Raw genomic sequence first — 72089 nt, forward strand, 5'->3', positions numbered from 1 at the left:
TGATTAACATTAGTGTTTACCAGCATGTTTCTAGTCTTATAAAAAATATAATTTTCAGAACAGTATCATTTAATTGTTGTTGAGAAGTACTTCTGCAGATTTAAAGAAATGCTGAAGTGTGGTAGCAAATGGTATCATACCATTTATATCCTGGCAGTGTGGAAAAATGTCAGTATTTTTCTGTAGAACTCTTGGTTTATCAAGAGTATATTAATTGCTCTTTTCAGAAAATGGGAACATTTGCATATCTATGGCAAGGTGTCAGTTTAAGACGTATCAAGGGAAGCTATGTGAGTCATACTATGTCAGAGTACAAAGCACAAAGTAAGTTTAAGTAAATGCTGCAACCTGACATTCTATGTCAGAAACAGATACATCATTACCAAGGTAATCCAATCTATGAGAACTTCATTATCTCAAATTTTCAATGCTGAAAAGCCATGTTAGCTATGGATTGCAAAGGTCTGTTCTAATTTGAAAGCCTCTGCTTCATGAGGGCAATATTGTAAGTGATTTACATGTCATGCCCAGGGTTACTCTTGTATGGATGGAGTAGAATTTTTTTTTTCAAATAAACTTGCTACAACAGGCTAGTAAGATAAAACATTGAGATATCATAAATTTTTCATACATGGAAAATTCTCAAGATCAACAATTCAACAGTGGGAAACAGGTTTTTTTTTCTTTTAAAGCTGAACAATTGTGCATAGTCAAATGTGCACAGTCTAACATTAATAAACCAAGAAAAGATTCACCCAGCCTTGTCTGGGGAATTTAACTTTGGCTGCTATTTTCAGTACCTACAACCTGTTTAAAGAGTCTCTAAGGAATCCAAAATTCATCATCCAAAATTTAAAATCTTAGTAACATACTGTCTTTCTCAGGCCCCTAATTCAGCCATCTAGGTAGATGTTTAAGCACTTCCTAATCTCTTGCAGTTGTTGTTTGTGGAGGAAGTCTTTCTAATAGCAAATTTACTAGGTTTTACTAAGGTGAAATACTGTAGGATATAGGAGCAATCTTATTCAAACATGGCATTTGTCATGATTCCAACAAAAATGCCTTTCTGTATGAATTTAAAGACCTTAATTTGAGACAGTCAGTGCTGCATACATTGCAAATTTAATATTTGCAGTTAATGTGTTCAGGTCAAAATTTATATAATTTAAAAAAACCTCAAAAACCTTTGCCTGGGGAAGATCATGGAGAAGCTCCTCCTAGAAGCTGTACTTAGGCACATGGAGGACAGGAAGGTGATTTGGGCACAGCTTCACCAAGGACAAGTCCTGCCTGACCAACCCAGTGACCTTCTGTGATGGAGTGACTGAGCCAGAGGACAAGGGAAGGGCTGCAGATGTCATTTATCTGGGCTTGTGTAAAGCCTTTGACATGGGACCCCACCACATCCTTCTCTCTAAACTGGAGAGAGACTGATTCAATCAGTGGGTTGTTAGGTAGATGGGGAATTGGCTGGATACATCAGGGGGATAACTGTTCATGGTTCAGAGTCCAAATGAATATTGGTGACAAGGAATCCATATTGGAACCAGTGTTACTTAACATCCTCACTAATACTAGAACACTTAATAATGTTGTTAGACATAGATGAAAGGATCAAGTGCACCCTCAGCGAACATGCAGATGACACCAAGCTTCAAACTCGAAAAGACCAGGCTTAGATTAGATATTAGAAAGAAATTTTTTTCCTGTGAGGACTGTGAGGCACGGGAACAGGTGGTTCAGAGAAGCTGTGGAAGCCCCATCTCTGGAAGTGTGCAAGGCCAGTTTGGATGGGGCTTTGAGCAACCTTTGCTTTGGACCATTTTTACAGTTCCATCTATTTCATAAACCCTGGGAAACCTTCACAAAGTCTCTTTTTGGAAATGAAATTTGAAGACAATTGTCCTCATAGTATAATCTTCACTTGAGAGAGATAACAGTCTTACTAAGTTTGATTGCTTGCATGTGTTTAAATTGGTTCAACAGATTATGTGGATTATATACTTTTGTTTGTAATTTTGCCTATTTTAGTATAAATTGCCAGAAATTTGGTTTTGTGAGAGTATTACTGTCTGTCTGAAGATCTATGTGAATCCAACAAAACAAATCAACCCAAAGGACAGTACACACACATAAGTACACATCTTAGAAAATTTTGACTTTATGAGCCAAAATGTTTAGAAATTGCAGCATGAACAAACCATTGAAAGTCAAACTGTGTAACAGCAGTGTCTCCCAAGTCTGTAGAACTTAGCATTATCCAGAGAAATTTAGCAAACAAGGCACTGCTCAGGAGGTCTGCAGTGTCTGGTTTAACAACACCAGATTTCCTGAGAAAAGGGAAAGCTCATAAAGGGCTAAAGCTGTCTGCTTTTTTGCTTTTTTTGCCTTATTTGTTTTGTTTTGTTTTTTGTGAGTTTTTTGTTTGTTTGTTTGCTTTTTTGTTTTTGAAATACCTAGAGGTGACAATTACAATTCTTGTTTGTTATTTAGGCTGTTGTCAGGTTCTCAGTCCCCTTATTATGACAACCAACGCACATGGCTCATATCCCAGGGCAGACTGCACTGTTGTATTCATATTCTTCTCTAACAGTTTAAAAATTAACTGACTCCTTTATCTGGGTACATTTTGTACACACTCCTATATCTTGTACAAACTGGTTGTCCTGTTGAGTGATGCTTACTCCCACTGACGTCTGCTGTGATAAGATGGAATGAGTCACACTAGGTGTTCGTAAAGGTTAACAAGTAATATATTCAGAGCTGTAGATAAATCACGATGCCCTTCTGTGTGGCAGACTCTACAGAGCAAATTGCTGAGAAATGCCTAAAAGTAGGTAAATAAATAGGTAGAATCAGTGGCTTCAAAATAAATTTAAAGGTGCACGTTCAGAAAGCTGAGCATTATCCCTGCACGAAATAGTGACACTGAATGACCTCAGAATATTATTTCATTGTTAAGAATCTGGATACACCATAGATAAAACCACTTTTTTAGCATCTTGTCACTGTTTGCTGCCAGTGTTAAATGTGGTTCACATCCTGATTTTGCAGCTTTTACACCTGTCTGATCTGCACCCTCCCTAGAGGATTTTCTAGCCAAGACAAATCAGCATAACAGTTCTGCTCTAGCTCCCTGCCCCTCTGCTGTGAGAGTCAAAGAGACAGTCAAAATACACTGGGGGCGTTTCTTGCTTTTTTCCCTTCCTCTCTTTCCTTCCATATTAAAGAAACCAAGGAAACCACTGATCACCTCACAAAGGATTTGGTAGCCCAGTACATGGTATCTGTCTTCTGCAACACCACTGCAGAAAGGTTTTAGCACAATTTGGAGACGTTTACTTAGGCCAAATTTCAGAAGGTACGGAAATATATTGGTGTTGCTGCAGTCACTACAGATGACTACACAGAATCAAAATAAAGATATTATCAAGCCAAATGCTAGGTCTTACTACTTTTTTATGTCAAAAAAATGTTTTCATCAGGTTTCTTCAAGTATGCTGCCAAAATTCCTTCCTAGAAAAAGTCATGTAGGTCTGCCACTAGAGTAAAAGTTGATTCATTCTGTCCTTGTGTTGTCTGTATTCATTAATGAAGTAGTAGCACTAGTTCTCCTCCATCCTTCCTTGACATGGGAGTAAAAGATATACAGTCAAGGCTCTGCATTTTCTATGCTGATGTAATGGCCCATAGAACATCATTGCAAACTACTAGGCATCTGTTCTGCAAAGCAAGTAAATTCTGATGGAGGAATTTTTTACTCCACACTCACATATGCTAATTCAAATACACCCAATATCTAGTGTCTTGTTATTTGCTGGGTCTGGATAAGTCCCTGTGCAGTCTGTGAAAGTATTATATCCTTCCATGGATGTACCCATCATTGAGACTCTAAAATTGTTTTTCAGAGACAACCATTTTCTCTACTGATTGGACAGGGAGTCTGTCTGTTTAGCTAAGGTGCTAGGAGCCAGGATGCCAAGACAGCAATCCATTCACTAGATATTGTAGCATTTGCTTCAGGTGAAAGTTCTACATTTCAAAATGCATATTGCTTATACTGAACATAAAAGCTTTTACCTATACAGTTATAATGTTTATTGCAATATTTTATTGTCTAGGATTCCATTCAACCACTAAGTCTCAGGGTTCAAACATAAAGCTATTTTAATCTAAAAATCTAAATATCTAAACAAACTGAAACATTGCTAAATATATGATTTTCAGAAAAATGAAAAAAAAAAAAGGAAATATGTGGAGAGTAAAAAATTTCAATGGTCTACTCCATCACAACCAGCTCATCAGCTTCTGTCCTGCTGCTGGTTTTGGTCATGGTTTTCTCTGTACTTGTATTTCAAGACTCAATTCTTGATAAAAATCAGTACCATTATTGTTAATACTATTGTTAATGGACACCACTGCTCCTCTCTCTGTTTTCTTTTTCTTCAGTCCCAAGGAGATGGAGCAACAGAATGCCTCACTGTTTTGCCTCTGAGGGACAGGTTCTAGGCAGACAAAAGCTAAATCAAATATAATTTTTAATTTGCAACAGCTTCCTGTAGTGAATAGTATCTATTAATGTACCTAGTTTCTATTAAAAATATTCAGGTTTTATATGAGCTTTTGGTGAGGTAATCTTTCCTTTTACATAAAGCTAACAAATAGATATTTTTAATTCATAATATTATGTATCCATAATAATAACACAAAAATAAAATAAAATCCTTCTAAACTTCACAGTCTTTCCTTTACCTGATGTAGCTTGTGGCAAGGAAATCATGTATGTCACACTAGTTTCTATGAAAATTCTTTTTTAAAAAATTGAATAACTTTAAAATATGGTCAGTAGGCTTTGGCCTTCCTTTTAGTAAGGCAGTGACCATACATCAATAACATTTAATTACTCCATTTTAAAACCTTTCTAAAAAGTATATTCTCTGCTTTGAGTAATGGTGTACAAAAGCAATCCACCTCAGCAGTTAAACATTTTAAGTGAAACAATCAATTTCAATGACAATCTGTTATTCATCCATAAAATGTATTAACTAATGAAAAATAGACATCTCTCCACAATATTATAGTCACACATTTCAGTGAGAGACTTAGAACAACTGGGACTTCACAACCTTTTGATACAATTAGATATGTGTATGGCCAAATCAGGAGTAAAGTGTTTGAATTCTATCAGGGTTGAGTGAAATAGGTACATAACTAGAAGCTATGAATAAAATGAAGGAAGACAAAGACTTAATCACTAGTCAATTCTTTTGTGGGCAGAGGGAAAAGAGTCTAGATATTTAACAGCTTTTATTTATCCATAGGCTAGAATTAAGAAATATACATTCTACAGAAACATTCTTTCAATAGATCAGGGAACTTATTTCTTCATATATTTGTGTCACAAAGCAGCTTTTATAAAACATGGCCCAGGATAATGGAAATGGAAAAGAAAAATATTCTGTGTAAAGGCAGATTCTGAGTCAATTTCCTGTTCCAGGAAACAATTTTACCATATTTGATTTAGAACTGGATAAACAAATTCCATCCTCATTGCACCAGGGAGTGCTATAGCATGGGCATTTTGAAAGTTACAAAATCACTGCTTTAGGAAGGTTCTGATAAAAATATCCAGATTTCATATCATTTTATGTAGTAAAAACTTTCAGCCCCATGGTGTTTTAAAACTACTATTTTAAGACACTTTATAGTTTTGCTTGTTATTCTGACAGACAAATCAAGTACTGAAAGAAAGAAATAGGATGAACCTCTATGAAATAGCATGTCAGCATATCTGTAAAAGCTTTTGTGCACCCAACAGCTTTGCTAGCAATGCACTGATGGGCCATTACTCATCATAGAAAAAAGCACCTGTGAAGCCTGCTTCTCCTCTAGGCAAGGGAGCAGCAGCCAAGCAGCAGGACGAGGCATGTGCTCCAGACTGGAAAATAATTTTTCCCAGGTTCAGGCAGTGTGCAACTCAGGGTGGGAGCCAAGACTGGGAAGTGACTAGGAAATCAACCACTTTGTAAAAGAACAAGATCGTGAACAAGATGTTTACTTAACTTCTTTTTATTAAAGAGCTCTTGGCCTGGTCATCTGCACTGAGGTGACTGAGGACATGAAGTATTGCTGCCATCACTGCTAATCACACAGGTCAACTCTGTGCCTCTGAGTGCTCACAGCTAATGTTGAGTCTGCTTGCTGGGTAGTGATGGCTTTGAGTATGCAATGATAATGGTGAAAAAAGAGAACAAAAGATTTGCACAAAATGTGTTGCTAATTAGTACCAGTCTAGAAAAGCTTTAACCATTTTACCATTTACCATTTTTAAAATTTTACCATTACAGGCATTATTTATAATGTTTTTTTATACATACCCATTACAGTGAAATCTGATTCTTCCTATTTTTCTCTATGTACACATACACATAATCATATACAAAAAATTGTTTCATCCCTACAAGTAAGACACATTGATTGGGAAATGCAGCTTTGTTCCATAGTAATGAAGGAAAGTTCCTATATGATAATAAGTATTTCTAAATGAGTCCCTTCTGAGAAGCCAGAAGCTTGTTAATATTTGAAGGGTACTGTGCACATGACCCATATCTGTCCATGAGGGAATAGAATCATTATTGACAGGCTCTAGGTACTGTAAACCTGAACATGTTCACTAATTTCAGAGTAGCCATGCCTGTTTATCATGGTTATAAATAGGACCTAATGATTATAGACCTATGCCTGGGCCAAGAATTTGGTAAGGAGCAAAGACATGCCTGTAACACAAATGGTTTAACAGAATTTAAAATACTTAACTTTTGCACAGAACTTTTAACGCATTTTGTCTGAAGTTTTATGATTATAATTTCTAACTGGCCAAACCCAAGCAATTTTTCCTGATTCTCCTTATACTATCCTGAAACAATTTATACTGAAGACCTTTAGATCTGGAACAGGTTTATTTTTGCAAGCAAAAAATTTAGCACAGTTACAAAATATGAAAATAATATATAACATATATAAATGCATTAAGATATTCCCTTATTAATTTTTTTCAACATATTTTTAAAATTAATTTAAATCTTCAACACTTCAATATTTTTCTAAAGTTAAACACTTCCAGCACTTGATAAAAAGTTATACTTTCTGCTTCTTTCATATCCAGAGAATCAATTATTCTATCATATAAAGATACTAAGTTATCTTGGTATTATCAATCTTTTAAAAGATGGTTTTGATTTTTCATTAATTTTTATTTCTAGAATTAATACTTGCTAATTTATTCCAAAGGTTTCTATACTCTTGAATTTAAAACATAGGTTACTCTTTTTCAGGCTTATGTTTTTATTTATACTAATAAAAGTAAATGTTTATTATTTTACAGGTATACTTATACTCCAAATTAGATAAATCAGTTACTTATCAAAATTTAAAAGTGTGCCAGCTTTTCATTATTCTGCAATGACAATCAATAAATGCCTTGATCAGAGCACAAGAAACACATGAGTTTTCTTTCCTCCTCTGATGTGGTAATTCCCATTTCTATTCTGACACTGCCATTAGCCATCCTATCTCTGCCCCTGGATACACTTTGGTCTTACTGAAAGTGATACAAAGTTTTAATAACTTTGATTATTCATAACTTGAATAATTTTAACCTCCTTCCAAAATTCTTTTGGTCTCAAGCTTGTGTCTTACCTTTTTAAATCCATGTCTTAAAGAACTTCAACTGTAAGCAAAGACCAACCACTTCTCTAAAGAGCAGCTCACCCCTGACAAGATAACCACTGATATGCCTCTTGGAGGAACCCACCTTTGTCTACAAATTATTGGGAAAACCTAATTGCTGCTTAATTTAACTGTTAGCCAACATAAATTTATCCATAAGGACTGACAGTTGAATAAATGAGTAAGAACATGGATAATAACTGTTTACTTATAAATTCCCAGCTCTTCTTATTATAGTTGTAGTAAGTATATAGTTGTAGCCCCAGGTATCATGGATTCCATCCAGTTACCACTGGATTCAGTGACAAATTTTTTAAATGAACTTCACTAGGTAGCAAACTGGGATGGAAGATTGGCATAAATTTCCCAGGGTTTCAAGTAGATTGCTACACATTCAAGGATCTAAATAACAGAAAAAATCCATTCAGAGTGGGATATAATTCATCCCTTGAAGTAACAATTCCCTGCTGAATTTCACATGGCTCTGCACAGGTACTTAGAAGATTGAATCATACATTTTGAACAAAGAATGTTAATTTCCCTTTTGTCATTAATATTTTATAGAATAGTTTAGTTGCTGACAGAAAAGGTGCTTGGTGAGTAGTATAGGAACAGTAAAATTATTTACAATTATTAGCTATATGAATTGCATTTCTAGCATTGCCATCACTAAAAGTTGGTAGAGAGTGTGTCACTAGGGAAATTTCACTTTACACAGAAAAATAGTGATCACAGTACACAATTATAGAAGTATTTGACTGAGGTTGAGATTGCTGATGCTATATTTTGATTTGGTATTTGAATCTGAATCAGAAGGGTTCAGACCTGAGGGAAAGAATCAATAGTATGGAAAATATTACAGCTTTCCTTCCAAAATTTTGACCCAACATTGCAGCAGGAAGCAAATAAGATATGTTGCTCTGGTCAGAGATTCTGACCAGATTAACTTTGTGATTCTGACAAAGATTAACTTTTTCAAAAAACAACCACCATGGTAGGCCAAAAATTTATTATTATCTCATCATTGTGATTTACTGGATAGATACTTAATGGGTTTATTTATGATTATTTGTAGACATTCCACTTGGAGCAGTATCAAGGAAAAACAGTGATCAGAATTAAAGGAGCTTACCACATCATCTTTTCAGCTGTTAAATTAACACTTGTATAAGCCTCAGTTTTCAGCACAAGTGTTTCAGTACAATTACAGTAGAGAGGTTGGGAACAAGATCAGTAGAAGATGACAAAAAACAGGCCAGCAGCACTAAACCAACCCATTGCTTTATTCCTTCTCATCTGCCCACCCTAAAGGGTGAAGTTCAAACAGATTTCCAGCTAGTGGAGAAAGAAGCTTCCCTTTAAGTGTTACATCTATCAGATCCATGTCATACAACTGTTAGAGGAACAATCAATTCATCCCACCACCCTTAAAGAAAGAGGAGAGACACTGGAATAAAGGAATGTAAAAAGAGCATTTTTTTCTACTGCTGTTATTTTTCAGTACTTTTACATTTATAGATAGACTCTGCCTCAACTAATGATCTTTGTTTTCTCCTTAATATTTTCAGCTCTTTTTTGAAAACTATGTTCATTGACAGATTTCCTCAAAGTTTTACACAAGATACTTATTGGAACATCTGGATCTAAGATAACTACTGTTTGAAAACAACAATTAAGAATATTAATAGGCAGTGGCAAAAGTATTAAATTACCTAGAGGTTAATGTGTACCTGCCACTTCATGCACCATAAATATTCTTCTGTCTATGCTTTAATTGAAAAATGTATGAGAATTTTGGCTATGAAAATTGAAAAGCACAGTTAGAAAAAAATTACAGTTGGATAAACATCTCAGTAGGAGCTCATCCTACAGATACTGCTAAAATGTGAACATGAGCCATCAAAATGTTTACTATACTAAATAGATATTAAAATCCATTTTATTTTATTCTTGGCACTGTTAGATAAGAGCCTCCCAAGAAGTATCTTTCTTGTGCTGATGTAAAACCATTCTGTAACAGTCATGACTATGCAAATTGTAAGTGTAATCAAACTAAATAAGGAACAACAATTAAAAAAAGAAAACATGAACAAAATCCCGTGAACTTGTAGGACTGTGTCATAAAACCACATGGTATATATGCAAGCAGTCACTGCAACAAACAGCCTATATCTAAGTCTACACACCTATAGTTTATCCAAAAGGCAGTACAAGTAATAATATTATTTAAAAATTCTTAAGTAAACAGATCACCTGAACAAAAAAACAAGGGGATAAAATCAGTTTTCTTTGGCTTCAGGGAAGTCAGATCTTCATCTAATAGCAAATAAATTAGATCTATTTTTATTAATAACAATTTACACACATTTCACACATACTGAAACAGACAGACTCATTGTTTTTCTTGACTTCACATGCCTAGTGACAGAAAAACTTAGAGGAAACAAAAGAAAAAATAATCCCATCATAGATTATGACTGTGTTAAATACTAGAAAGCATTCATAGTTTTTGGAAAAGTCTGTGCTAAATATTAGAGCATCTCTAGTCCCATGCAGTGTATTTCAGTTATTTATTTATTGCAGAAAATATTGGTCCTTGTATGATTTATTCAGATACCATGGAGATAAATAAATTCCAATTTCTATATAGAGTTCATAGTAGTTCTGCTAGAATGTTGCAACAGCAACATTGCAGACACCAGTCTTTAAGGGTAAACAAAAATAATTTATTTTTTATTATATATACGTGTGTGTGTATATATATAAGTATACTGTTTGGCATAATGTAAAGGCCACATGCACACAGACACACACACTCAACTACCTTGGCGTATTCTGCTAGCCAAAAAAATGGTTTTTGCAAGCAAATTCTGGTAAATCCGTGTTATGCCTCTAATTGAGGTAATCAAGGTACTCAACATCATGAAATTGTGCCTATTGCTTCCAGAAATGATCTTCTGATTTCATTTGCTTTTAGGAATAGTACTTATCTTTGACTTTAAATAGACTACAAGCTCTGTACTGTGCATATAAATGTTCAGTCTGTCTGTTTAATCATTCAGTTTCAGTATTTTGCATGATGCCATATGTTCCTCTGACTAAACAATCTGCAGTTTCTATTCTGCTGGCTTTTATTTTTGAGATCTCTGGGATTTAAAATTTCTCCATCAGAAGTGCTATTCCCTCCATACTCTGATTTGCCTCTTAGCTTTACAATCAACAATCCATTTTATATTCCCTAAAAGAGAACATGGATGGTGTCATTTCTTCACATGATGATGTTAATTACTGTCACCCCATCACACTCATTTTTTCATAACAGAAACTGCAGGGACGCATCAAATTAACTTTTCCTCCTCTGCATGCCTACTCCAAAGCCAAGAAGCTTTATTTCTAAATGACCTCATCTTTGTATAAATATATTTAGAGTAGTTCAAAGATAATGGTTGAAATTTAGAATGCCCTTCTTGTCCTCATAAAATTTACATCTATTTATCTTTTTCCTGAGTTTTATTTTTATCACAATTATATGATGTGTTGGGTTGACCCTGGGTGGATACCAGGTGTCCACTGAAGTGGGCTCCCCTCCTCAGCTGGGAGGGAGAGAGAATAGTACCAGAGAATGCTGGTGATTTGAGACAAGGACACTCACCAGCTATCATTATGGACAACACAGACTCAGCTTGGAGAAATTAGTTTAATTTATTGCTAATCCACTCAGAGTAGGGTGGTGAAAAATAAAAACTGAATCTTAAAAAAGCTTCCCCTACTCCCTGCTTCCCAAGCTCAACCTCACTCCTGAATCCTTCTCTGCCAGCAGCACAGGAATGGGGGTTCTGGTCCATTCATCACACACTATCTCTGCTGATCTTTCCTCTGCAAGGGGAAGACTCCTCAGACTCTTCCCCTGCCACAGGAGACAGTCCTGCATAAAATTCCCCAAGGTGAGTCCTTACACAAGCTACAGCTCTTCATTAGATCTCCAGCATGGATCCCTCCCATGGGCTGCATTCCCTTAGGAACAGAAGGCTCCAGCATGTGACCCTCACTGGGCCAAAACTTCTCACCAGCATGAGCTGCTCTCTCCACAGGACCACAGGTTCTGCCAGGAGCCTACTCCAGTTTGAGCTTTACCTGGGGTCAAAGTGTCCTTCAGGGATCCATGCTCAGGTGTGGAATCCTCCAGGGGCTGTAGAGAGATTGCTCCACCACAGCCCTCCATGGGCTGCAGGAGAACACCAGCCCCACCTTGTTCTATATCTGCAGAGGAATCTCTTCTCCTGCACCTGAAACACCTGCTGCTCTTCCTTCACTGACCTTGGGGTCTGCAGAGCTGTTTTCTCTTGTATTCTCACTTCTCTCTTTGCCTGCAGCTGTCCAGTTGGGTTTTTCTCCTCCTCCTTGACTATGTTATCTCAGAAGTGCTACCACTCCATCAGTCCATCACTGATGGACTTAATATTGGCCAGCAGTGGTCTGTCTTGAAGCCAGCTGACACTGGGTCTGTCACACACAGTGGAAGCTTCAAGCAGCTTCTTACAGCAGCCACACCTACAGCCCCCTCAGTACCTAAACCTTGCCATGTAAACCCAATGCATATGATCACTATAAGGAATTATAAAGTCACTCAACTGCAAACAGATTACAATCAAGCATTAATTGTCAGAAATACAGGTGCCATCACTTTAAAAATAATAGAAAACACTATGTATGTAAAACAACAATTGAGATGGCAATTTTTCTTCATACTATGCTTGAAATGGGAAATACTTGGAAGAAATTGTACACACTCTCTTACTGCTGTTAAAGGCATCATTACTAATTCAAGGCATCCATAGGTTAATGACAGATTATAGAAGCTTTCACCAATCCAGTCTTGATTCAGACAGGAAATCAACCTGGCTATCAGAAATAGAGAGAAGCAGGGGGAGAGATGTGTAAACAAGCAGCCAGCCTTGCATCATTTTAGCCAGCATGCCAAGGGCAAAACAAAATGTACCTGAACCATGTTTTATGCTGTAATGCACTTAACAGAGACTGTTGCTAGTTGTGACTCCCATAGCTACTCGTAAGTACCTACACTTCTTAAAAGAAAAGGCATCTCAGTGATGAATTTGCTTGTCAAGGTGATAAGCTTGCCTTCAGGAGCATTCCTCAGTGCAGTGGGGGATCTCAGCATACCCGAGTGGGTCCTGAAGTCAGAAAGCCCCAGGAGAGTGCAGAGACCTGGCAGGAGCTGGTAGCTCACACAACAAACAGGTGATGGTGGTGGCAGCAGGGGCTCCCTCTGAAAGGGACAAGGGCAGGTCTGTGAGCCTGGCACACTCTGGAGGGGTGTGCACCTTGCTGTGGGCTCCTATCTGGGATGTCACTGAGAGAACAGCAGGCCTCTGCAGTCCACTATTCACTGCTACTCTTGCTCCATGTGGGCACCAGTGATAGACAGGAACAGCGTGAAGAGCACCAGGAAGGATTAGAGAGTCCTGGAACAAGCAGTGAGGATCTCTAGAGAACAGCATTTTTTTCATCAATTCTACTGGTCAAAGGGAAGGAGTTTGAAAGAGATTAGTCAACAGAATGCATGGCAGGCTTGCTACCCTGAGCTTCAGGCAGGGATCTGCTTGGTAGATTATCATTGGATAAAGCCCTGGAGGGAAGAGAAACCCAAGAAACCTCCAAGCTCAGGAGCAATGCATGCCAAAAAAGACGAAAATGTTGGTGGGGGGAAATGCCAGGAGGTATGCATGGATGAGCAAAGAAGCTCTTGGGCAAGCTGAAACATAAAATTAAGCCCAAAGAGGGTAGGAAGAAGGACAGCTAACCTGGGAAGAACACAGAGTGATTGTCCAAGCACCAGGGAATGTGTTAGGAAAGGAAAGTATATATATCATTAAATCTGCGCAGGGAATTCAAGGGCAACAAGAAAAGCTTCTATAGCTAAACTGGTGATAGAATGAAGACTAGGGAAATGCAGGCCATCTCTAGGGGGAAACAGAAGACCTGGTTAGAAGGGATATGAAGAAGTCTGAGGCATTCAACAAATGTTTACCCTCAGTTTTCACTGGTATAGGTTACAACCACACCACCCAGGTCACGGAAGACAAAGGCAAAGACTGGGTGTATGAAAAACTGCCTGCTGTAGGAGATCAGTTCCAAGAACATCTAAAAACCTGAAAGTGCATAAGTCCATGGGACCTGGTGAGATGCCACTATGAGTGCAGAGGAACTGATGGATAAGTGACTCAGCCACAATCCATTGTATTTGAGTGGTCATGTGATTCACAGTGATTGAAAAAGGGGAATCATAAACCCCATTTTTAAAAAGGGGGGGGAAAGGACAACCCTGGAAATAAAAAGTAGTCTCACCTTGGTGTCTAACAAGATCATGGAGCAGATCCTCCTGGGAATAATGCTAAGTTATGTCTAAAACAGGAGGTGGTGGGTGACAGCCAAGATTGTTTCAATAAGGGAAAATCATATCTGACAGATTTGGTGGCTTTCTACGATGGGATTACATGTTTGGTAGATAAGGGAAGAGTGACACCATGTACCTGGACTTGTGCAAAGCATATGACACTGTTCCACATAAGATTGTTGTGTCTAAATGGGAGAGACCTGGATGGAATGCTCAGTATAAGGAATTGTTTGGGTGGTTGTACTAAGGGGGTTTTGGTGAATGACTCAATCTCTAAACAGCATGATGAGTGATGTTCCACAGGGATCAGCATTAGGATTGGTGCTGTTTAATATCTTTGTTGATGACACATAGTGTGGGATCAAGTGTACCCTCATCTGCTGATGACACCAAGCTGTGTGGTGCAGTCATGCTGCAGGAATGGGATGCCATCCAGAGGAGCAGCCTTGAGATGTGCTTCTGTGCAAACCTCCTCAAGTTCAACAACGTCAAGTGCAAGGTCCTGCAGATGGTTTGGGGCAATTGCAAACAGAAGTACAGACTATGCAGACAATGGATTGAGAGCAGCTCTGAGGAGAGGATTTAGGTGTACTGGCTGATGAGAAGCTCAAGAGCTGGCAGTGTGCAGCTGCAGCTCTGAAAGCAAACACTGTGTCAAAAGCAGCATGACCAGCAGGGTTAGGTGATCCTGCTCCTCTACCCTGCTCTTGTGAGCATGGACCTGGAGTGAGTCTGGAGGAAGGCCACAAAGATGATTAGAGACCTGGAGCACCTTTAGAGAGAGAGAGGGTTATTCAGCCAGGAAAAGGCTTCAGGAAGACTTTATTGCAGCCTTTCAGTACCGATAGGATACTACAGCAAATAAGAAGAGGGACTTTTCATGAGGGCATGTGGTAACAGGACAAGGGGGAATTGTTTTAAACTGAGAGTCAATTTCAATTAGATATTAGGAAAAAACGCTTTACTCCAAGTGTGGTGGGACACTGGCACAGGTTGCCCAGAGAAGCTGTGACTGTCCTACCCTGGATGTATTTAAGGACAGTTTGGATGGGGCTCTGAGTAACCTGGTCTAGTGGAAGGTGTTCCTGTCCATGGCAAAGGGTTTGGAAACAGATCATCTTTCAGATTGCTTCCAACTCAAGCTGTTCTATGATTCTACAATTCTGTGATTATTAAAAATACTTCAAAAAATATGTTGCTCATAGCAGATCTTTTATGATTTATAGTTTTATGCATATAAAATTAGAGGCAGGTTTATGGGCCCTAAAAGGAAACAATTTCTTCATGTTCAGAAGTAGTTTACTCACCAAAATTTACACATTTTCTTTTATGATGGAAATCAAGAACACATTGCACTGGCAGTTTCTAAGGCTCATTAGAACAACTAATCTGATGCTTTTCTAAATTAACACTGATTATTTCTTAATATATTTTTAAAACTTTTTTAAAAAACTGGTTTGGTTTTCATTGTCCTATGAAATCAGATCCTGCTTTCTGTCAGTGCTTAATTCAGCAACAATGTTTTCTGAAGTGTATCTTTAGTCCCTGTGTCAGATTTAACAGCTTCACTTAGTGTTTTAGTTAACTTCCATGCTCTGCTACTTTGCTGTTTATAGTTTCATCTGCTTCCATCTGCTCTGAATAAAGTTGCAGTAAATCTGGCCTCTTGCCTTTTCTGTCAATTTTTAAGTGAAAATAAAGTCTAGAGGGCAGGAGCCCCAGACTTGGAAGGCTTAGTAGAAATCCTTACTCCCTCACAGGCCCATGTTATGCTGAATAAAACACATTAAAGGCTTAGGATCCTTAAGCTTTATTATATCTGGGAAGTACCTGAGGAAGGGAACAAAAGAACTTGTAAAAGAAATTGTGAGAACAAAAATTATTTTTTACCCATGATTACAAAATTATTCCCTAATTTTAGATACCTTAACCTTTCTCCAATTGGCTTCAGTTACAGCAACAGGTGTTCCTCTCTTTGATTCATCACATACTAAAAGTTTTGAACTGGCAACTAGCTTTTGAAAAACTCAATTGAATTTTTCTGAAAATTAAAACTTAAAAAAGTTAAGAAAATGCTTATTATGGATCCCTCTAAGAACATTTAAAAAACACTCTTGTCTTGAGCTGACTCAGGCAATTATGAAAGAAGGTGAGAGCTCATTTAATTTAAAAGTGTGTTTAATATGGAATGGGAGTCACTAAGATCTCAGGATGAAAGAGCGAAAGAATAGAGGGAAATGTCTGCTTCCAAGTGTGAAACTTTTTTTATTGAATGTTTGTGTTAGTTCTCCTTCCTTCCTGTACTGCACTGAGGGGGAGTGATGAAGCAGCTCTGTGGTGCTTTCCTGTCTAACCACACCAACACTAGGAAAAAAAAACCTGGTCACAGACTGAACAGATCTATTCTACAGAGTAAATACTAGAAAACAGGCAATTAAAAATCACCTATTATGTCTTCTTGATGAGATATAGTTTGGGAGCAGGACACAGAATAATAATGTATTTGTCTTACTAATCATTAAGTGCCAAAAGGTCAGGCAGCATGAATACTAACTTTGAAATAGTACTTTCATTTAGTTGTAAGCTCCTAAATTTCCCCTCATCCAGTAGAGATGTGTTGCAAGCCAGAATTGGTTTTATATTAGAAAACTGGATGAGTCATTACAGTGATAACATGAGAAGCTGAACTATGCCTGGAAAGCATTACACAGCCTCTTTAAGCGGGCTGTTGAAACAGCTAACAACATAACAATTTACCAGTGTAAAACTCATCAAGCATTACCTAACAGAGGAACAGCTTCCACTGGTGAAAGCTGGCAAGAGGAACTGGATGAGAAATGCTGTGATTTGAGCCTGCAGCAGGAAATTCTATTCTCCTGTTTCCAAAATTCCTTTGTGCATGGCACAGCATTCCACATCCAAACCTTCTATTTTTATCTCAAAATCAGACAAATAAGCTAATCATACTTCAAATTGGCTGCTGTCAGTCCTAGTGATGCACCTTTGCTTTTCATTGAAATAATCCTAAGAAATAATAGAGAGGCTTCTGTTCATTCTGGTAGGTTCCCCGAGGGTGGAAAATGAAAGCATCACACTTGTGGAGCACAAACTACACCTACTTCACAGTATACACATAATTATTCACTGAGCAGCTTTATTTTTCCACTTTTTTATTAATGCCTTCCTTCCCAAGAAAACAGAGATAATTATACATAAGCTTTCCTGAAATAAGATCCCATTTGGTATTAAGAAAAAATAACATGAAAGTACTAAGTGTGCAAGAGAGAGAAGACAATGAAAAACAATATAAAAACATAAATGAACAAAAAGAAAAGAATAATCACATGGAAATTACTTTCTTAAAAAAGTTATGCATGGTCATTGATATATGGGAAAACAGGCTTATGTACTGGGTTTGCATGGCTTTGGTAGCCAGGGGAACTACAGGAGGAGCTTCTGTAAAAAGCTGCCAGAAGCTTCCTCCATGTCCAGCAGAGCCAATGCCAGCCAGCTCCAGGACAGATGAGCTGCTGGCCAAGGCTGGGCCGATTAGAAATGATGTTGACACCTCTGTCAAGGAAAAAAGAAGGAAAAAAGGCATTGCACAGATTTCATTGCAGGTGAAAATATGTGAGAGGAACAGCTCTGCAGACCCCCAGGTGAGTGTAGGAGGGGCAGGAGATGGTGCAGGTGCCAGAGCTGAGATTGCCCTGCAGCCCCTGGTGCAGCCCATGGAGAGGCAGCTGTGCCCCTGCAGCCCAGGGGGGACAGGGGGTGCAGAGATCCACCTGCAGCCTGGGGGAGACCCACACTGGAGCAGGTGGATGCCTGAGATGAGGCTGTGACCCCATGGGAAGCCTGTGCTGGAACACGCTCCTGGCAGGGACCTGTGGAGCCATGGAGAGAGGAACCCATGCTGGAGCAGTTTTGCTGGCAGGACCTGTTGTTCTCTGGGGAACTCACATTGGAGCAGGCTGTGCTTGAAGGGCTGCACCCCATGGAAGAGTGACCCTAACTGGAGCAGTTTGTGGAGAGCTGCTGCCCATGGGGTGAACTCTTCTTGTTGAGTCTGTTTTGCCCCTGATGGAATTCAGTGAGTGATTTCTCTCTGTCAACACAGGAAACTTTTGTTGTATTTTCTCTCCTCTGGCTACTTGTGGAGGGAAGTGATAGAACAGCTTTGGTAAGTGCCTGGCTTCCAACCAGGGTCAACCCACTACAGCTGAAAACCTCAAATACTAAATTCCTTATATGTAGTACTTGAGAAACTTGTAACAAATAGGAGGTGGCACTACAGACCACTAGAAAAAAAAGTGTTAGATACCTGAATCCTGCTGGAAAGACATTTGAGCTATTAGGCTTGGATAGATGGAGAAAGAATATTCCTCCCTATCCCTTGTGGAAGTGGAATATGCTTTTCTCTCTTATGCATCTGAAAGATGGGATTTGGAAGAATAAAACTGTTCATAACTGGGATCAAAAACTCTTCTCATATCCTATGCTATAATGAAATAAAGGAAAGAGTGCAACTGAAACAGCATATAACTCATAGCACATTTCTTACACAGAGGCAAAAGCACTGAAGGTTATGTAGGATTCCTTTTAATAGATGAATGGGAGAATTTAAATGCTACAAACACATTATTAAATACTATTGACTGCTCCAATTTTTGAGGAATCTTTCATACTGCAAGCTACAGAACAAGCCAAACTATGTTTGTGTGCCTTGCTTGTCCCATCTGGATCCTAGAGAAATCATTCAAAGATGCAAAAAGGAAAACACATCTGTCTGGCCAAAAAATTGAGTGCTCTGAACAGGGGGACAATGTGCTTCCCAAAGCTTAGAATTTTAAGATTTCTAAGAGAATCATAATGCAAACTAGCACACAGAAAAGATTCTGCAAAGTTTCAGCCTCCAGATATATTTTCAGCCACACTGAATCTATCTCTGCTAGCACTGTAATGAATCCTAACTAAACAAAGCTCTGGGGCTTTGTTTCACAGCTGAAGACACTGGTGCTTTTGCTCACCTCGTCTGCGTGAGGTTTCAATTGGGTACAGCACCCTGCAAACAAGAAGTTGGATAAATCTTTGAGAAGACTAATTTTTTATGATGATTTTCTTCACAGACCTGTCATTTAGGGTTTTTTTTCACAATCTTTCTCACAGATTGCAAGAGATAAGTAGAAGAAATCGGCTAAATGTTTATTCATAGAACTAGAGTGGGATTATTTTTATCTCAGTAGGCACATCATAAGCTCAGAAGAAAAGTATCTACTTTTAAATTGGATAGCACTGAGGAAATAAATTTCAGGGAGAGAAGATACCAAAGAACAAAGATTTTTTTAAAGTTTGATTTTTTTCTTAAAAAAAAAATAAAAAAAAAAAAACTAGTGGGAGAGGAAAAAATTACAAAAGCAGACTTTAAAAATAATAGTTATATTGAGTCAGTTTTCATAAGAGAAGGCACAGATTTTTAGTAAAAAAAGTAAAATTGAAGAGTGGCAGCAAGAGCTCTGCTTACAGTAAGAGGTAAATTGGTTTACCTGTGATAAGCATAACCCTAAGAAGGAATCAAAACACATGCAATCTACAATTACCATAACATTTTATGTGTTTGCACATGTAGTGGTGGCTATCCAGAAAAGAGGGTGACATTACACTACAACTGTTCTGTTTTGACATCTAGCTGTAGCACTGGCTCCAGGCAACTATTAGCCTTTACATGACCCAAGATTGACAGATGTTTTCAGTCAGTGCTTATTCATTATTTTTAATTTGATGAATTTGTATGTATAATCTGTTTCTTACTGTTGAATATCTATCATATGAAATTTAATAATTCTTAGCTGTAACCATCCACAGAAATTAAATACCAAGGAAAAATGAACCTGGTAACAACTAATTATCACTTACAGTGATTCGAACATGACTGGATGTTTTTCTCATTTTATTTGTTTGATTTTCTCTTGGCATCACTAAATAAACTTTAGCCACAGTTGAAGACAAAGTTCACGATCCAAAAATAAATTTCACAAGCTTTGACGTGCTTTTCAAAGTGATACTGACAAGTGAATAGTTGACACTGAGAAAAATACATCCAGGTATCTTGAAGGATCATCATGTAGAAATGCACAAATTTGTTGTGACAGAAAATAATGTGTCTCAGAATACTGAACAAATTGAGGGGGATTTAGTCTCCATTCAAAATATATGTAGATATAGTTATGTGAGAAACTTGCCCAATATTTTTTGCCTTGGTAGAAGGCACAGTTTTATCCAGTTGTGTTAGATGGTACCAGTCACAGTGAAAAAAAAAAAAAAAAGAAGGGAAAAACAAAATAGGAAAAATCATGAAACAGCTCTACAGATAAAGCACAACAAAATCTCAGTAGAGGCAAGACTGAAGATACTGTTTAAAAAGTAGAAAATTATTCAATGTCTTGTGGCAGAAAAGGAAGAAATCCAGAGAAATAACCCAGAAGAACTAAAAAGGTGGTATCAATGAGTAAGATGCCAAGTGGTTTTGGGACAAAATTTATTATGTGAGATTAGAAAAATTGATTGTGATTCTGGAGAGAAATTATATACTATTTCTTGAGAGGTTAGAAATTATAAGAAGCCTGAAAAAATGCTCAGAAAACAGCACTGATGCAGTTTCAGACTTTCAGTGATCTAGCATCTGGACTTGGCAACCTGAAATTTCTTAAAAAGTGTTTTTCAGAAAAAGTTTCATTGATACATTCAGGAAGGAGGTCTATAGTGGGGGATGCTATTGCACTGGAAGTAAAATGTCAGAGAAAAATGTACTCAAATACCTTACAAATTAAAGCAGAGGAATGGGAAATATGTGCTAGATAATGATCTCAACTCCAAGGGTGCACTGAAACTACTCATTATTGTCCACAAGCTAAAGTACTCTGTGCATTTACAGACAGAGACAAGGTTAGTGCTGCTGGAGGAAAAAGGAAAGTAATGATAGTGAGTGGCAATAATGAATGAAGGAATAGAAGAGACAGAGTTTGACACCATAAATATTACTTTGCAACAACATTGGCTGTTTGAAAGACTATTAGAAGGGAAAAGTAAAATGCAACATGTTTTTTTCACAGACATGCCACTACAGTTATGACCTTCAAAGTGTATTCTTTGACACTTGGCACAATTTCTCTTTAAAAGTAAATTGAAGGACTGTTCATTGTTTAATTCAGTGTTTCCTTAATTTAGCAGCTCTTGTCTCCAAAGGAATATTATTTTTTCATAATATGCATACAAGAATACATACAAAAGTAAGCACTGATATATTGATGGCAGGTAATTTTGTAATGTTCTTTATATCATAGCAGCCATTGTCAAGACTAGTCTTAACACAGGTTATTATAATCACTCGATTGTCCTGTTACATTTTTGAAGATTTTTTACACTGGTTCATGTGTGCCAAGCCATTGACTATTTCTGTTTTCAGCACTAAAGTGTCTTAACTCTACTTTCATGCTATTCATTGCTCTGTACTGCTATTTATATTTGTTGATTCTTTTTTTATGACTAAAAATCAGAATGTATGATTAAAAAAAGAAGTAGGTCAACAATAGATAAATATATAACCTGAGATAATAATAAACATTTCTTCACAGAAGCATGATTATCATATTGAAACACAATCTGTTAATTTCAACAGAAATGGAATTAGGGAAAGTTAGTTGTTAGTTGAAGAAAATTAGATTAGGAGGTTTAAAATAGCCAGCAGTCTGACAAAGTACTGAGGATTCAACAATAGTCTGATAAAGTACAGGGAAACAAAAGGGAAAAACTAAATCCATTTTTGGCTTAATGTGGACAAGGAATATGAATTTGAACCTTTTCTACCCAAAATTATTATTCCAGGAATTGGATATTTTGTGTTATGATTAGGTTTCCCCCACAGAAATAAAAGCATTAAAATTAATTCAAGGAAGACAGTATTTCATGCCAGGGCATACAAAATGTTTTGCACCATCTGTCAGATCCCACAGCTTGTTTACTACAGTTTTGTGGTTGTTATTGACTGAAGTCTACCTACCTTCTTGGCATTTTTCCTTGTCTGAAATGAAAGGTTTTTGGTCCATTTCATACTTGTATTATCTTACATTTGCTCTTTCCTGTACAAAGCAAAACAGTCTGTGAAACCTTTTTTATTATAAATTTAAATAAAATAAAACTCTGCCACCACATACCAAGCAAGGATGTTGGTAAGGACTCTAGGCTGTCACCCTGAGGTTCAAATTTCAACAGCTGTAATTCTTGGGAAACACCTGTTGGTCTTGTAATTTTCTTAGTTTCCCAAATACAATCAGATACACAGCCTCTCTCAAAAGATGAAAACCCACCCATGCCTCAAAAATCATGTAAATTTAATATTATTTAGGAGTTCCTTTTTTTTGGTTTGATTTTTTTTTGTTTTGTTTTTTTGTTTGTTTGTTTGTTTGTTTTTTTATTTCAGCAGAACTAGGAGTTAGAATTTAAGTAATTTCCAGTATGTCTTGGACATACTTTTAGAGATATTCATTGTGGGACAGAAAATAGAATCAGGGGCTTTGGTCCACAGAGGCTACACCTAAACCAGCAAGGTGTGCAGCCTGCCAAAAGTGACTTTAATGTGTTCAAGCTTTGCATTGCACAGGCTTTAGAAATATGAATGTCCAAGGATGTAAAGCACATCACAATTTTTATGACACTAAAATCACTAGAATTTCTAATCATGACAGCATGTTAATAGTTCTAAAAATCTTGAATTCTGTTTGTTTTTTTTTTTTTTTTAAGTATGCTCTTTAAATATGTAGGTATACATATTATAGCATAAACATACCATCAAAATGTGTCAATAAATATAAAACAATTATAAGAGAAATGTCTCACATGTTCTTCCTATTCAGTCTGTGGAAGAGAAGTTTTAGCATGTGAATCTTGTTTTATGGAGGGGAACAGCAGCTGTGAAAGTTTTCCCTACAGATTGTACCACTTAACTAAAGAAATCACAGTAAAATATAGGGTTAGTTGTGCTGCATGGAAATAACATAACAATAAAAAATCACAACACATACACACACAAGCATATTATGTTTAAATATGGGGAACTCTCAATCTCAGTCTTTCAGTGGAATAATACAATGGAAAGAAAAATTGGAGGAAACTGGAGTGATCTTTATTCCTTTTTGAGTAATTTTTTTTGATTAATCGTAGATCAAAAAAATTGGAAAAATGGATAAATCTGGAAGCAGGGGATATTTAAAGTCCAGTCTGTGATTGGGCAAACAAATATTTCCGTATACCATACCAATGTCAGTTCCATTTTTCCAGTGACTAACTATATACATGAGGTGCATGCAACTTTTCAAAGTACTGTGAACACCACTAGGTATGATATGCTTGTATTTAAACTGGGAATTATCAAACTTTGGTTATATTCCTCTGCCACTAGCTTCCTGCCAGACCTAGGAGAACTCTATTAACCTTTAATTGACTCTGTCACACAGTCTGAGAAATCAGGACAATATATTTGGCTCTCTTTATAATGCACTTTGACATCAGTAAGAGAAAAAAAAGCTGGGCAGGTGCAAGACTGTTCTGTGTCACAGAACTATCACAAATGCAGCAGCTCCAGGGACACACAGGGGAAGATATGTGACTGCTCTGTTTGCTTTCAGCTAACCATTTTTCAAAACATTTGCCAATTTCTAATTATGTACTCATATGAAATATGACTGGGAGGAACCTCATAGGGTTATTCAGTCAAACTGTTCTGCTCCAAGTCAGGATCAGCTGACATTTTAGCTTATGGCTTTCAGTCTTTTTTTTTTTTCCTGGTAGACACAGAGAATTTATTACCTTTCAAATTTTTGGCAGAATGATCAAAAAAAGGAACCAGTAGCAAACAACTTTTTGTTAATTACATTTTGTAATTATTAAAATTATTATGTTGCTGAAAAAAATGACAGGTCATTTTTCCCATGTGTCTTGCATCAACTCTTTCATGTCCTGCGAACTTCTTTAGCAAGATGCTTAATTTACATAAATAGCAAAATAGTCCTGATACAAGTAAAGTGTTCTTTTCTGTTGCTTATGATTTTTTTTCTAACCTAATATTTTGTTTTCTGTTAATAGTAGGCAATATGACCATGAACTCATATAGTAAATGTAAATTAATTTATTTAACTAATTATTAATTAATTTCTTTCTCTCCTTTTCACTTCTTCTCTGCCCCCCCCCCCCAATTTTGTATTTATTAGTTTATTATGGAAAAAAGCATTATATCTTGGCATATTTTTCCAAGTACTTAGGTGCATTATGGTCTTGTGTGATTTCTTTAGATTTTAGACTGACCTTTGTACAAAAAGCAGCAGTATTTTGCATGCATAGAACAGCAATGGTATTTATTTAAGATTACTTAAGTGTTTCTAAACTCAGTGATTAATCAAGCATTATATTTTAAAGAAATGAATTTGTCCTGAACATTCATAGTCTGATTTACTATTTATTTCACATCCTGGTCTTTCTTTAGCTTGATGCTGGATGGATTTCCTGGAGAAAGAGGTGAAAATAAGAGTGAACAGTCACTTTATTACATACTCGGAATTTTTAAATTACTTGTAGCAATTTAGATTATAACAAATTATTAAATTATAATGCCTAGAAACTCAAACTGAAACTTTATTAATTAGTTCTCTAAAGTCTGCTGTTTCTAGAGAACATCAAATGAAGGTTTCTGTTAAGAACACTAGCACAGGTGAAACATCTGTTGCTGATTAAAATAATCTTTATGAAATTCATATCAATTTTCAAATACATGTACATAAAAATCTACAGCTATGTCATTATTTGTGTTCTTTTAAGTGGACCAGTACAAATCTCAAACTGTTGGAACAGATTTCACAAAAACAATAAAAAGTAATTTGCCTCTTGTAAAAACTAAAGCACTTACTAAACACCATACACCATAACACTACCTCAAAGTATTGCATAAAAAATAAATAAATTTGCTGCATACCAGCATTGGCAAATATTAATAAATTTTCATTATGAAGGGAATCTGAAGCAAATGTTCTAAAGTGATTCATCTGCAGAATTCCAAAATGAAATCAATCATCTCAGAAGATTCCATCTCTGACTGTTAGGTCATCCTCATACCATAAATATTTCTGTTTCATATGCAGAAAAATTATGCAGCAATTAACATTCCAAACAAATATTACATCCAACCAAAGTAAAGATGAGTTACAGGAAAGATTATTCTGTATTCTGTAACTAAGTATAATGTAAATTATGGAAAAGTGCAATGCCAAAAAAAAACAAAACAACAAAACCCAACAAAAATAAAAATAAAAATAAAAATAAAAATAAAAATAAAAATAAAAATAAAAATAAAAATAAAAATAAAAATAAAAATAAGAAAAAAACCCTACAAAACATAACCAGACTGTATTATTTTTTCCACTTTCATTAGGGAAAAAAAACCTCATAATTGCATGAATGGCTACCGCAGGTAATGACTTTTTTCTAAGCATTTTCAAGGGTTGTCCTTATGTCTTCTCTTAATGTTGACTACTTAACGCATACTTTGCATGTACTAGCAAAAGACTGAATGACCTAATCAGAATTATTTCATTAGATTTCTTTCCATGGAGCTGGAAAATGTAGAATTTGGGCAAATTGTTATTACTATGACCAGGCTGTTAACTTGCTTAGTATTGTTTACATAAACAGAATTTTTACAGCTGTCTGTTCAACGAGGTGAAAAGAAGCACTAAGCTATTGAAGAAAAGTTATGTGCTGACATTAGTAACTGCAGGAACTTGCTTTTGAAAGTTTCCCTCATAATATGTAACCTGAAAGAATCTTGAAGATCTAGGGATTAATTCTGCTGAAATCTGTTACAGTTCTAGCTGTGCAAAATTATTGAACAGGTAAAAGAGTGTAGCTAGGATTTTGTCCTCCTTTTATCTCATTGCTGGTCAATTGCTCATGTTCAGGAAGAATCCCAAACATTTCACTCTCTAATTTAGTTAGCATTTCCATCAAATATTCTAGGCTTTGCTTAAGATTTCCTATGACCACCTGCTCTTTACCCTTCAGGCAAAGTGCTCACCAATGGGAGACATGTCCCAAGACTGGTACAAAGGATACAATCATGTCCCAAATCCAAAAAAATGAAAAATCCAGGCTGGTCATTCAGAAATTGTTCAATCCAAGAAGGCACTCTGCTCTCTCCAGCCCAGCTCCTGGCACCCAGGCACATGCACCCACCAGCCTATGGTCCCACACCTGCTGCTGGCACTCAGACTCCTTCCCACAGGCACCCTTTTCATCACTTTTTCTGCATCACATGAGTTCCATGGTCCAGCATCGATTCCCTCTGATGGGTGTCACTTGTGGATTCGTCACAATGAATCAGTGCTGGAGCACCTTTGGGATGAGTGGGGTGACTCCCTAGGTATATAAAACACTTTATGGGATGCAGGGGAAGAGCATTTTGGGGATTGCTCAAGACTCATAATGGGATGTTTAGGGAAGAACCAAAAGTATTGAAGGGAATCCTGAGTAGGAACAAGATTGGGAAACCATAAGGATAAGGAGATTAAAAAAGCTATTTGCATGTAAATAGCTTGCTGCTCAAAATAATGTCTGGCCACACACTTCGTTTGCTCAGCACAATTTTTATCAAATTTTTCTGTGGGAGGGATTCCCTCTTCTGTGTACATGTCTGTAGGGGTCTGAATGCCAGCAATAGGTGTGGGACCACAGGTCAGAGAGTGCATTGCCCTGGGTGCCAGCAACTGGACTGGAGAGACCAAATTGAGTGAAACCCCAGTGCCAGGCTGGTGTGGGACACGAGCCAGAGGTCCATGTGCCCACAGTGCAGCACCTGGAGTTATCCTTGGTGTAGGAATGTGTGTGAGCACTAGCAAAAATTCAGACAGGTGAGCCAGAGAGCAGATGACTTCAGAGATCTAGAGGGAAGAGGTATCTCCACAAGTGAGACCCCAGGAGGAAATGGGACTTTCCCAGACTTTGGCAAACTAGAGGAGTGCCAGCAGTTTCTGCAGAGACTATAGGATCTGGAATCTCTAGAGCCAAGACCTGCTGCTGTGTGTCTGTAAGGGTGAGAATCTGGGGAACTTGACTAGAGGGTACCAGGGGAGTCCGAGCCAGCTCTGGGTGTTGGAGTGTGACTGTGTGTGTATTGAGTGAGGTGGTCTACACCAGCAGCTGCAGAGGGGCTGTAGTGTCAGGGGCTTGCATGTTCAGGTGCTAGAAACCAGGGAGACTGGGATCCAGGCACAGCTATTGGACAAACTGAGTGCTGGAGCCCAGCTTCTGAGAAAGGCCCATGTTATACATATGTAGATACATATTTATATTCACGTGCATACATATATTTTCACTAGCAAACCTCCACCCTCCTCAGCTAGAGATGGGGGCAGTATAAGGCTGTTTCTGCTGTCTGTGTTTGTGGGAGTGCCCAGTGTCTGTGGTCTGTGCGGACAGCTCTGTGTGTGTATGTGGTATATACATGTGCTCTGTGTGTGTGTGTGTGTGTGTGTGTGTGTGTGTGTGTGTGTATGTGTGTGCCTGCTGGGGCCACAAGCTCAGTTTGCTGCTAATTGCATCTATGGCATGGAGGTGTAAGAGCCTCAGCAGCCTCTTGGTCTGTTGGACCCAGCATGATGTATTTTTGTGTAACAATAACCTTATTTTAAAAGAGAATTTTTTGCGTATTCTCCATGGCATCCTGTTCTCTATACTTCACTCAATGCTTCCTTTTGGATCTTGCTTTCTAGATTTCCAATCTGCATGCGGGATTGCTTCACTTTAAAATTCCTCTCTGTGGCTGACACGTTTTGAAGGTGACCTGCCCAGACAGCACTATACCTGTTGCCCCACTAATGGGTAAATAGGTTTAACACATCTTGCACACTTACATTCTTGATTATAGTTTGAATAAGATGTTTGTTTTCTTTCACAACAGAATGATTTTACAGATTCAAGTTCAGTTTATGATCTACTATAATCCCTGAAAAGTCAGGGAATTAATTTCTTCACAACCATTTGTTTTTCTTCCCACTTACGCTGTTAATTATATCTGTCTAAATGTAGTTCCTTGCACTTGTCTGTGTTGAACTGCATCTGGGTTTTTTTCCAGACCATTTCTTCAATTTGTCAAGATCATTTTTGATTCCCATCCTATCCTCCAGTATGCCTACAGTTCCTCCCAGCTATGTGTTGTCTGAAAATTTAATCATATGCTCTCAATTCCATCATCCCTGTTGTTAATGAAAAAAACAAATGAAGCTCCACTGTGTGCATCTTTTCATTCTTGCAGTGAATCACAAATAATTCTCTGGGCACAGTTTTCCAACCATTATTTAAGGCCTCTATAGAAGAATAGACAAAAATTTACTTCTTTACCTGGATTATTAAAAAAAATCCCAAACTAAAAAAAGCAAACAACAACAGCAAAAAAAAAAAAAAAAAAAAACCAAAAAAAAAACCCAAACAAAAACTTATAATAGCTAAAAGCACACTAAATTGCTAAATTCCCTGAGCCTCTGATCTTATGATCTAAAAAAATTAGGTGAATTGGACCAAATTTTTTTTCAAGTTCAGATTAATTAATCTGCCTGTCATCCTTCATAAACTTGATGCAGTTTATTAATTCAGGTTTTTTTCTTTGTCAGTGTAAATCTATATCCCTCCCCCATACACCCCTATTCCCTATAACTTCTGTGATCACTACTGTGCTGCCTTTCCTTGTACTTCTGGGCAGAATATATGTCAAATACATACATATTGCTAAATTTATAAGGTTGTAAGAGCATAGCTTCTTACCTGCATAGAAGGTTCTACAAGTTTTGAAAGTGTCTAAGCTCTTAATACAGAGAAAATAGACCCCCAATCTGATGAAATTACACATACAAGTGTCTAGTATCATTTCAGGTCATGTTGTATCTCCAAGACAGTCATTGGGGATATAACACCAGGTCTGTGTGAGTCCCATGTCCTCATTAGCTAGCCTGAAGATCACAAGTGGTAAAAGAAACTTAAATTTCAGCATCGAAAATGCATTTTGTATTCCACTGACCACAGTGAGAATTTAGGATTAGCAACATCTGTTGCTATTTGAGATGTTGCAGGGTATTCTTACCCTGATTCAAGTTCCCTGTTTCAAAAGGATATTTGATGTGGGTACTTGAGGGTATTTTAACCCAATACCTGGCATACCTTTAGGCACCTACATAACACATCTGAATTTAGGGGTTCTAATTTCAAGTTGATATGCAGTCATAGATCCTTCTTGAGATGACAGTAAATTGCCTTGAGATGTTTTCAAAATTGCTGAGTTATGTAAATCATTACTAGTATAAATTTTCTACTGATGCCTAGATTCAGGTCAAACATGTAGTCTTTGCTCAGACTAAATACTATCTACTGCTTCTAAGATACTTCTAGGTGTGCTGACTGACCTCCAGCTGTTTTTCCAGGAGGATTTGTGTCATAACTGCTAGCTCCATGAAGATATCACAGATATCCTAAAGCTAATAAAAAACCATTACATTCTATATTTTGGTAATGAAACCATTCTCATGATTCTCTTATTCTGTCTTCACTGGCATTGACTAGTCTAATCAGTAGCTCAAGCTAACCTTTAGGGGAAGACAGAATAAAAAAAGATGCATTAAATATTTCATCCTCCTTGGTGTCATCTATTTGCAATCCACCCTCCCCAGTGAACAGTAGACCAACAATTTCATACTAATCCCCCTACAAAGTTCACTACCATTTTTGATTACTCATATTATTTGCATCTTGTTTCCTGTCTTAGCCTTTCCAACCCAAATCTCTTCTTCTTGTGCTACTTTTTTATTAACCCAATGGATACTTGCAACTTGTTTCTACTTTCTATAAGATTTCTGCTTAGGTTTGAGTTTAATGAAGAATTCAAGACAGTCACATTCCTCTCCTACCTATGCATCCTTGCCTTCTTCTGTGTTGAGATAGTTTATATTTGTGCATACGTATTATTGTTCCTTAACTCTTTTTATCTTTATTAACTCATTTATCAAGACAATTTTATTTAATGGTTTCTTTTACAGATGTATAAAACACGCCTTTTTCAAGTATCTTTTTTCTTTAAATTAGGTCAAATTGAATAAAACTAATTTGAGGCAGTTTTAACAGTTTAATATATTATTTTAAACAGATCTCATTTACTTCTTTTATTCAGTGGTGCAAATCTTGTCTGCAATAGAGTGAAAATTGAAATAATCTCCCAGAGTTGCCTCTCTGGAAGGCAATACTCCCACATTCTATTCATGAAGTCTGAGGAAGAAAGGGCCTTTGCACATGCATAGAATTATAGTATCAAAGAATAATAGAATCATTAAGGTTTAAAAAGACCTCTAAGATAATCAAGTCCAACCATCAACCTGGCACCACCACCATGTTCACCACCAAACCATGCCTTCAAGTACCATATCTATGTGCTTTTTTGAACACTCCAGGGATGGTGACTCCACCACTTTCCTGGGCAAAGGGAAGGAATGTTCATTATGTAGATATGGATTAAGAGATTAAATAGAAACTCTTCAAACATGTAATACTCTCCAATGATTGAAAGCCAGAACTACTTTGGTAAACAGGAAACAAATATTGTATGATTGATCTCATGACAACTCCAAGAGGGCTTAGTCTGTCTCAGTGATAAGACAGATACTGAGGGTTATTGAATGACAGTTTGTCATCAAAACATTTTAGAAATGCCTAAGGGGAGCTGGCAGATAGCAAGCCATGACTGGCTTCATTGCTTGCAGTCCAAGACTATTCTATTTGCCTACATTCCACAACAAAAGGAATTATATTTATATATTTCTTTCCAGTCATATCTTCCTCTTTTAGGGGTTCAGTTTGAGGTTAATTTACCTAAACACCTCAGTTACATTAACATCTACATGCACACTGTCTCCCAGCTCTTGCTATAACCAACTGAGATTTAGGGCTTAAATTATTCTCTAAAGACAGGTCTCTCCTGTAATTAGAGATACGGTGGTAATTCCTGCCTGGCATTAATGTGTCGTGCCAGTAAGATCTTTGGTCAATAACCATTCCTAGGCATGTTTCCTTCACACAGATACTAGGATCCTTTTGGTCATCTCAAGTAGCAATATTTAGCCAGCTGAACCGAGGCCCTGCTGGCTGTAACTTGGATAAAGAGCAGCTCAAGCAAGTATATGAAATAAGTGCAATTTTGGTGTCAAAAAAGAAGATTACAATTTTTTCACAAGATAGCTTATTCCCGTTTCTCTACAAAACATAAACCAGTTTCAAGTTCAAGAGAAAAACTATTAAGTTTATTCTTTTACATCACTTTTAGAATACATTAGAATTGATATAAGTTTCATTTGGGAATCCACAACTTTTCCAGATTACTTTAAACTCTGCTGCTTTCCAATACCTCTCAGCTATGTTGCAACATTGATTTGTTCAATATAGCCCTTCTTCACATACAATATTTTCCTATTATCTTCTCCTAAAATGAACTACTAAATAACACCCCATGCTATAGCTTCCCATCAAGAAAGTATCTTTCAAAGACAAGTGGTCAAGCTGAATTAAATGCATTTCCACACTCAATGACTTACAAGTCTTTTGCAATCACATTTTAAGAGGTTCTGTTATTTGGCAGTTCATAGACATTCATCAAGTACCTTTATTCAAACACAAATAGCTTCAGTACTGGACAATAGAATACATTTTAGTAGAGTTGTAAATGTGCCCCCATGTATAACAAAACATCTTGATGCATTGGGAAGAATGAGCATTTCTTTTTCTGAGTGTGTGCACGTGTTTTTATTCAGTAATTAGCCAGGAAACATAAGAAGCCATTAGTTCTTTTGCAAGGTTTGTTGCTTGGTTGCACATAAAATTCAAATACTTTTATTTCTCATTCTTGACACTGAAAATCTCTGTTGGTTTTTTCAGCCAGTATGACATTTTGCCTTTTGAGGTTTCATGCTCAGAATGGTTTGCAAAATATGAGATGATATACATTTTAGGCATACTTCATCAAGCCATGTGCTACATCTCCTTCCTGATATTTGTTCTCCCAATTTTATGCTTCAGTACAGTGTTAATCCTTCCCTACCTCTGTTGTTTTTTTTCTGAGTATCTTCTATCTGACTTTTTCCTTTATAATTTCTGTTGTTTCATCACCTATTGCAAAAACATTTCATCAATCCATTTCTATAAGAGAAATATCTAATCTCAAGCTGCATGAGATTTTGATGAATAGGCCTGGAAATCTGTAAATTAGTGAGCCTTACTGAAATGACCCACTTCAATTTGCTAACTATTCCTATTATTAATAGGAATCCATATGAACATAGTCTAATTTAGACTCTGGCTAAATTTATAACTCTCTCATTCTTAAATTAATTTGGAAGATTTAGAATGCATTTTCATAGACAAAAATGCCTCCCAAATATATCTCATGAATACTTATTTTGAGTTTTGGTGCCAGTCCTGCAATAATCAAGGACATTTGATAGTGATGATGAATATTTTAAAACAATACGCATTTAGAGTAATTTAATTCTTCTAAATAGATCTGTTTGACTGGTTGATGGAGCCAAGATTCAAAAATTATCATTTGGGGAAAACTTGTTTTTCTTACAAGGGAAAAACAGATTTGTAATCTTAAGCCCAAAATCATATCTTTCTATTGTTCTCTGGTAAGGCAAGGTTTCAGCAACCTCTCCTCATTCCTCCCTCACCTGAGAGCCTTTCTCCATCATCACCTGCTCTTGAACATACCAAAATACTGACAACTACGATTCTCCCTTTTATCTCCTGCCTACACTTCCACCAGCAAGAAATGTCATTCTCTCTACTTTGCAGAGTTTACCCAACAGATTCTCTCCAGAAACACCTAGGGCAAACACTAATCCCTGCTCTCTGAATAGTCCTGATGCCTTACTGCATCACACAGTCAGATGAAAGCAACTGAAAGGGAACTGAAAGCACCTGAGGTACAATTCAGGCCCACAGATACAAGCTTCAGTCTCTAGCACCCATTCATAAACCCTAAAGGAGTCTGGGGTATCTGCAAGGGATTTCTGCATATGAAGTGTGACCTGCAGGAATCTTCTGAAAAATGGAAGGCTAAAGGGAACTTTATGTTGAAAAAAGTGCTCCCAAAAGTCTGTATTTAAGCAATGAAATCTCCTTTTGCTTTCCAATATGTTTCTGCCTAGGCATCAACTAATCTCAGCCACACATACCTAAATTCTTATCTACTTCCCTCAGGACTGCCTCTCTCCTCTTCCAATCCCCCTCCACACTCCTCTTCCAATCCTCCTTCATAACTGCTCACATTTTTGGTAGCAGTTAAAGCTTAGAAGAGGTTTTAACTTATTATCCTTCATTTTGTTGCCAGACAGAACATTATAAGTAGATGAAACAAATTATGTAGAAAAGAGAAGTAGGTGGCGCAACAATTAGCAATGTTAAGCAAAGAAATGGAAGCTCAAATTTGCCATTTATAGAACCAGTACCCGATAATAGTGATCTGTTGACATTCCCAACTTGCTACATTTAAATATATATATAACTATGTTGTTGGCAATATTACAAAATGCCTGAGATTGCTTGAAAATACAGGGGAGTTTTCATTCTCACAATCATTCAGAGTCTTACCTGATCCTAGAGCAGCTCAGTACACTAAAACATAGGGTAATTCTAGATAACATGATTCAGTGTCATATCAACAGCACCTAAGCTAAAGCTCCAGGCTAAGTTTTATATATATATATTTTTTTTTTTTTTTTTTTTTTTTTTTTTTTTTTTTTAATCAGTCGGTAGTATGTAATCTCAGGAGACAATACATCTCTAACAGATACTGTACCAGTACACTGGAAGTGGCAGTGGTAGTGTTTATGCTACTGGCCTAGATGTCTAAAATGTTTGATTTCATTTCTTACTGTACTACTTGTGTGATTTCCACCAAGTTATTCATTTTTCTGTCACTGCTCTTTATATACAGCAGTTATTCATAGCGATAATTATCTCCAATTATAGAAAATGCTTTTCCTCCTTACACCCTGTAACAGTGCTTTCTGTATTTCCTACAAAGGTATGAAATCTGTAGAAGAAATACTGTTTTAGCAGGTGGAGAGGGGTTGTGGTCAATCCATTAACATTGCTTTCCAATGCTTTTGTTGCTCGTGCTTTTCCTATTTTGCAGTGTGTGGTCGTCCACAGGCTGCAGAGTGGAGATCTGCTAACCATGGTCTCTCCATGGGTGCAGAGGAATCTCTTCTCCCTCACCTGGAGCACCTGCCCTTCCCTCTTCCCTCCTCTCGGTGACTTCTCTGCTGTTTCTTTTTGTTCTCTCCTCCTCCCTCAGTGGTGTTTTCTCACCTTTTCTCAATACATTTTCCCCAAGGCACCCCCACCTTGGTGACCAAGCTTAGCAGTGTCCTGCAGTGGGTGCGATGGAGCTGGAAATTGTCTGTGTGAGTAACTGCTGAAAGAAATGTGTCCTATGGAGAGACCACATTGGAGAGGAGAGAAAGCATGAAAAGAAACAATATTGGAGATGACCTCTGCTCCCCCTCCCTCTGCACTGTTTGGGGTGGAAGGAAGTGGTAGAGTCATCAATGAAATAGGGGAGTTGAGCTAGGGAAGAGGTGTGATGAGGGGAGAGTGGTTTAGACTTTTTATCTTACTATCCAACTCTATTTTAACCTACAATAAATTAGATCAATTTTTTTCAAATTGAGTCTGTTTTGGCCCATGTTGGTACTTGATAAGTGGTGTTCTGTCTTTATCTGAACTCACAATATACTGCATCCTATTTTTTCTTACTTCTGTCCTGTTGAGGAGGGAAAGCAAAGGTTGCTGGGTGAGAATCTGACAGCCAGCCAAAGTCAATTCACTGCCAGAAAAAATTAAAAAACAAATTCTCTTTTACAGAAAAGTTCTAAGTATTAATAGCAACATATTTAACTTTTTTACACACATTTCCTGGAGTTTGCCTCTCCTGTTGTTTGGGGTTTTTAAAATTATTCTTCACTTCTCTCTGGGGTGGTAATATTGATGCCTTCCATCTGTTGTAGTAGGGAACAATAAGTCATCAGTGTCCCTTGCCCTTCACCAAGGATGACTATGATGCTTGTGGGGGTTTTTTTCCCTTTCCAGGACTTAGTTCATTTTAACATTTGCTAATCTGCTTTTCCACCTTGGTCTTTCTTGTTGGCCAGCAAGTTCACATTATGCTCAAATATGCTAGATATGATCCAAACTATTTCCTAATTGTTTTCCTTTCTATTCTTCAAACTGTTTTTGTCTAGCTCCATGTCTGAACTTCTCTAACTGACTGCTGGTCAATTGTTTATAAGGATGAGTTTATGACCAGAACCAAGCCTATGAAGCATGTTTTAGCATCCCATGTCTGTACTCCCTTATGCTGCACCCTATATTTCCACTTCTCTGGGCCTCTGCTCTTAAAAGAGGCATATATTTCTACACACTACATTATCAAGTTACAGTCATAATTTTTTAAATTTATACAGAATAACTGCTTGTTGCTGTTATCTGGATAAAAACTATGGTGTATCACACAGAGATAAGGAAAATTAAAACCTTGTAGACATAGACTCCTGATCACAAAGAAAAGTTTTGCTTTTACAGCAAAACCAGTTAAAACAAAAACTCCAGACAGGTCAAGACTAGTTCAGAGTGAGCCTCACAAGCCTCAGTCCTGAAGTCCTCAAAGTCAGGACTAAGCATTGGGTTTAACTTCATTCATAATCTCTCTACCTTCTGTCCCTCAGGGCAGGGAGATGGGGAACAGGGTTTGTGGTGGGTTCATCACAAATTTTTGCTGCTCCTCCCTTTGCAGGAGGACAACTTGCCACATGCTTCTCCTGTTCCAGTGTGAGGTCCCTCCTACAGGAGACATGACTGCTTCCCACAGGCTGCAGGTCTTCACAGATTGCTCCAGCGTGGGATGCAGTACTTCAGGAGCAGACTGCTCCAGCACAAGTCTCCAGTGGGGTCACAAATCCTGCCAGCAAACCTGCCCTAACATGGGCTTCCCATGGGTCACAGACCCCTTCAGACATCCACCTGCTCTGGCCTGCAGCCCTCCAGGTGGATCTGCACCCCCCTGTCCCCCCTGGGCTGCAGGGGCACAGCTGCCTCTCCATGGGCTGCACCAGGGGCTGCAGGGCAATCTCAGCTCTGGCACCTGCACCATCTCCTGCCCTTCCTTCACTCACCTGGTGTCTGCAGAGCTGGTGCTTTTGCATATTGTTGCTCCTCTCTTTTGACTTCTGCTAGTGTTGCAGCAGGGGCTTTTTCCCCTTCTTGACTACATTATCCCAGAAATGCTGTTGCCATTAGTGATGGGCTTGGTCTTGGCCAGCACCAGGTCCATCTTGGAGCTGGGTGGCATTTTCTCTGCTGGACATGGGGATAACTTCTAGCAGCTCCTCCCAGAGGAGCCATCCCTATTGCCTCCTCACTACCAAAACCATGTGAAAAGGGGCATAAAAAACATATCAGAGCTGCACAACTGAAACTTTTGTCCTTATATCATTAGAACAATCTTTGCCAGATAATGGATATTTATCACTGTAGTATATGTGATGAATGATTAGTCCAAAAAACCCATGCAACTATGAAAAGGAACGTAATTATTTCTCAAAAAATAAACTCTTATTTTTTTTGTTCCAGAGGAGCTTTATCTAGGGTTGTTGGTTTTTGATTGATTGTTCAGGTATTTGTACAAACCAATAAAATGAGTATGCCTTTTATCTCCTTAATGAGAGAGGACACAAGTGGAGAAAATAAAGTTTTTATTACCAAATGAATAGCACAGCAGGGTATGACTTGATAAATAGAACATTTCATTTTATCTCATGGGCCTTACTATCGCAGTCCACATCTCCTGAGTAATTTAATGAACTCTGATGGTTGAACCAGTGCCAGTTTTAATACTCAACATTTTAATCAGCTAGGAAAATAAGTTATAACTGAGCAACATTTGAATAGCACTTCAGTGTGTAAAGGAATATGTTGCAGAGAATGATACATGTTAGTCTGGATGAATTAGAGAAATTGCTACCTCTGCTGGATGTAACTAGTTGGACATTGGGGGTTGTTATCATTTCCTCTCCACCAGGCATTTGAATTTTGCTCTTTATAATCTAATCATATTTACTCTTCTGTTGCCCTGGTCATCTTCCATCTGTATTACTTTCCATTACTTTCTTGCTAAATTTTGACTTTATTGCTACCATCCAGTGTAGGTCTGGAATTGCAAGCATCACATTCATAGGTGTATATATGTCCCCTGGTGTGCACATTTATTACTTGCAATAACCCAGGCTTGCAAGTGTCACAATGGCAGAAGCAAAAGAATGCCTGTACAATAGGAGACATTCTTCTGTAGGAATGGGAGGGTTTTGTTATGTTTGCTTCATACTCATAGTTTTTTACAACTGGAGCTCACGGTGTCCTCTGTCCTTGCAGGGATAGCTTGAAGAAAGGTGATTTCATTTCTGTCTGTTGAACTTCCAGCTCCTGCTGTGAACCAAGAACAGCTGCTGGATGGAGGCACTATAGAGAAGGTGGGGCAGGGATGTGTGTCTGAGGTGGATAGATTTCTTCCTAATTACAAGAAGTGTTAATAGAAGCAGGACTAAGATTCTGAAAGTCAGTGGACATCCAGAGACTTAGACAGTAGATTTTGGCTTTCTGTTCTCATGTATTCATTCAGCCCAATAATGGAAATTGTCATCAAAGTGGCCTACAGCCTGTTTAATTTGGCATAAGCATTTTACAAAAGACTGCCCTACTTTTCTTCCTGCTTGTTTTGGAGAGTAAGATAAAAGAAACAGAATGAACAGTGAAATGTTATTTTTCTCTTTCCAAGCAGGAAATGAACAGAATCCATTTACACATCTATTTTCTATTTTATGTCTTAGTAACTGCAAAAAAAAAGGAGGAGGAGTGAGTAGGAAAAGGGAGAGTTTTCATTCAAATTATGTTAAGGGGATTATGATAAATCTATCTGTATTTGTAATGGGAAATTCATAGGTCCACATTTGCTATTTAATGATTCCTATAGCAATCAGGATCAAGTTTTTCCTGATGGAAAGAATGAATGCTTGTCAGGTATTCATGTACTTGCTAATTTTGACATATCTCACATTTTAATCCTAAATATTTGCATTGACCAAATATTATCTACTCAATAATTGTGATTTTTTTCATAGCTACTTTTAATAATTCTTTCTTATGCATTGCAAAATTGTTGGAATTGCGTGTTCGGACACCTTTCTGACACCTGTAGTGCCACATTACACATAATTCCTTTGTGAAAGACTATGCAACATCAGTAACTAATTCTAGAGATATATTAAAAGAAGTTTAAAATGCACGTCATATTCACAATAGGTGTTTCACAAACGTCTTTTTTGAGTAACATAGAAACTTTCACACCCATAGTAATTGTACTGTGCTATTTCACTGGTATAATTCATTGTATATCTGCTCTGAATTTTCTCCTCCACTGCTTCCTCCTACCCTATTATTTGTCACTTTATTTAATTTCTATGTTTGATACATTGTCTATTGTTCTAATGGAAGGTTTCTAATAGCCTTCACTGGTGTTGTATTGCTCTTTGGGCCTTTGTGTCTGAACAAAAATACATATGACACGTTCATTTGTAAATCAATTACTTCAGAAAAAAATATTTTAAAACCTAAAATTAAAATTCTTGTGTTAGATGCATAAATGATCCTGCACTCCTTATTCATTTGCAAATATATTAGTCTAAGCAAATAGTCAATTTTTTTTTTTTGTAATTTTCAATAAATTTTTAAATAATTTATTTATTTGTCACCATTTTAAGGATGTATTTAGTTGGAATTCTACTGTTGATTTAACTGTACTGAAATGCTTAACTTAAAAATCAATCAATTTCTTCAAGATATTGTATTATAGAGAAGATACCATTGCTCCTCATGAACTGATGCTGAATACCCCAGAAACTATTATTAGCTCATGTATATTATAGGTTATCTAATTGTTCCTGTTTTTCTCTTGAAAATCTCATGTTCAGCTAAAGTATATGTCTTGGGAAATTCCATTTTGATAGAGGCAGCCGACCACTTCAAAAAGTTCTCCTTTCTTTTAGTCTTTTTTTTTTTTTTTAAAAACGACATTCTTTTTTGTTTGTTTGTTTGTTTGTTTGTTTTAGTGAGTATTCCTAGATTGTTATATGTCTTTTTCAAGGGAAAAAAGATGGTCCTTTTGCACCTACATCTATTCATATCCTTGTGAAGATACTGATCATTGCAATTAACTTTGTCTTGGGTAGGCAACAAGAATGCACACCAGGAATATATGAAATACTCCAAAATTATCCTCTTCATGAGCAAAGGCAGAAACAAAATCACACATGTAATTGTCTTGTTTATCATTAACAGAATTCATAAACTTATTGCTAATATCTGGTCATATTTTGAATTTCATAAAATCTGATTAAGAAAATTTATTTCCTTCAAGGCCCTATTGACTCAATAATATTGACTCAATTTATCACAACCCAAATCCCAGTATATTTGGGTTTCTTGTTTATTTATTTGTTTTAAACTATTATGTATAATATTGGGCTGTATTTGAGCTGATCATTAAGTTTGCCCTTTCTTGGTACTTACTCAAAGATTAGGAGCTCTCCACTTTAGATGCGTTTTTAAAGATGTATTAAAAACTGATTTTGATACACAGATGTTTGTGTAAAAAGGACTTGTCAATGTATAACTGCAATGCTTTTTTCCAATTTAATAGTTGTCTTTTAAAGTGCACCATTATGTCTCAGATATTATGAGCAAGCAAACCAATAATACACAATTGCTTTCTTGTGATCTCCATTCTGCTTTAATTATATCACTGTGGTTGTAGTTTTATATTTTTTTGTAAGCAATTATTTACTGAAAATAAATTGTATTCAGTGAATATCTAATTTAAAGTTTAGCTGAAGAACAAAAATTTTACTACAATATGAATAATTAATAATTACAGAGAAGCAAAAAATAGAATTCAATTTCAAAGGAGAGGTTCTTGCAATGTGACTTGTAGGTATCTATGTCCCCAAACTTTTAAATGCTTTTAGTGATATCATTCATGTAGTTACTCAGGCAGATATCTGGATATGATTATTTTTTTTCACATCTATTAAAGACAAACATTAAATAAGTATGAAGCACTATATAAAAGAGTTTTCCATACATATTCTAAAAAGATTCTGGCGTATTTAAGGGAATTATAGTTTTCAAGGGTTATGTCCAAGACAGATTTCTCATGATTATTTTAATAGTAACTAGGGAAGGAAGGAAGGAAGGAAGGAAGGAAGGAAGGAAGGAAGGAAGGAAGGAAGGAAGGAAGGAAGGAAGGAAGAAGGAGGAAGGAGGAAGGGGAAGTGGGAGGAAGGAAGGGAGAGGAAGGACGGACGGAATGAAGGAAGGAAGGAAGGAAAGGAAGGAAGGAAGGAAGAAGGAAGGAAGGAAGGAAGAAGGAAGGAAGGAAGGAAGGAAGGAAGGAAGGAACGGAAGGAGGAAGGAAGGAAGGAAGGGAAGTGAATGAAGGAAGGAAAGGGAAGGAAAGGAAGGAAGAAGGAAGGAAGGAAGGAAGAAGGAAGGAAGGAAGGAAGGAAGGAAGGAAGGAAGGAAGGAAGGAAGGAAGGAAGGAAGGAAGGAAGGAAGGAAGGGTTGATAGTGTAATCTTATTCAAAAGAAATTACATGTTTTGCTCAAAAAATTTTCAAATCTGGCAGAACAAAGTGCAGGTAAATATAATTTTCTGAAGTGAAAAAACATTATGATAAGCATTGTAAGTCATTTATACTGAGAGGGAAAACATGGCAGACACATTAACAGAGAGCATTGAAAAATTCCTTGCAGATTCTTTGTCTGATAGAATTTGTAGGCTGTTTACTAAAATATTAAACCTTTTTATCTTAGAAGATTAAAGACAGCCAAATTAGATTCTGGCACCTAGACGCGTAGAAGAATTAGATAGCTTTGTTATTGTAATGAGGTCAGAAATAATATTTCTTTGGTTTTGTGAATTGTTAATTTACTTCTTGAGAGCAATTTGCATTCAAGGACAGTGCAGTTCCACTTTTAGTGAAAGCACTCAGTATTTTATTCTCTTTCTTTAAAATACTGTTTGCAAAATATACAGCTAGTTGGCTTGCCAACAACAACCCTCTCTGGGGCTACCTACCAGCTGCCAGGCTCGGGTAAGGAAAGTTGATCAGTAACCTGGAAACAAAACACCATAATGTTCCTGTGAGAACTCATCATTAAGCCTAATCTGGAAGGCTTTTTTGATTGTAAAACTGCTAGACAAGTGAAACACAAGCCACTCACTGAAACATGGTATCTGCATTATTTCTTCTATAATATAAGCAGTGTTTGCTCAGCTATTAAGATTTTGAAATGAACACAGATCCACTCGTCCCACCATGCCTATTAATGGACATATAATTGGGAAGGTTTTTTCAAATTAATATAGAGATAAGATATCTTTTCTTCAGACATATTAAACTGAAATTTTTCTTGGCTGTTTTCTCCCAAAAACCTCAGAGCTAGTAGCCATCATGAAAATATGACCTAAGATACTCAAAATACTCATCCAGAATGACAAAATGAATACTACTTTTTGCAACTAAAGTCTAAGTAAGATATACTAGACTGTTTTTAATGGTACAAAACACTTGAGTTAGGCAAGTTAATGAGACTTTTCAGATGCTGAATCCTCAGAATTAAGAGAGAATGAGAATGATCAATAAACAACCACTATTTTGTCTCTCTGTCTTTATCTCTCATAATTAATTGAAGTCAGTAAAGCCTAAATTGGTGGAAGACAATAGAAAAAAATTACATCAAAGATACAAAAATACATCAAGCAAATAAGATTTGCTATATGGTACGGGATGGAGTTTTAACTTATATAGGTATAGATCAGCTGGTGATTAATTTTATTTTTTTAATGAAAGGTTAAATGAAACATCAGATCCATGAATCACAAGTGGGAAAGTCACTTTAAGCTGCTTATTTTACTGGCAATACAGTCTTACTCTCAAAATTGTATCTGCCAGGCAGAGACTTAGTTGTGTAAATGCCCAGCAACAAGTGCTTAGCAGGCATCAGAAACATTTCAGGTGTTTAGCTCCTAAAGGGACTAGATGGTGCAAATCAAGTTCTGCAGGAAGACCACTGCTCTACAGGGGTGGCAGCTGAGGGACAGGCAGGATAAAGTTAGTGCTTAGGCACCTTTGTGTTTTGTGTAGTATTTTGCTTGTTCCATTTAAACACTTCAGATGATGATTTCTCAGCTTGAATTAGCAGTTAATGTAGAATTTCTGCAATTCAGTCTGATTTTACAATCTCTGTGTTTTTCTCCTTTTCCTATATTCTTCCATTTTATCCTGTTGTCTGCCCTAGACTGGAATGGATTCAAAAGACTGCAAGAAATTGAAAAGACCTTTCATAACAGCTGAAGGAGACAAATAATCTCTGGGAAATAAAGGTACTCCTTTGTCATATTAACTTCTGCACTTTGTAGGGAGAATTTTTACTTCCTGGTCTAAGCACATTTTCACATTTTTATGTCTCTGTGTCACAGCCTCATTTTGGTGAAATCTACTTCAACTTTTTCCTTCAGGCATGCAGGTTATAATGTGGTCTTTCACCTCAGATTTTAGTTAGAGAACAGTGTACATAACCAGGTCAACGGGGATACTTCCAGTGATTTCACCTTTGTTTCCTCAAAAGACTTTCGGTATGCTGTAGCACAGCTCTTCTTTCTCTTAATGTTTTTCTTCTGCTTTCTCCTTATAAAGTATAATTTCATTTAATTCAAAATGCTCAAACAAGTTCACACAGATAACCTAAGCATCATGTGACATTTATCTAAATTACAGAGAACAATGCTCGTGTATTCTAACTACTTTTTTCCCATAATGCTACCCTAGTAAATCTATATATACTGTCTAATAAATTGTCTTACCAGTTACCTTTAACCAATATGCTGTCTTTCTACAGCTACAAGTATTATATGGAGTTTGTACTTTTTTTTTTTTCTGAACCAGAAACTGTACATGAGGAAGGGAAAATATAGCTCTAATGAAAAAAACAACAAACCCAAAACCAACAAACAAAACATGATCTGTGCTAGTTATGGCTGGGATAGAGCTCATTTCCTTTTATCAGATTGTAAGATGCTGCATTCTGGATATGTGCTGGAAACCGTGTTGATAACACAAAGATGTTTTATGTATTGACTGAGAAGTGCTCTCAAAGCATCAAGGCCTTTTCTGCTTCTCACTACACCCCACGAGTGAGGAAGCTGGGAGTTAGGCTCAGCTTATAAAGGTGGAGGAAGAAAAGGAAGAGGGGCACATTCAGAGTGATGGCAAGTAACTGTGTGTGTACAATAAAATCCTGCTTTCCTGAAAAATGGTTGGATTCCGGCCTGCCAATGAGAAATCTCAATGTAATTCCTTTTTTTGTTATGCCTAAGTGCATTTTCTTTAATTCTCATACCTCATCACACTGTGCAGGAGTGAGTGAGTAGCCATGTGCGACTTAGTTGCCTTCCAAAATTAACTCACAACATGATTTTAAGAAGATAGAGTGGAGTTCAAGCAATGCCAGTACTTTTGATTTATCTATCAAGGGTTTTTACCAGAACTTTACAGAGAGTGAGAACAGGGGGAATAAAGAGTTTCAGAAGAATTATGTGATGGATTTACTTTTATATATCCTAGTGCCAGTGGGTGGGGGAAAAAACACCTTAAAGGAAGGGAGAAATCCAGAAAAATTCTACTTTTTTCTGAAAGAGAAAAATATGCCTCATTTATTTAATGTCTGAGAAAAGTAAAAACAAATTCTGAAGAAGAAATTTAATTGCAGTTAATCTTCATTGCCCCTTTCACAGAAAGACATCATGACTTTCGTCTAAGAAGTATTGTAGAAGCAATATGAATGGTCTCATAGAGTCATCACAGTAATTTCCAGACTGTTATAATATAAGGTTTCAAAGACCAGTTCCTGGACCATAGGCCAAATGGCTTATACCAGATACTAGATGGTGACTAAAGTACTTCCCTGGGCAGTCTCTTCCACTGTTTCACAAGAGAAATCTATGGAGACATCTCTAAAATTAAATCTAAGCCTCCCCTGGTACAATTTAAGGCCATTTCTTTTTGCTCCTATCACTTGTTAATTGGGAGAAGAGACCCTCAGCTGCCTACAACCTCCCTTCAGGTAGTTGTAGAGAATCAGAACCCCCTCAACCCTTGTTTTCCCCTGCACCACTGCACCACTGCACCACTGCACCACTGCACCACTGCAGCTGCTATTGCTGATACAGACCAGGATGTTGCTTGGGCACTCTGCTTATGGTGATTTTTGTTCCTATGCTTTTTCAGTTTAAATTGCTTGAAACAGCATGAAAAGTGTGTTGTAGACTACTGGAGCTATGTTTTTATAGCACAATGAAATTCACATGCTGGGTGCTCCAGCAGGTACAGGGGTAGTATTGCAGCAGTATCCAAGGAAGGAACAATGAAACTGGCTCAGGCTAGTGCTACATTTTCAGGGGGTTTTCCCCTTTTTTTTTTTTTTTTTTAAAGACCAGATACAGAAACATCACTAGCTTTTGTCTGTCAGAAAGTTAATTGTAATGATCTGTATGACAGCTGGGTGCAAACTGACAATTGAGCAGGATGGACAGACAAGTGTTCAGTGCCTGAGTTTGCTGTCTTGTGAATGTAATTGTCACTATAGACATCTACCATCTATTTCTAGATCTCTGTTCTGATCTACCTCTACCAATCACACAGCCACATGGCACCTGCCACCTCAATGGAACATACATGCAGAGGGGTATGGAGGCATTATTTCAAAAGTACATTTTTCTATTTAAATACTGTTTTCATAAAGTCTTTAACTACAAGGATGTTGTAATTTAGTCTATACACACTGTACCTGTCATTCTTCAATAGATTTGTTCCTATTGATGTAAGATATGTCCAACTTAATCCTCTGGAACTGCTGGTGCCAAGGTGCACTTTGCTGCCATGTGATTTCTGAAATGCAGAAACATTTCCATATGGCTAACACTTAGCAACTTGCTCTGAAGTCCTTCCCATTAACCTCGAGGACAACAGGGCTAGGAAATGTTTTAGGAGTTCCATCTTTTTTTCAGGTGGCTATTAGTGACAGCTTTAGATAGGAGAAATGTTCCCAGGAAAGCTTTTTCATTCAAGAGTTTAACATTTTTTGTTCTTCCCTTCACAAAATAATGCACCCTGCAAGCTGTAGGCTATGTTTATTTATCCTATAACCCCCCTGGGTTACACAGCCAGCAAAGCAAATTCATGCTACATGTGTAAGCTAACATGAGGATCTTCACTAACATTGTAACAAATATTTTTCACTTGGAATGGCAAGCTTGATTAAAATTTGTACTATGACTGCTTTTCACCGTTAGCTACTCATCTGTCATCTTTCATGCAGAAGGATGGAGAATCAGAGAAACAGACTTCAGGATATTTGATAACAGAGACTTTTAATGAAAGCACATTCATCTGTAGCAAGCTTTAAGCAGTAAGGAAACAGCTCAATTTTATTAAAGCAAGATACAAATGCATCTCTGTGATGGTGAAGGTGTAATAAGCAAAGTTATATGAATTTTCCACATGCCAGAAGGACAAAATATTTATTTTTTAACTGTTAGTAATTTTTCAACGCTGATTTTTAGTGTTAAATTTAAAAACCCTACAAACGTTTTTACAAAGGTTTTCTCTACTTACTATAGGGGTTTTGCTGTTTTGGTGGTTTTTTTTTTTTTTTTTTTTTTTTTGTCTTTTTTTTTGTTTTGGTTTTGGTTTTGTTTTTGGGTTTTTTTTTGCAAATATGGGTATGATCACATGACTGGACATGCTTGTGTTTCCATGGTTTAATAAAATACTGCCTAGAAACTGAGACAGTTGACCACATTCATTATCATAATCAGTGGCAAATATAAGTCACATTTATTTCATTACAAAGTGTAAGAGTAAAAGAAGTCTTGAGATTTTAAATGCACATGCAATAAAATAAAGAAAAAGAAAAGGCATATCTTATGAAAGAGGTACAGCCATTTACTGGGCTAAGATGAATAGCCAGTTTAAAAATCCACATTTTACATCTGACAATAGCTTTTGTTTATTTAAACTGTTAAAAATATTTAACCAACATGTCTTTTGAAAGCTTGACAAATTAGAGAGTTCTATTATTAAATAAGATTCATATGTGAAAGTGGGTCTAAACTTTGAAAAGGATGTATTTTACTTCCATGAGTAGTACATAATATTTTTAATAGGGTTATGTATCTCCAGGAATTGAGAAGAATTAGAGAATGGCAAAAATAGTCCGTGATTGTTCTATTATCCTCTGCAAGTCAACAAAGCAATATAATGTAATGCGTGATAATGAGAGGAAAATATGTCTCTCATGCTTAAGCTTTAAAATTATTCTGTGGTAACCTACACAAAAACTATGAAAAAGCAAGCATAATATCTTGACTATGTGTTTAACTGTGTAGGAAGAGAAAACCCCTGCCTACCAGCTTCAAACATCTACTCAAAGAGATATGATTTTCTCCAATAAGGGGTGAATAACTACCAGAATTTTGAAAGGAAGTATCTAAGGCAAATATGTAGTTGTATATATTATTTATGAAAATATTTTATCTGACATTTAGGGGTCTTTTAGTACAACGATTGTAGGACATGGGAGGAAGTAATCGTTTCTCCTGGGGGGTTTTCTATCAGGATCACTAAAACTTTAAACATAATTTCAAAGACCTCCACTTTGCAGGAAATACTCTCAACTATTTTAATGAAAAGGGCTTCAGCCATAAATATTTTACAGCACTTACTGGCTTATTATGTCTGTGACTTGCATGGAAATCTTATATTTTATTATTACTTTAAAATTGCCGTTGATCAACAGCATTTTCAACATACTGTGTTGCATTCAATCAAAAGTCATAGGCAAGAATAAGGAGAAGAAATAGGGCATTTGTATTTTAAAGGAAAAGATGTCTGTATAAAAGGAAGTCCTTATCAAACCAGGGGGCTAAGGTCTCACTTCACTTGCACTAGCCCTTTTTGCTTCTGACACACATATTCAAATCACATTTCTTTCTCTTCAAATGGTGTCACATGAATGCTTCATTTTTGCTTCAGCTGCATCAGAATATGTCACCCTTCTTTTATTCCTTCACCACAGCTTTTAAAATTATTCTTTTAATATGGTCTTTTCAACATAATTTTCTATGTATCTCAGAATTATCTTCCTTCTGTACCAATGTCTCCTCTTTTTTAAGGTCATTTTTATATACAGGTGTGTCATATGTACCTTGCTTAGTATTGTGATATCATGCTTGTTTTCCAGTCATTCTCTTGAGCTACTTAACAGTTTGGCTGCCTGAAATTTTGAAAGTTCCCTTGTGTCAAAAGCAAGTATTCAAAACATGCTTTGAGAGCAATTTCTATGGTATGTTTGGGACTAACACCACTATGTTCTGTGGTGGTCAGTCAGGTGCTGACTGCTTTTCAGAGTATCAGGAGAATTTGTAAAGTCAGCCTGTGTAACCACATTTCTGTCATTGCACTATAGTAGGGAGCTGAAGTGGCAAAATAAAAGCAGTAATTAGTACTATAAATGACAGCATCTAGATCATTTGGGCTTTGGTAGGACTTTTACTTTCTTATGAAGCTTATGAAATTCCTGTAGCAAGGTTCACTTTCAAAGAAGGTAAAAGGGAGATGGACAGCATCTCATCTGAGACCCAGTAGCTTGAAGAACACTCACTATCATGGTAAATGCAACCTCCAGAGAAGGAGGGAACCTGGTAGCGTCTGGTACCAAAAGGAAGGCTGCTTCCCCATTTATGGGTTTGCAGGTGCAAAATAGGTTCACACTTCACAAAGTTGAAGAGATTTCAGATATGCCTGCAAGTAAAGAACCTGGTTCGCCAAACTCTAAATCATGCAAGACTACCAGGAAGTAATGGTCAGTCATTGTTACAGGTGACCTCCTGCTGCAGGGGAAAGAGACATGAAACTGTCAACCAAACCAACAATCTGGAGAGGTTTTCTGCCCACCAGGGCCCAGGATCCTGGATGTTTTGGGAGGACTATTGAAGGTATCCTTCTGATTATCCCAGAAGTAGTTCCCTGTCCAAGAACTCAGCATGCTGGTGTGCTTGTACACTAATAAATGCATTTATGGGGAACACATGTGATGAGTTCAGACCTTTGCACAGATGCAGGGTTTTGATCTTACTGGGATTGGAAAAACATGGTGAGATGGCACCCATGACTAGTGTTGCAATGAAGGAATGCATTCTCTTTAGGAATGACAATATCTGGTTCTCAAAGGATAAATTCTATCTGCTGGATATAGGCAGTCTAGTAGGTTTCTGAAATGCATCAATAATAATAACCTCTTCCTCCAAGTTGAGCCAATGAGAAGTGATCTTCTGGTTCTCATATCACCAAAAAGGAGGAACTTGTTGGGGTGTGAAGATTAAAGGCAACCTTGGCTGCAATGGCCATGATAAGGTTCCTCAGGGCAGAGAGGAACTGAAAAGCAAAATCATAACTGTGAACTTCAGGAGAGCAGATTTTGACTTCTTCAGAGATACGCTTTGCAGAGTCCTGTGGGATAAGCCCCTGGAGGGAAGGGGAACTCAAAAAAATCTATCTAGGTTACAATTCAAGGATTACCTCATCCAAGCTCAAGTATTCTATTCTAAAAAATACAGTCAGGTGAAAATGTCAGAATGCCTGTCTGGATGAAAAAAAAAGAGACCACAGGGAGAGGCTGGAGTGAGAAATATGATTCAATGAATACTTAGGCAAACTGATCATACCATACCACAAAGGTCTTGATGGGATAAACCCACAAGTACTGAGGAACTTGCAGATGTCATTGCAAGGCCACTCTTTATAGTTTTTTTGTCAATCGTAGCAACTGGGAGTATTGCCTGGAGGAGGGCAAATGGCACGTCTAACTTTAGGAAGGTAAACAGGCAGCCACAAGTCAGTTTCACCTCCATCCTTGTGAAGGTGATGGAACAAGGAATCCTGAAAATCATTTCCAGGTCCATTAAAGATTTAAAAAATCATCAGGAGTGCACTAAGGAAATATCATCCTTTATCATCTTGCTGAACTTCTACAGAGAAATGACTGGCCTGGTAGACAATGGGAGAGTAGTGAATGTTGTCTGCCTGGACTTCAGGAAGGCCTTTGACTCAATCTCCCATAAGATCCTTATGTACAGGTGTTGCTGTATGGACTGGATAAGCAGAGAGAGGTGAGTTTTAACTGTTTGAATAGCCAAGCTCAGAGAGTGGTGATCAGTGACAGAAAGTGTCATTGGAATCCAGTTAATAGCAGTGTACCTCTGGGGTCAATACTGGCTCAATTTTTTTAAAAATGTTTATCTATATGAGGGAGCAGAGTGTACCCTCAGCAGTTCTGAAGATGACAAAAATGGGAGGACTGGATGATATGCCAGAGGGTTCTGCTGCCATCTGGAGGAATCTCAACAGGCCAGGGAAATGGGCCGACAGGAACCTCCTAAATTTTGACAAGAAAAAGCACAAAATCCTGCACCCAGGGTTGAGCAATTTCCTGCCACCCAGTTAGAATTCAACCTTCTAGAAAAAGACCCAGGGATCTTGGGAGACACAATTTGAATGTGAGCTAGCTATGCCCTTGCAGCAAAGAAGGTTATCCTGGTCTGCATCAGGCAGAGTATTGGCAGCAGGTACAGGGAGGCAATTCTTACCCTCTGCGAACTGGTGATGCCACCCTTGGAGGGCTGTGATCAGTTCCAGGCTCTTCAGTAGGAGACCAAACAAGGGGCCACAAAGATGGCTGAGGTACTGGAGCCTCTCACCTATGACAAAAGACAGAGATTTGGCATGTTCAGCCTAGAGAGAGAAGGTTCAGAGAATCTTATATATGCCTATGAATGACTAAAAAGGGGATGGAGCCAGGCTCTTTTCAATGGTGCCCAGTGCTAGGACCAGAGGCAATAGTTACAAACTGGAATACAGGAGCTGCTGTCTGAACATCAGGGAATACTTTTTCACTGTGAGGGTAGCTGAGAAATAGCACAGGTTGCCTAGGGAGGCTGTGGAGTATCCATCCTTAGAGATATTCAAAAGACATCTGGGCATGGTTCTGGGCAACTAGCTCTGGCCCCACTAGATCAATCTGAGCGGTTGCACCAGATGACTTCCAGAGGTACTTCCAACCCCAACCAACTTGTAATTCTGTGATATTTTCTTCCTATTTATATAAGACTGTTGTCTTACAGCTCAGAGGCCTAAGCCTGGACACAAACTTGGATCATGACAGCTGATAGAATATCTCAGGGCTTTCCAAATAACTCTTTGTAGATGTTTTTTCACAGAAAAAAATCTAATTCACTGGACATCTGTCATTTGGTAAGTTAAAACAGTACATGCTCTTCTTTCTCAAATACCTCACCAGGTCCTAACAATGGACCCTTTTGTCTATAAAGATGCTCTTGGCAGGACATCTCTGTATCTCCCTGCCAAGTACACAGTGATCTAGTGGCTCACCTGAGCTTCTTCAGCCAGTTCTTCTTCAACCTATCAATCAAAAAGTCAGATTGCTCTTAATGGGGGCATAGCTGTTTCCTCTTCACAAAATAATCCATCTTTTCTTATTTACTCTAATTGTAGCTTCAGCATAAATCAGCACAATTAAGGCACTTGTTTGCTTCTTTTTGTTATTTAAAGCAGATGGATTTTTGCTATAATGAGTTGCAACACAGATTTGTAGTTTTTATTTTTAATTTCTTTTCCATTCCTTGGTGTTCCTTCATCCTGCAGGAGTTCTGAAAACAATACAGCAAAAAGATATCATGTGCAGTCCCACAGAGCACAAGAGATTACAAAGAATTCCTGCCAGTTTTACACTGGTAAAAACCTGTGAAATAGTTTTCCACATTTGGAAGTATGAAGACATACTCAACAGTCACAATTTGGCTCCATCATTAAGACAAATAAACATTTACAGCTGACTGTGGCAATGTGTAACTGTCATTACATCTAACAATTCTAGTACCTCTCAGACTGCACCTCTCCTTGCAAATATTCTGGGAGTTGAGCCTTACAACATCCTCATAAATCATGCAAATATCTCATTTGAAAGATGAACAACCTTAGGCACAAAGCTCTCAAATGATTTGCCCAAAGTCACACAACAAGTTAAAGAATAAAACCTAGGAATATTGATTCTCAATTCTGTATTCTAGCCACTAGACTCACTCTTTCATTTTGATGCACCCAAACTCAAACACACTAAGACTGCTGACCTGATTAAATTTGAAAACACTCGTGGTAGATTTATGTTCTTCTTTATGCATAACTTTGTTCTTTCCATGTGCATACAAAACATTTACTACATTTTTGTTTATTAGCAATGCATTTATGTCCTAATATGCTACTTTTACAGAACATTAATGTTACATAAAAGTTGCTGCCAGTAGAGTCCTGTTGTGAAACATGTTCTGTTAAGCATGAGAATACTGTTCAATCTTCTAAAGCAAATAAATTAGCCACAGATATAGTTTAGCTTTAAAGGGCCATTTGCTCACCACAAAGACACCCCCATATTTAATGCTTCTATTTTTTGCTGTGGGAAGAGCCATTCCACACTTGTCTCAGTAGTAATAGCATATCACCGTGAATATTCAGGTAGTTGTTATTTTGGAAGCTCTTAGACATGGAAAATTATGTTCTTTGTCTTCCAACAGTAAAATAGCAGGCTTATTCTTACCAGTTATTATTGGTGCTTGAGCAAAGAGCTTTTAGGATCAAAGTGACCAGAGACAACCTACTGGAGAATATTAGCAAAATCCAAGTTTACTGACAAACCTAAATAGATAGCGAGACAGTATCACCACTTTTGCTACTGAGTTGAAGCTTAGCAATAGTTTGAACAAGATTTTCTGAGACTTTACCTTTCTTCCCTTGCTAAGCAGCTAATACACAATCTGACTGGTTCACAATGTGCATGTCTGAGTTAGCAGTGATATTTTTTGTGCAGTGTCTCATCACTAGAAACAGCTAGGTTTCACATCAACTACAGCAGGAGGAATTGGCTGCTCTGAAAAGCAGTATAGATTATACAAGTAAATAAATCACACCTTTTTTGGTGGTTTTCAAATCAGAGCATGAGTGTCTCAGTCCTGTGAGCTGGTATAGTAATAAATTAAATGTGTCACCTTTTTTTTCATATTAAAATTGTAAGAATTTGCTGGCTATAAAACAGTAGGCTGTGAACTAGAATAATATGTGTGGCAAGGGCTTTGTCTAGTTTTTCATTATATTGCTTTTCATTTCATTTCCATTTACTCTATTCCCACATGGGTGAAAGGCAGGGAATAAGAAGGTAACCATCTGCAAAATGAAAGGGTTTTTTAGGCAGAAATAATACTTTCTTTAACTTTCTGAGGATTTCATGTAAGTGCTAACTAGTTTGTTCTTTCCTTGGTTTTACAATAGAACAGAAGCACACATTTTATACCTCCACAGTAGTTTTAATTGTTTCCCTCCTTCTATCATCTACTTCTTTGTTTCCAGGCATTTGTGACATACCGCTCATGACCTCAGGAGACTATTGTTCTTTTTTAATTCCAAGGATACTTTTATCACAGAAAACATGCCGGTGAGTATGGCTCCTGTATTTAGGAAATTCTGGTCTTTAAACTTTTAATTTACCACCCATTTCACAGCTAAAGGATGTTTCCCAAGTTGCAAAGCTTTTGCATTCCTCATCAGTAGGACCCAAGGAAAAAAAAAAAAAAGCAACATTTTTTTTCTTTTCTTTTTATTTTGACCTAGGATTAGCTCTGATTTGGCAGGAGAAACCTGTTACATTTTCATTGGTTCTACAGCTATGTGGGTAAAATGTTATCTTTCTGCCTTTCAAGAAAGTAGCATGGCCATAGACACATTTAGGGACAAATCCTGAGAAAGCAGGTGTTGCAGTCATGGATGCCAGCAGATGCATTCTGCGTTTCATTAATGTTGCCAGCTACAGAAGAGTTTCACCAAAGGGAACCCAGGGGATTTACACTGAGTAGTGCATAATTTAAGTTTGCCACTGATTATTCCTTTTGTGTGTAAGTTCAGCATATGAAGTCTTTGAATAAGGGATTGTGGGGTGTGGACCACAGAAACCAGAACCATTATCCCTTAAGCACTATGGAAAGAGATTCACAGAAATTTTGCAAGATTGGTAAACCTTCAATTCTCTTTAGACTCTCTTCCTAGCATAGTTAAGGGAGGATCTGTAGTTTTCTTTAAGGTTGTTATTTTGTCTTTTATTTCTGTAAAATCCTATTATATCCAGTCAGAAATAAAATATTAAATGTTTTGAGTAAGATATCCTTGTGTAAACTTCTCTTGTTGCCCAGTGCAGCATAAACATGTCTGTATAGATTTAATTGGCATTTTCCCCTTTCTTTACAGGATGTGGAGAGTGTCGAAACTTAAACCTATGGAATTAAGGGAATAAAACCTGAAGGTAATCACAGAATTGTTTGGGTTGGAAGGGACCTCAGTCAATCATGTGGTCCAACTCCCTTGCTCAAGCAGAGTCACCCTAGAGAACAATTGTGTCTAGATGTCCAGCACAGTCTCTCTGAGCAATCTGTTTCAGTGCTCCATCACTCCTACAATAAAGAGATTCTTCCTCATATTCAGGTTGAACTCCCTGTGCATCAACTTCTGCCCATCACCTTTGCTTCTGTTCTTTGGCACCACCAGGAAGAGCCTGGAAATATCCTTGACACCCTCCCTTTAGATATTTATGAACTTTATTGAATTAATGTGAATGGAGATAGCTGGAATATAAGCAGTGTATTTTCTGCAAAACAGATCATTCTCAGCCAAGCCTATGCCTTCTTGCTAAACCTCACTAAGAGATGTGAGATTGTCTTGACCTCTCAGTTCCTTGATTTTTATCTTGGTCTCTCAGTTCCCACCGATGACTGGTATTTGCATTGTCCTCCCATAAGTGTTTTAAGTCAGATAACAAACAGGCTTAAAGCTTCCAGGACTGTTTTGTGGTGTGGTCAGAGTAAGCAATCACAGTAGGCATTTTTGACCATCAAAACTATAAGGCTTTGAACACTTCCTTAAAATTTTCCAGAGCAGCTCTCTTCTTCATTTTCCTAGTATATCTCCACAGCCTAGGGAATGCTATGATGTTATGATTTCCCAGAGGAATATCATATTCCACTGCACTAGCATTCCTGTAATTTTTATTTTTTACTTTGTTGAAAATCTATATTTCTATAATCTGCCACAGGGAGTGATTGATAAATGTAATGGCTTTCTCTCATTGTTCTTCTCTAAAGTTATCACTACAAGTTTGCTGACAAATTCCACAGGCAAATAACAAATTTCCAAATAATGCTGGCAAAACAAGTATTACAGGAAGGATAGTCAACACACAGACACATACCAAGTAAATTTTAAAGTTCCAACCTGATTTGCTTTCTTACTAAAGAAATCTCAAAAAATTAAATCCACAGAAAAAATAGCAAAGATTTAATTGCAGAATTGTTATTATATTTTATATCATTACTCATTTTATCTATGAAACATTCAAATAAGGCTCAAAGTCTAAACTGGTTATATTCTGTGTGACTAATATGGACTGACTAAAGATTTTAAACTCCAAGGTAACTAAATATTAAAGTCCCATCTCATGATAACCACAGTTGTTTCAAGACTTCACAGAGGTACATATTTTTGACATTTTACAGAAAGGTAGAAGAAAATCTATGTGATACAGTGAATGTAAAATTAAAACAAGTATCCTACCTAATATAGCATTAATATAATTTTTATTAAAGCTTTTCCTATGTCTGGGGAATAATAAAACCAGATATTTTCCTGAGAGCTTTCCATTTATCTGTTCCACTTCCCCATTTTTTTTACTGGCAGTGGTATTCCTGCGCCCTGCTGCTCTGATTTGTTCCTTAGCTGGTCAGAGGGTTAGACCTAATTTCTGATTAATTAATCTGCCAGTTAGGTGCCAGCATACCACCCATGTTGGAATGGTGTCTGAACTCAAGTATTAGGCACCCAGACTTACCTGATGCACATCCTCTTGGAAGCTGTGCGCCTGGGCAGAATGGAAGGTCCCTGGAGTGGAGACAGAGTGCACAGTGGAGGCATTCTACTCTTCCTGAGGAGCAGCAAAAGTTTTTCAGCATTTTCAAAAGTAAAATCAAACCATTTTATGAAGAAAAATGCAGAGAAAACACACATCCCAGGAAAATAATTTCTGTAGAAAACTCTTTGTCAATTTACTATGGGGGATTTTCTAGGAGAACTTCCATTTTTCCTTGTTATGACAGTATTATAAAAATTATTAAAAAAAAACCCCAACAAAACCAAAAAAGTTATTTGTGAAAACAGCCTTATCAAGAAGATTTTGCATTAAAAAAAATAAAAAATTATTAAGCTAGAGAACCTGCATGGAGAATTAAGCCTATTTGAAGCATTCTGGACAGTAGCCTTTTGAAAAACTCATCTTAAAAGATGGCTGTTGCTAGGATACTATGACTGCTGTCATCAGCATAATGTATGGCATATACATTTATATGTATGTATGTGTATATATATATATATTTTTTTTTATTATTAGAGATCTTGGCCATTGAACAGCACAGACTATAAGCAATGTTATCAAACCTATCAGGTATATTAAAGATTGAATAGAACATTCCATTTCATGCTCAAAAGACTAAGTGGAGTTATTCTTCAAAATGAAGCCCCTCAAAGAATGTCACACAAAACAGCCACGATGCTTGTTAACTGTTTGAATAGAACACAGACACATGGCTCAGAAGCAAGCTGAGAACAGAAGCCAGAGAGACTAAAGACTGAACAGATGTTGCTGCTGAGGTGAGGAAAGTGGGTAGACATTTCATTCTGCTGGAATCAAAGACAACTAAAACCATAAGGACCAAAAATGACCATAAATGGGTGTTGAATTAGGCTTCTGATTGGGAAGGGCTAGTTAGGGGAAATGATCAAAGTAGAGCATCAAAGGGTATATAGAAACTATACAGCTCTGAAGTCAAATTTGGTTTATGGGTAAAATTATGAATGTTACGACAGCAAAACATCTCCTCAACTAGAAGAGGCCATTAGATAGTCTTCAATACATTTTAATGTCAAAGGAAGTGTCCAAGACTCTCCAGGCTGTTCAGGTATCTATGCTATCTATTTCAGTGCAGTTTTGCCTCTGAGAGTCTGGCCCTGCAGTCAGAGCAGAACAGTTCACAAAGAAAATCAGCCTGCATGACAAATTTTGTACTCTGCCTGAGGAAGAGTGCAAAGGTATTCTCTCCTAATTAAAATATGAATGCTGTCATCTGATAATCTTCCTTGTGAGAAATAACAAGCTCACTAATTAAATGTGCAATTTCTTGACATTTAAACAGGTCAATTCTCTTTTCCATGTGTCTGATCATTTATTTGAGGTGCTACTTTCAGGCATGTTTATTATACTAACCAAAATTAATAACCAGTGTAACAGATCCTTCTAAACCAGAGGGATAAGTAATGCAGTTTTGTCCTTTTGTTCAACTGAAGTTATTTTAATAAAAAATATTTATAATCAAATAGAGGATAGATATTTCATTTTTATTAAGTCCTCATCATCTTTCTGGGCTTCCTGTGTATGTCTTCTGATGGCTGTATTTCATAAGGTTACGTCTTTATTCCATTTGGCTTTAATGAATAAAGTGTTATTGCATAGAACTCATAGAAAATGGCAAGACAGCCCAACTTTAATTTAGTGATATAATTTCTGAAAGATAAATTTGTAAAAGATTCTGTAGATAGATTGCTGGTTCTCCTACAGATAGACAGGAAGACCTATGGGCATAGACTTTTATTTTTGGGAGCTTATGTGACTTCCACAACTGTAATAACTGAAACAGATCTTCACTTTTAGTGCAATAGCAAGAATATGATAAATTATATTTTAAGTATAGGTTTCAACAAGTTCGTCTAAAATTAAATTTTCTCTTTTGCAGAAAATTCAAATATTCTCAAAATTTCATTTTTAATGGGATTGAAGAGTTTAAGTTTCCAAATATTTTGCAAATCAAAATTTTAAAAGCATTCTCTTTTGAAAAAAGGGAACCCCAGTCCCTGTGAATTTAGCAAGCTTTTAATTACAGAATCACAGCATAAGCGGAGTTGGAAGAGACCCACAAGGATCAAGTTCACCACCTGGCTCTGAACAGCACCATCCCATCACTCAGACCATTTGAGTGCATTGTCCAAACACTTCTTGAACTCGAGCAGCTTTGATTCCATGACTGTTTCCCTGGGGAGTCGATTCAGTGCCCAGCTACCCTTTGGGTGAAGAACATTTCCCTAAAATCCAGCCTAAACCTGCCCTGGCACAACTTCAGGCCATTGGGTCCTGTCACGGTCACCACAGAGAAGAGATCTGTGCCTGCTCCTCCTCTTCCCCTCATGAGGAATGTACAGACTGCAATGAGGTCCCCCCTCAATCTTAATGAAATAAATAAACTCCTTATTTCATGAAGTTATTTAGATGTGTGAAAAAGTTGTATGAGTTACAGATCTAATGGACTTTCTCACCAGATATCTAAAGTCAATCTGGCATTTATTGCCATCTGCTTTGTTCTTCAGCAGTATGAACTTAATTTATGTGATCCTTCTGATGAAAAAAAATGCATGTCCTTTATTGCTTTGACTTTCATGGCTTGGATTTTCTAATTTGTTTTTTTGTTAGTTTGTTTGTGGTTTTTTTTTAACTTTTTTTATTTTTCCCTATAAGTGAGATATCTCAAAGGGTTGACCTGTTATCTTTATGAAGAGGTTACAATAGTCAATTGTTTGTTACCCTACTGCAGGACACAGAGTAGGCAACATTTTTATTATGTAGTGTTGCAGTCTCAGACCAGGATAGTAATTGCAATTAGTGACTGTTTGAGTTCATATACCAGGTTATTAACTGAAGCAGTAAGAAACAGATACACTGCTTGCTTAGGACAGAGAGCTAGGGCACTAACCTCATACACCTCATAGCTGTGGGAAATGGCAAAACATGTCAGAGTGCTCAGAAATTATAATTTTCTGTGTGTAGCTAAGGTCAACTGTTGACTTTAGTATTATGAAGAATGAATTAATCAGAATAAAAGTAGTGTTTTATTTTGATTTTTGATCATTTTTATTTTGCTTTGTGAAAAGAGACTGAACACTTTAGCATCTGTGGTATCTTTTATTTTTTATTTTTACTGTCTTAAACTATCCAAATCCTAAGTATATGCCTTTAAATTTATGCTAAACTTTTAAGGTTTGGAAAGGTCTTAATCTTATAGGTCTCTCTTCATAAATTGGTGACTCCAGAAAGATTTAATAGCAGCCTGAAGCAGATACTCAAATTGGGCAGAACAAATCCAGTAGGTAAATAAGCACTGAATTGCACTTAAGCCTGTTTTCAACTAGGCTTCAGTAAGAATACTGGCAAATAAATTGACATACTCAATTGCGAAAACAACACTTAGTGCCATTTGAGATTTTCTAAATTGTCTGAGATATCTGCACACAAATGATATATATGCCACATGATTGAGATGAAGACCTAATTTAGGCATCAATATTGAATTGAATCCTTCCCCTATACTTCTGATGGCTGAAGTTAAATGTTATAAAAATCTATCTAAAAGAGACAATACAGTTGACTAAATACAATAAATACAATACATAAAGCCACTTGCTATGGTCCTGGGTCTCTAAGATATCTGCATCAGACTGTCAGGTATGCACAGGCCATACAAAAGACCAACTCAAATTTTGGGCCAGTAGCTGAAAAGCTCTAAAGAAATCTCTCACAAAGAAGTCTTAAACACAATTTTGAACCATCCTAAACCATCTCAGATCCTACTGTCTCTAAACTACCACATTAAAAAATACAAATATTGGTAGAAGGAGAAATAAACCATGTGTTTATTATGTTGCAATTATCAAAATCTTAAATTTACTCGGTTTCAATAAGATGTAAGCCTGGAAGAACTGAAGATTCAGGAAGGAATTATTTCTTCTTGGATACCATGCATAGTTTAAAATTTCCCTTTTTGACCTATTTATTTTAGAATAAGGGTTTATTGAAATCTCAGCTTTGATAGATTACAAGTGTATGTTATACACTGAAAATCATGAAAAGCCTTTGTGTTTCCTTACATAAAAATTCATCTCTTTCAAAGTACATGAAGGGCAAAATATGTTGTTAATCTATATATATCAATTCACTTCCCTTTATGTCTAGAAAATCCTATTTTTTACAGGGTGGAAAATAATGATTTTATTCTGGGGTTTTTTTCTGCATTCTGGGTCACTCATTCCAGTATTTAATTTAATTTGTTAATGATAAATATTGCTATCTGAGACTTCTCATCACCAAAGAAAAATTATCAGAAAAGGAAAAGGTCTGGATGAAATACATGGGTTATTATTAGCTAAGAAGACACAGAATTAAAGTTGCTAATATGCTATGGAATGCACAGAAGGGCATTCTTCCTGGACTGTGCTGACCACACTACTGCTATGGAACACAGTCAGTTGACAGGTAATGAAGAGAAATGTGGTCTTCAAGATAACTGTGATTCAGCACACTGACTATTTGAAAAATAAATTGGATACAGAACTGACATGATTGTAATATACATTGGTCATTTGTTGGAATATGCAAAGGAACTGTATTAAAACTTAGCATAAAAATAGTGTCAAAATTAGAGATAGATCCTATATGCGTAGAATCATAGAATAAGTTGAAAGGAATCTTTTAAAGGTAATCAAGTTTTTTTTTTTTATCCCTAAGTTCCCTTTTTTAATCTTGATTTGTAATTGCCAAATGTTTAAGATTGGGAACAATTAATTTTGTAGGATTAATTTTGAGCCAGGCATTGGTAATAAATAATTAGCTTTTGTGAAAATTAAAAATACACAAACTACATAAACATAGCTCCCTAAGTGCATTGTTTTTACTCATAAGTTATGGTCTTTTTTCACCCTGTGACACTTCTTACTTTCTCTGAAGATCAGCCAGGGCATAGTAATAATGAAAGCATGTTTCAGTCACAACAGTACTACAAAACATTGCTGACACCTCTGGACCATGCTACATTGCATGGAAGAGCACATCCAGAGACACATGAAACAGACACACTGCACACAAATCCTCCTAGGAAGTGACAGTCATCTCTGGCACCTCAAAAAAAGGGATTCAAGTACCTTATTCCCAGAGAAACAGCTGCTGTCCCTGTTTATTTCTTATTGAATAAAACAATGGAAAATTAACTGAAAGTAATTTAACAATATGAATGAGAACACAGTCCATACCAATACCCCACTTTAAATATTACTCTCAACAGAGATATACAAAAAAATAGTAGTTATTTGCTAGTTGGTTTGTTTGTGCACTAGAAAGGAGGACAGGAATTGAGCAATGTAAATTAAAGTGTACACAGCTGCAGTGATTCCCATCTCCCAGATGAAGTCAGGCAGTGCTGTGCCAGGACTGTGATTCCACTAACAGATATCTATTTTTTATGAGGCTAAAGCCCTTATCCATTTACTCATTATTGTCAGTATTCCAACATTGCTGATAATCACATGCTCTGTTATACATTAAACAAGATCCTAGAGCAGTGTTTAGAGGAAACATCCAACACACAAAGCCCCACTGTATATGTGGATAATTCCTGAGATTTTTTTTCTAGTTGGAGGGTTGGAAGGTTCTGGCTCAGGGGAATTCCTTCCCTCGAAGGAATCCATGGCTGCCCAGTATTTCCTCCAGTGGGCTGCAGGGCTCCTCTTGGTGCTAGCCTTGCTGCTGCTGTTGCTGCTGCTCTGAGAAAAGACTGAGAGAGTTCTTGCCTAGTTAGAAAATTCAGTGGGGGATTGGACCCCCACACACCCCACAGTCAGAGCTGCCCCTCTATGCAGCAGTTCTCTAAGTGTGTGTGCATGAATACATGGGTTTGTACAGGCTGGGAAACTGTTCAAAACTGCAAAACACCTTTATGAGGTCTGATGCAATATGCAGATTTGCCAGTGGATAAAAGATTTAAAAATAAAACATTTTTGGCAAGTTCCAGTTCCTGCTTGCCAACTTGGAAAGGAGAAGAGTGATCAGGGTAAAGTAATTAAACATTTTTAGCCTTCCTTTTCCATGTTATTGTCTTCATTTTATTGCTCAGTGTTAAGCTAGCCTAAATATTGCTTCAAAGCATGAGCTCTGAGGTCCTCCCCTCCTTGCACTCACACTCAGGGTTCTCAGCCACAGTCTCTAGTCACCACTTGTGAGTAATCACAGACTGGCACAACTACCACTAAACACAACAAAGCACAAATCTGGTTAGCAGAAAAGACTGCACTTTATAGCCTTTAGCTCAGCAATAGGATGTTTTTGAGATTCCTCCTTGTACAGTGCATTGTAATGGGTTGTGTGATTAACAAGCACCACTGCCAATGGAGTCAGACAGCAGAGCAAAACATTTCCCTGCTCTTGCCAAGCAACAAATTTAGGGCCCAATTCAGTCTGAGTACAGCCAGTTTCCTTGCTACAGAAGCTGGCCATGATTTTTACCGAAATAAGCCCTTTGCTTTTAGAATGCAGATGAGCATTTAAGACAACCTAATTAAAAACATCAATGATTTTTCTTCCATTGCTGTTTGCTTCTGCTTGACATGATTTAATGTCAGATAGCTCTGAGCATCAGAGCTTTTCTAGATGTATGGCTGCAGCAAAGGATTCTTCATCCATCCCAGGAACCTTCTGCTAGATGACTTTTTTTTTTTAAATTCTAGAAATGTAAATCACTTTTTCCAAGATGATGATCCTTTCCTATTAAGCTACTACTTTTTCAAATATTCATGTCGGCCTCCTGGCATAATAATAAAATCACCTCTTAGCCTCTACAAAATATTTTTAGAGTTTGGGCATCATTAACCTGGCACAAAAATACTCTGCAAGCAAAATATGGGTAACTCACAGGTATAAAGCAATTCTTTATTGGCCAGTTCACATAAAGGACAGGTGGTATTTAGTGAACTGTGAGGTTAAGCCTGTTTGTGCTCACACTCCAGCAGCTGGAAAGCCTTCACCAGGCAGGCAGGTGCTGCTGGGGAGTGAGGGCTTGGTGGCCATGGCTCCTCTTCCTCCATCAGCACTGACAGATCAACCCCAACCTGCAGCTCCTGGCTGCCCCTGACTAGACCAGCCTCCAGCTACCTTCATCTCTTTTCCCTAATGTGTTAGCACTGTATGTTGATGCTTTCTCTGCTGAGTCCTTGGTCTCCTAGCAATCGCATATCAGCAGCCCTACCACTCTGTAATTTTTTACTTTTCTTATCCTGGTGCAGACGGTCTCACAGCTCTGGCTCAGCAGTCTGAGTCAAGGTTACACAGCTGGAGTGCATCAAAGCTGGGCCCCCTACTCGAGCAGCTAAAACCCCAGCAGCAGGGGGCTACAAAGAGAGGGTAACACTGTGCCATGGCATTATATGGGATTCTTTCTTGGACACTGTTTTATTCCCCTCACACCTCATTCCTGATTACTTCCCTGCTCCTTCTGACTCCAGTTCCTGTTTTCCTCCCCCACTATGGAATTCTGGAAGAACAACTACAACTGCTAGCTTCCTTCAATTACTCTTTAGTTTTTTAACACTTGCTACCCAGAGTTGCCACCAACTATTGTGTGTTGGCTGTCCATTACCAACCTGCAATCTACTATTCATAGAAACAATGCTGGGCACAAGCTTCTCACTGTAAGGTTACAGTACTCTATCAGTAGGGAAAGGATATAATTATGGACTTTTTCCCCTATGAGTGAGCAGAATTTTAGCCAAGGAAATGTGTTTTCTTCTCCTTTAATCCTTTTCACAGCAAAATTTAAGAGGAACACCCAGAAAGGACACCATATGCTTGAGAATATGACATCATATACTTTGTGAGCCCTGTAGTGCTGCTGCCCTTTAGCCATTAAAACTGCAAACAGCAGTGTTTCTAGGTAGCCAGATCATGTTTATCACAGTACATAAATCCTGTGTGTCCAAACTGATCATGAAGTGTAGCAGTCATTTCTCTGGGGCTTCCTGAAACCTTCAGCAAGTCATCAAATTCCTCTATCCTGAGCAGGGAAAATGAAAAAAAAACCCACACAAATGATATATTTACTTACATGATAAATGGAGATCTGTGGTTGAATCCAGTTGTAGGATAACTTCCAAACTGTGTTGTGTAGTCAGCCAAGATATAACATATATTCAGACAGTGTAATATTGATCTGAAGTGGTTCACCGTGAATCCAGAAAATTGTGGCTCACTTCCAGCATTTCAAACATATAACTACATAGGAAAAATATAACTTCTATTCAGATGCTTAATTTGAGTCTAAAAATTTTCTGGACAGAAACTATATCAAAATCAATCAACTGATTTACTATTCTCCCTCAATTTCACAATATTGTCTCTGTGCAGTCCTTTTACAGAAGGCAAAAAGAGCAGAAAATACATATACAATGGAAATACTAAACTGAATTTATGCCAAAAAATGAATGCATAGTGCATAAACATCAATCCTGATGTGACTGTTTTGCTCATCTAAGCAAAACAAAGCAGTCAGTAACACCTTTCAGGAACAATATCCATTGAGTAATATAGCACACAGCTATCCCTGGGATCTAATCTGAAGGTCATCTCCACCTAAGGCACAAAATCCACATTTTTGCATCCACTACTTTGGACCCACCTTAGAGTGATCCACAATCTGCTTTTAAAAGTCCTTTTGGCATTGAGCCTTCTTTCTCTGTCCCCTTGCTCTAATCACAAGCAAAGGAGAAAGAAATAAAAGTTTCTAGAAGGCTGGAAAGGATGGACCAAGAAATTTCAGAATCACCATTTCTGGATTTCTGCAGCTACAATTTTCAGTGTATGGATGAATTTCATACACAGCTGGAGGGGCCAACAGACACCACTATGTTGCACTTCCACATTCCATGTACTGCTGAATTTGGGGTACAGCCACCTGCTGGGGACTAGACTAAGGTAGGCTTTTGTACCCAAGATCAGCAGCTATAGGCTTAAATATAAATTTATGATTGAACCCAACATTCAATATAGATGCAACTAGACTCACACAGATAAGTATAGTCTTGTCTTGGAGAAGAATTTCTTTTTCTGCAGCATATTTATTTAAACAACCTACTATTTTCTCACCAAACTACTTGTCAATTTAACCCAAATTTGCCACATAATTTTAGGTGGAAGAAATAAGAAGTTACAACATTCTGAAGGACTGAATGCTGAATAGCTAACATTATGTTCTTTGTTTATTCTGTGAGAAGTGCCTACCTTGAATAGTAGCAAATAATTTCAGTTTCTTTTCCAGCTGAGGGAATCTAAAACCACAGCTCACAGTAGTTATATGAATTCCCTAAATATTAACTGATTGGTCAGTCATTGATCAGTGCAGAAAAATGCACCACATTCCTACCTCTTCATTAAGTGCACTCACAAGAAAACTGTTTACCATTATATGGCTTCCCCAGGCATTGAAGTAAAAATTGGTCTTTGAAAAATATTTTTGAGATAGATAGCCCAGAACTGGGAAAATCTCCTTGAGCTCCAAGTTGCATTAATTAGTTAATTATTTCAGATATGCAGAGGAAGCAAGTTCTTGTTTAGAACTGCTCACTAGAAGTTAAGAGATCAAGAAGTAGTTCTGCATCATTTGGTTCTGCATATTATTCGTGTGTATTAATGTAATTATTAGTGCCAACTCTAGTAATAATTTCAAACGCTGATGTAATAATTTCAAAACAAAACATTAAAAAAATATTCATACTTAACTTATTAGTAAATAAGAGTTTGACATTTTATTGTTAAAATTCCAACAGAAATAAAAGAATTCTTAGGGGTTTTTAACATATATTCTGCCAAAATATTCCATACATGCATGTATTCTAGGCTAATATATGACAATGAAATAGAACTTGAACAGTACTGGTTTATTATTTCAATGCCATGTGAAGAGCTGCTGAAATTGAACTGTTGTGTACCATGACATTTTGCCTGCATAATGCAATAACCGCTTTATGGAAAATAAGTTGAGAATCTCATTACTTGACCGAGATTTATGATGGAACTTGTAAATGTATTTGCTTTCAATAAATCTGACAGAGATTGACCACCATCCTTGTTAACATTTTGATAGACATTCTCTTTTAATGGCACCTAATTACAAAACAGCCAGTGCAATATTGTACTGAGATCAAAAATTCAGTCTAGAAATAGTAATAACTGCCAGATTTAACTCATACATTTCTTTTATGGAGATCAGAAATAGCCCTTCTCTTCTCTGACATGCATATTAGAAACGCTACTCAAAAAAGATCTGAACATTTTCTGAGAAATTATGAAATCCATCTCATCAGTTTTTCTGAAGTATTCCTAAAGCATCTACTTCCATTCTGTCAGTGTGAAGAGCTCCCCTGCCTGTCTCCAAAGGAAATCCTATGCTACTGGGTGATGCAGATCATTGTGGTCTGCAAGTGAGCCTTTCCTTGAAAAGGTAAAAATAAGATCAGGTGATATATTACCTGTAATGTAAGATATTGCATTCATTGTATATTCTGGATATCAACCCATTTTACTTCATTTCCTCAAAATTCTTTTCCTCATTTTGTTTCAAAGTATGAAGCTGCTGTTGGAGCACACCCTCATTTCTCATTGTGGTTATTCTCTCTTTTACTGGGATTGGTGCACAAAGATCAAAGTCATGACATTGCCTTTGGAGTTTAACCCTTTTCCTAGAAAATTCTCAGTTTTATCAATACTGAGGATGCAGACGTAGCCAAAATTCCAAACTGGTAAACCAGATAATGCGTGTTGCATTATAACTACATTTTGGCAAGTGCCCAACAAAGCAGTGTTAAGAGAAAGTTAAATACATTTCAGGGTTGTACAAAAGGTTTTTTAAAAAGCAGCCTTTAAAGTGCACTTCAGTGGCACATGTTTAAAATCCTTTATGCATCAGTTCACAGGGGAAACAGATCACTTCAGTAACTGACAAGTGTTCCTGCAAGGGGAAGTTTAATTCAGATGTTTCAATTTCTTTATTCAAATGTACAGTCATGTCTACCATGGATCATATAGACCGAGTGATTCAGGAGTCACGCAGGTGAATACAGAAGTAATAAAATATGAGAAGTTTTAAAATGAAAAAAAAAAAAAAATACAAACAAACTCAGTCATTTTTGACTGAACAATTTGTTATGATATTTATTTTTCAAAGAAAAAAAAAAAGCTTTCCATATCGTCAACTCTTTAGGGGCTGTTTTTACATTAGTTGGAAAATCATCTGTGCTATAAAGTCCTACTGGACTCTCTTATATTTTCATCTTAGTTAAACTATCCTATCCCATGAGCAGACATTTTTATGCAAGTTAAAATCTTGTTTCATTAGGGCAGATCCAGATTGGTACCTGGGCCATGATTAATCATGTATCTAATTACACTGCATCACCTAGTACACAGATGAAGCCTCAGTGTTTTGGGAACTTTGTTCTCATCTGTCATAAGTTACTTTTCTGTTTCCTTCCTGACATCTATTTTCCACAGTCACAGGTTCAGAAAAAAAATTCTTTATTATTTTGTGGTGGGTTGGCCTTGGCTAGTTGCCAAGCTACTCTCTCCCTCTTCCTCCTTAACAGGACAGAGGATGAATGAAGATGGACTGAGATAAGGGATAGCACTTACCAGTTGTCACAAGGAAAACAGACTGGACTTGTAAAAATAAATGTAATTTATTGCCAAGCAGAATAAATTAATAAGAAATAAGAACAAATTTTAAAACAACAGATTCCCTCACCTTTCCTTTCTTCCCAGACTCAGCTTCACTCCCAACTCTTTTACCTCCTGACCTCAAGCGGTGCAGTGGGATGGGGAGAAGGGTCACTTGCACTCTGTTCATAACACTCCATCCATGCTGTTCCTTCCTCCTCACACTCTTCCTTTGCTCCATACCGAGGCTCACCCACTGGAGACAGTCCTTCATTAACTTCTCCAGCCTAAGCCCTTCCCACAGGCTGACTGCTCCAGCACGGGTCCTGCTATGGAGTGCTGTCCTTCCCCACAGGCTCACAGGTCTGGCAGCAAACTCGCTCCTGTGTGGTGTCTCCTCCATGGGCTGCACTTCTTGTCAGGAGTTCAAGCAAACTTCATGGCTCACAGCTGCATTTAAGGGCTGCTCACCTGTGCTGATGTGGGACTGTCTAAAGGCAGCAGGTGGATATTTGTTCCACACTGGATAACCATGGGATGCAAGGAAAAACTTGTCACTACATTTCCTCTGCAGGCTGTAGGGGAATCTCTGGTAGTATTCCTGGACTACCTGCCCCCCTTTCCTCTGCAATGACCCTGGGGCCTATAGAGTTGTTTCTCTTGCATATTCTCACTCCTCTATCCCAGCTTCTGATGGGTAACATTTTTCTCTTTCTTACATTACCACAGAGATGGTCTCCTTGTTTCTGATGGGCTCAGCTTTACCTAGTGGTGAGTCTGTTTTGAAGCCAAGCTGGATCTCCCTCTGACATAAGGGCAGCTCCTGATGTCTCCTCACAAAGGCTGCTCACACAGTCCCCAGCTACCAAACTTTGCCACATAGATCCTGTTTACATTTTCAGTTTGTTTCATCTTACATAATAAGGCTGTAGAATAAAACAAACAAATAAACAAACGAACCCCAAAAAACAAACAAACAAACAAACAACAACAACAAAACTTTAGAAATGTCTAAAATCCCCATGTTCATTGATGGCAATACCAGACAGTGTTATTTTATTCATGCAGCCTGACTACTAGTAGAAATGATTATTTCATCCTTTGCTGTGAAAACTCACACCTAGTTCATTACTTAAAATTGATCTGTTTGGAATTCAAAATTACCAGCTTCTTCATTAGTCACTGTACTTAAACATAACTATTCATTGTGACTTCTGACAGCAACCTAAGTTCTCAGATTCCTCTGCAAGCATGAGGAACACTTCTCATCTTGAGGGATCTGAAGCTCTGTCCTCCAGACTGTAGATGAGATTCATCTCACTTAACTTCAGCTGACTAGTCTAGTCCTGGACAGAGACAAGAGATTTCAGGCAGAGGTTTATCTGTATTAGATTCCATGGGCTTTAGATATCTCTCCTTATCTTATGAAATAGTCTAGGAGAAAAAAGTTACTGAGATTAAATCCATACTGTGGATGGGGAAAAGCATTCCTCAGTGGTAAGTGGACACTGGAAAACCAGTGGTCCTTAAAACAAGTTAATTTAAATCTCTCTATGGATAGAATATTACAAATGTATAGACTTTAATATGTTATAACAGACCTCATGTCAATGTCCTATGGTGAAGACAAAAAAAATTTAGCACATAGTTGTAATTTGCAAGTATCAGTCTACTAAAGGTATAAGAGGGCTACACAGTATTGCAGCAGATACATGCAGCATAGTCTGTGAAATACAGAGGGACAGGACTGCCCAGAAACACCACTGGGGTTACTGTTGACTATAAAAAATTGGGTTTTTTCAGTCAAAATATTTACACTGTAGAAATTTAAATGTAAAGCAGTAGGACCACAGGTCTGTAGGATGCTGGATGTCTATTACGAGTTTTTTAGATGTGCTAGACCTAAAGTCACCATGGATCTACTGTGTGTTTGATCACTAAAACTCCTTAAAGGTATTAGACATAATTCCACAATTCATCTAATCTGTGCTGGAGTTTAATGTAAAGCCTGTTATGTTCAAAACATCCATCTTTTTGCAGTGCTTTGCACATTAGGAAGACTAATTTTAAAGTTAGCACTTCCATCTAAGATGCAGTAAAAGTAAGAAAGTTGAAATATGAAAGTGCACAGGTCATTTACAAAGTGTTTATACTAGAATACGCTGTTAGGAAAGATAGAAACCTGCCTTCTGACACTTTACCCTTATTATGTCCACAGACACAGCAAAGATTTCCTTGGTATTCTGCTTTTACAATTTAGGTTAAAGAATAAAACCAACAAAACGATTTAGACATTTAAATGAGCAGAAGTTATGTGCTAAAGCAGAATTCATATTTAAATATCTTGCAGATGAGACTGTGCCCACAAATACAACAGAAAACAATTTTCCTGGTTCCCTGAAGCTTGAGTTGCTTTCAAAAGATGCAATTTTTATTTCTCCTTTCAGATAATCCATCTGCCTACTGAGAGGAGTATTAACTATCTCAAGACAGTTTCATTCTCCTTAGCCCTCATTATCATTTTCCATCTTTTTCTCTGTAGAATTAAACCAGCTAAAACAACTCACAGGACAAAATACTGTCAAGGCAAGCTGCTTCTAATGCTTTTCATGGTTGCTCCCTGTATTTGCCAGTTTGCTGTGAAAGCCAGCATGGTAGATGCTCCTGAAACTGCCCGATGGGGTGTCTCTGCAGGGCTTGAACTTTTTCACTATAGAATCAGACTCACATAAGACTCTCACAAGTTATTTATGAAAACAGTAGACTTTTCAAACATAAAGCATTCTTTTCTTTTCAAGAAAACAACAGAAATCGGAGGACTTTTGAGCCGAGGCACTGTCTGTACCCCATGAGAGACTGTAATATTAGGTTAGTCATCCAGCAGTAAAAGTATGGAAAAGTGCTCTTGAAAGTTCTAACAAAAAAGAGAAAGTGATCAGTGCACAAATACTCTTGGGTCCATTTCTAATGGTTTTCCCAGAATATTTTTTTTTTCATTTACATAAAAGAAATTTAAATGAACTTATTTTTCATGCAGCTAATCTTCAGTTTAAAAAAAAAAAAAAAAGTGATCACGAAAATTTAAAAAGTATTTTGTTTGAAAGTAAGTTAACACTGGAATTCCTCGGTCTATTTAAACTTGTCATCTTCAATTGTTCATAGTGACAGATTTCCTAATGCTCACCAGGCACTCACGCATTTTATGTTTGTTGGAGTGTGCATCTTGTAATGTTCACAGCTTCACTGATTCAATCATTCCTATTTTTGCTACTGATTCGGAAAGACTCACAGTATGAGGGAGAACAACAGGAGTGAATTGGTGATGCTGATTTCATCCAAGCATTTTTTCAGGATTCATAAATATACAGAAAGCTTAATCTCACCATTTTCTTGGAAATGATTTAATTTTCATCATTCTCATGTCTTGCAGAAGATTTTTATTTTTTATTATTGTAGAGCATTGATACAAAAAAAGAAAATAAATAAAAATAATGCAACACCCTTTAAGCTCTAGATAAGCATCTGCTCAAGTTGTTCAACTTTGTCTAAATAGTTCCATACCTATATTTTGCAGAGACTTCAAAGACACCCTTTGCCTCACTCATTCAGTGAATACATAATCCCTGCTATGAAGCGAAACAATTTCATCCAAAAAATGCATGAACTTCCAAACAGCATGAGAACTAAGTAACCATTGAGAGTGGTTAACCTAAATTTCTAGTCCAGAGTGTTTCAGTCCTTTTCAGTTTGTTTACCTGCATACATTTCCCAAAGGAGATGTGGATAATTTCAGAAATGTCACATGTCTGTAGATTTCTGCAGCATATTGGAAGTTGGCTTTCTATTTGCTGTTGTGTTTTTTTTTTTTTTTACTGAAAACCACAGGGGTCTACAGAGCAAAGGCTGAAAATCAGTGTTCTGGTCTAAATCAGGCATAGCAGAGATGTGAGTTTGCACTTCTCTGTTTGCACTCCAGGGCTTTCCTCATCAAATGTTCACACAGGAGATGGCTTGTGAGGACAAAATTATGAATCAAATGCTGAATGGGCAGGGAGGAAACTGTGATTTATGCATCAAAAAGATCCTTGTACTTTTATTTTCCTAAAAAATTCCAAAGGCTATAATTTCACATGATTCGTGATAGAAAAATTTTAACGTTTATAGAATCCTATTTTTCATTCAGATCTGGTTACAACCTTGTCACACCATTTGATTTGTTGAGAACTTAGAAACTCTGAAATCTCAAGGGACAAGAAATACATGGGGCACATTGTGGTCAAAATGCAATTTAAAATATTTCTGGAATTTCTTAGAACTGTCGTCCATTTAAAAAATAAAATATTTATTTATTTATTTATTTATTATGCTTACAGAATTTGTGATTTGGGAAAAAGGGACGGAAATACAGGTTATGTTAGGAACCATATTCAAAAGTGGTGGTGACTTTTAAAAATTATGCAACTAAATGAAGACATCCAAGCCTCATCAGTACAGTTTATCAGTGCATTATTCAGGTCCTGACTTTAAATTAAAACGAACTGAGACATTTCCACTTTAAATGCTTATACCTATCCTTCTTTCCATTGAAAGCATGCAAATTCTTTATTTTACTTTACTTTACTGCACACTACACACAGACACATGGGCCATATTTTGGAGTGGATCTATGAAGAAAATATTTTGCTGGTATTAACATGAAATCTGAAAGGAGACTATAGTGACAGCTGTGGCTAGATAGATTACTTATCTAGAGGGTTCTCTGAAGTCTATTTTTCACCATTGCACATTTGGTCCTTTCAGAACTCAGGTGAATGATAACAGTATAGAGCTGTCTAACATGCACTCACAAATCATGGAAGGTATTTTTATTTAAGTGCCTAATATAAGAGTAAGTTTCTTT

This window comes from Erithacus rubecula, assembly GCF_903797595.1.
Source record: "Erithacus rubecula genome assembly, chromosome: 2".
Classification (NCBI taxonomy): Eukaryota; Metazoa; Chordata; class Aves; order Passeriformes; family Muscicapidae; genus Erithacus; species Erithacus rubecula.